The following is a 72,089-nucleotide window of genomic DNA, read 5'->3' on the forward strand; positions in this document are numbered from 1 at the left end:
TCCTAGATGTTGAGAATGGTCTTTACACTTTGAAATAAAACTTTATTTTAAAATGTAAGAACTCTTGACTGGATTTACCCATGGAAAATAGTTTGTCAAAATCTGGTCTGGATTGGTAATTGCTAACATGCAATATTATCATATTCCCATTATACGGGTGAAACAATTTGGGAGGGGGGAGTTAAGTACCCTGTCGAAAAAGCTATTCTGATATGTTGTAATTAGTCTTGTTTATTGTTTGTGGAATGGTATAGACCTTGATTCCATCACTTTTGGTAATTTCAAGTATAAAAATTTCATGAACTCCACAATTTAAAGTCTAAGAAAATAAGACTATAGAGACCTGGAGACTATAAGACTTGGAACTTAAGTACCTGTGGCTCTGACAAGTTTACTGTCCTGCTCTTGATCACACAAAATATGTCAAAGGTAAGATTTGAACCAAGATCATACATTCTGATTCCAATTTCAGTATTCTAGTAATTATGCCATTCCACCTATTAGGACATATTATGGCCAATTCATAAGTCAGAAGATAATTCCTATCATAAAATACAAAGAATATTGAACATAGTTCTTTGCCAGTTTGTTCTTCTATACAAGATCCAAACAGGAGCAGAAGTAGCAGTGTATATGGGAAAGCAACATGGTACAATGAAAGAGCTTAGATTCTGGAGTCCAAGGATCTGGATCCAAATCCTACCTCTGGCATTTACTATTTGTGTGACCCTAGAGAAGTTACTGAAATCCTTTATGCTTAGTTTTGTGTAGACCTGTCAAATTAAGAATTTGGACTCAATGGCTTCTAAAGTCCCTTCCAAACCTGAAATTGTGCATGAACCATTTACCAGATAGACAAGGGAAGAGAAAAAAGGCCCCTGCTAGGGACCATAGATCTAATACATGGGACTATAAGGCTAATTAGAGATAGATCAAGCAGTGTTCTATTAAGGATGGAAAAAAAAGAAAACCATATCATGACAGATTTGAATTAGCTATCAAGAAGACTATATCAACCTTGTGGGTGAGGGTGGTTGAGCATTAGAGTGAACCATTTGGATAGGCTGCAGGTGGTGGAACATGAGGTGAGAAACATCCTCTCTGGTACTTTATTTTGGAAAATGGTTGCAGATCTATACTTGGAATAGTAAATAAGTTACTAGTAGCTTCATACACTGAAGACTGAAATCAAAGCTTCTGATCAAACAAACAAATTGGTGCCAAATCTGTCCGTATAGCCTTAACCCTGAGCTAGTCCTTTCATTTCCTTTGTACCAGTTCATCCCCAGAAGATGCTTCATCTGACCTCAAATTCAAAAACAGGGTCAGTTTAATGTATCAGGTAGGTGCTCCAGTTATATCATCTCCTCTAACTCCACATTTCTCCAAGGCTACATTCTGAGGAATAAGAAGAAACCTGGGAAGATTTGTATCAACTGCTATGAAACAGAGTATCAAGAAAACAATCAAATGACCATAACAATTGAATAGAAAATAGCATCACAGATGTGAGAATTGTGATCAACCCAGAAACCAATTTGGAGTTTGCAGGACTAATGTCTCAGGGAAGTGATGGACTAAGGGTGTACAGGAAGGCAAATTTTGTCAAAACAACTTTTTTCAGCTTATATTTCTTTTTTAAGAAAATATGGGGTTTTTTGGCCCCATTTCTAAAATATATAGAGAACTGGGTCAGATGTATGAGAATACAAATCATTCCCCAATTGATAAATGGTCAAAGGATATGAAAAGGCAGTTTTCAGAGGAAGAAATTAAAGATATCTATAGTCATATGAAAAAAAATGCTCTAAATCACTGTTGATTAGAAATGCAAATCAAATTGGCTAAGATGACAAAACAGGAAGATGATAAGTGTTGGAGAAGATGTGGGAGAGCTGGAACACCAATTCATTGTTGGTGGAGCTGTGAGCTGATCCAGCCATTCTGGAGAGCAATTTGGAACTATGTCCAAAGGGCTACAAAAATGTGCACACCTTTTGACCCAAATATATCACTTCTAGGACCATACCCCCAAGAGATCATAGAAATGAGAAAGGGTTCCACATGGACAAAAAATATTTATAGCTGCTCTCTTTGTGGCAGCCTTGAATTCAAGGTGATGTCCATCAACTGAGGAATGACTGAACAAATTGTGGTATATGAATGTAATGGAATACTATTGTGCTACAAGAAATAATGAACAGGAAGACTTCAGAGAGGCCTGGAAGGACTTATATGAACTGATGCTGAGTGAAAGGAGCAGAACCTGGAGAACTTTGTACACAGCAACAACCACAGTGTAAGAGAAATTTTTCTGGTAGACTTAGTACTTCATTGCAATGCAATCCCAATGAACTCTTGAGACAAAATGCCTTTTGCATCCAGAGAAAGAAATATGGAATTGGATTACAGAATGAAGCAGACCATTTTCTTTTGTATTATGTTTTGTTTTGTTTTGTGATCTCTCCCACTCATTTTAACTCTTTTATGCAACAAGATTAAGGTGAAAATGTACTTAATAGGAATGTATGAGTAGAACCTATATAAGATTGTACACCATCTCAGGGAGGGAGGAAGGAGGAAGGGAGTAAGGAAGGGGGAAGGAGGAGAAAACATCTAAGATATACGGAAGTGATTGTAGAACACTGAAAACAAATAAAATAATTTAATTTAAAAAAGAAAATATGGTCTTTTGGTTGGGGAAAACTGCTGGGTTAAGGAATGTGAAGGGGGATAAAGCTTTACTACTATAAACACAATCTGTAAAATGTAGTGGGATCAGTTATCCAATTTAGGCTCTTTGGTGACTATGTAAGCTGGATTTTTCATAAACTAAAAACCTATTGAGCCTATATTTCAGCTTATCCTTTTTCTCTCTTTTCTTGTAAATAACCTTATATTTGGATTGCTGTCACTCAGGCTGGTATCCATATAAATTCTGATTTAAAAACTGTACTCCATGAAAGGAAATCTGGTTCAGTTGGAAATTGATGTATGAGTGTCTCAGTATTCAGAAATCTGATTAGAAGACTTTATGAAGACTTCAAATCCAAGGGAATTTTAAAAAATCACGTGTTTAGGAATTGGATCCCAGGCAGGTTGGTTAAAGGAGAGGAAGGGTAGGGATAAAGCAAGCTAAGAACTCATTGGAAAAAACATGCCAAAATTTCTATGACTTTTCATTACAATTATTACCCACAGAAGTTGATAATTCTAGTGGAATCCTTTTATATTGCTAGTGTCAGTGTATGGGACTAACTCCTACTTTACAGGTTACTTGTATTATTCATTAATTTCTTGGACTTAATGTAGCTATGTATCAAAGGGTTATAACACTTTGAGACTTTGAATGTTGGTAAATACCCATTATGTGAAACCAAGGTAGTGTGACACAACCACAGTGATAAAAACTAGTCTTTGTTTTATGACACCCATGTCAAGTGAATGGATTCTCTCTAGTTCCCTTGGAGCATAGGTATACACTGAAAAGAGCAGATATTTATGTAAAGCCAACAGTGGGCTGAGAATAAATACTCCTCATATATAATGCATCTGGCACATTTGGTAAATTGTATGCCATTGGGAGTTTTAAAGTTTTCTGGCCAACTGGCTCTGGCTCATTTGTGAGCCAGAGTGAGTGAGACAAAAACTAAGGCCAAAAAAAAGTGCGACAAAAACTAAGCATGTAAGTTTTATTTCAAACTAGCACTTAATCTGGTCCTTTTTCTTGGAAATATGAGCTCAGAGTTTGTTCCCTACCAAATGAATTTGGAAATGCCATTTCCCCTCTTTATCGCTCAGTTTCCTTATTTTTAAATTTCAGATGGAGGTGGGATATTCTTGTAGCTTCCCTCTCTCTAGGTTTGTACAAACCCCACCCTGTAAGGGAAGACAAAGATAGAACAACATTGTCCCTTTATTTCACATGAGGTATTAAAATAGTTGAAGAGCGCTATCCTATGCCCAGTATTTGCCAGGTTGTTTGACTTTATTTAGAAATGCATTTAGCTAAATTCCAAATATCTACACTTAAGTACTTCCTCTGCCCCTTTCTAGCCATGCCACCAAGAACAATTCTTTTTTAATCTCCCTGGGTCACAGTTTTCTCAACTGTACGATACGGGGACTTGTGATTTCACTTGTGGTGAACTCGTGGTAAAGGCCTTGTACTGAAGCAGATTCACAGTTCTGGAATTAGTCACAGGAAAGTTGCCTTGGAGTACCGAGAGGTCAAATGATTTTTCCAATGTGAGCATTAAAATAATATGGATCATTACAATTAAAGAAAAAAAAAGACTGCATAATACCTGAGGTCTCTATTAGTTCTGAAGCAATGATTCTAGTATAACATAACTTACTAGTTTCTTCTTTAAAATTGACTAAAATAATTATACTCTTCCACATAGAACTTCTACAACTAGGAATATATTTCAATAAAGTTATTGATGAATGAAAGGAAGGTTTCATACACACCAAAATATTTGTAACTGCACTTCTTAATAGTAGGAAAGAAATAGAATTGAAGTAGATTTTCATGCATTGGCGAATGTATAAACACATTGTGGTACATGACTATAACTGCATAAGAAAAGTATATATGATGAATGCAGAAAAGTACGGGAAGACAGCTGATGAAAAGTAAAGTAGAAACAAAAACAATAATCATAAAAAGCGATACAACTTTAAAAGGGAAATAATTTTAAAAAATGAAAATGAATCCTCTAAGATTATAATGAATAAACATGGAATCAAAGAAGAGACAAAAGGGACTTACTCCCACTTCTTTGCAAAAGTAGAGAACTTTGGGCTTGGACTACTGCCTCTAGTGGCTAAATTTTTCAACTACGTTAGTTTTGTTCAATTACATTTTCCTCTCTTTAAAATGTTTGGTTGTAAGGAAAGACTCTTTGAGTTGGGAAAATGGGAGGAGCATATGTGAAAATGCAGGTAATATAAAATGAGATATTAATAATATTTATTTTTAAAATATTTCTTCCAGCGAAATACCCCAAGTTCCTTCAACCATTCTTCATATGATATAGTTTATTTGCACTAATCCAATAATTGTTTTCTGAGATCAAACAGTGGTTTTAAAGCCATCAGAAAATAAAAACTTTTCTATTCTCTTCCCTCATATATTAAAGGAAAAAAGAAAAAGTACTTAATTATTGTGGAATTCACTGTTGCCCTTTACTCACCTCTCACAGAGCATATGCTGTACCACAGAGGTGGGAAATCTGAAATCTCAAGACCACATGTGGCCTTCTAGGTTCTTGGGTGCAGCGTTTTGACTGAATCCGAGCTTTACAACCAAATCCTTTTATTAAGGGGATTTGTTCTGTGAAGTTTGAATTCAGTCAAAGGGTTGAACTTGAGGACCTAGAGGGCCACATGTGGTTCTCCACCCCTGGTGTAACAGCTGGAATAGATTCATGTAAAATTTAATATGTTAGTATAATTTGAATATATGTTGTATATACATATTTTCTGTCAATTGATACGAAAAATAATTTAGTCAAAGTCATAGCTTGCTGTCAGGTAGACAAGAAGCTTAGAGTTCACCCCAGCCCTGCATCTTATGATCCCTTATTGTAACATACTATTTGTCTTAATTTGGGGTTAAGTTGTTGTTTCAACGATGCTGAAGAACAACAAGCATTATTAGCATCATGCAAATTTTATGTCCTAAGTTGTCCAGCTCTAGGTATGATTCTCTTATTATATGCTGTGATTAAAAATAAATCCCTTGAAGATATTAGTAAAGATATTAGCCCTCCCTACGTTGCCTAAGCTGAAAGTGCAGTAGTCACTCATGGGCCCAATTCCACTACTGATTGGCACAAAACCTTTAGCTTGCACAATTGTTTTTCTGACCTGGCTTGATTCACCCTTCCTGAGGCAGCCTGGTGGCCCTCCTCTCTGGGATGGAAGAGAGGTGGGGTTCATCATAACGATGCCAGACTTATTACGGATGTCCAATTGGCTTTAGTCCTACAACAGCTCAGAAGCTGTGAATTCAAATGATCCACCAGATTCAGCCTCCCAAGCATCGGAGACTACAAGTATAACTCACATGGAGTCTATAACCTCTTTGTAAGAATGTTCTGTGCTTGCATCCAGCATGGGTGTCCTTGATGAAAACAGAAAGGAGCAGGTAGGTCTTCATATATTTCTACAGTTCCAAAATTGTGAGGTAGAGAGACGCTAATATTCCCCTCTTTGTTGTTTAAAAGAAACAGCAATTGACTTGTTAGAGCAAAAATCCGTCTTAAAGGCGCAACACGACATCTCCAACTTGTATATTTAAGTCCCTTATGTAATTGGGATAAACATAACCGCAGAGATTTTTCAATTGATGCTGTTTATTAGTATCAAGCAGGGTATAAAATGGGAAAATACATGGACCTAAAGGCTTTCATCAGTATCATAGAGAAACTCCTGTGCCAATTCCAGCTAAAAGAATGATCATTTGTAAAGGTCTCCAGATGTCACTGTTTGCAAATGAATTTGTAATGGTTATATTAAATCCCAGGATATAGAATACAACCTCTCCAAAGAGATCCATGGTTAAGCCCAGAAGTGATTGCTTTAGTAATTCACACAGGATTACTAAACAGAGGTGATGATATAAACAGGGTTGAAGGATGCCTGATGTCCATATGATGGTCAGAACTTGAATGGGGCAGTCCACCAGTGCATATATCTTGGAGAGGCATTGTAGGTGGTCAATAAACTGAATGTGAAATTGAAAAAAGGAGGATATCAGGATAGATCATATTCAATGATGATAATCATTGGTATTCATATAGTGTTTTAAGGTTTCCAAAGTGATTATCGTGAAATCATCTTATCTGCTCCTCAAGGGAATATTGTAAGGTTAAATAAGTATTTGTTGACTGACTGATCAAAGCCCCATTAAGACAAAACAAAATTAGTATATACAATAAAATCAAAGGTCTATCTTTTAAGCAGATTTCTACTGAGTTGATTTTTTAGAATTCACATGAATTTTGTTTGTTCTTTGAACTTTCCCTATCACAAAAAAACTCCTTGCACCCAGCATGTACATTGGTGAGGTCAAGACCCTAAAAAAGAATCAAACAGCATGACTGGCCTAATTAATGAGTACTATCTTCTAACCAGTCCAGGTATTGATCAGAGACTATCGCTTTCAACAGTGCCTAACTTAAAATGAGAGGTAAAGTAGGAACAGGTTAGAACCAATGTCTCCCCACATACTCTCAGATGGATTTAGATTCCAGAAAATAATGCATTTAGTGTACTCTCAGACTCTCAATCTCTGTTGTTCATGTTTCCATGCTTTTTCCATCACTATCTCAGCTACTTAGAATAATCTTGATCTATAAAGTTAATTTTTAGGCAATCTTGCTTCTTTTCGCTTTACTCTTTCTACACAGTGTTACCTAGAATTGCAGGCTATACATGTAATGTTATTGTTTTTGATCAAGGAATTTTTCTCTTCCATTCTCATTTGTCTCTCAGATATCAATATTGGTATAATAATCCCATCATCCCAGGATCAGAATATGGATAAAAAAATTTAAAACTACAAAGGTCTAAAACTTTTAAGGCAACTACATAGAATAAAAGAGTTTCATCCTTCCAAAATATAGAAAATTGATGAGACAGATTTCCCTGGAAAGTAGGATGCTGCCTGGAAACGAATATCCCTTTTTTAGTTCACAGAAGTACCAAATAAGTTATGGAGTTATTGGATTTATTGTCTCAGTGAATTTTGTTAGTTGATACAGTAAAATTGTCTGGGTCCACAGGAAGGAAAAAGTTATTGCTCTCATGAGACTGCCATGATGGAAGGGTAAGAGGAGAAAACAAGCATTAATTAATTGCCTTCTATGTGTCAGGCATTGTGCTAAGCACTATTAACCAATATTACCTCATTTGATTTTACAACAATCCTGCAAACATTAGTCAATTTCTCTTTTTTTTCTCTTCCTTAGAATTATTTATCCTTATACCTTTGGAATTTTATTTTGGGAGGCTTTCCATCCCTCCTAAGTTTAATTCCCCTATAGAATTTTTGTCCATGTAATCTTACCTACCCTTTCCCTGAGTCCTTTGAAATTTGTTATCACGAAGTTTAGGGTACCCATCAGACCATTTTCCCAATTCTCTGATTTTCTTTTTAAACATAATTAAGTGATCTAAAAAGGAGATATAGTCATGCCCTCATCCCAACTGTCCTATCAATTCTAACCCCTACAACTAGTTGATCTTTCTTCATGAGAATGAAATCCAGAATTGCTTTTAATTAGTTTCTCCAATTTTGAAGGATGAAATTATGACTAAGACAAGAAATTGTAACCTTTAGAGAAAGAGTGTGCATGTGTGAAGGAAATCCAGAAAATGTCTGGATAGCTGACACTCTATCAAAAGCCTCTATACCAATATGTATGATCTACTTCCAAAAAGCCTATAAAAGCCAATGAGAGACTTGCTTTTGTTTTGTTTATTTTTTCCTACCTTTGATGTCCACCCAACTGTTCTCCATTATATGTTCCATTTGTGGTTCTAGAATTTCTAGAATATAGAAACTCCATCTGTGATTCTAGAGTATGAGTGTTTCTCTTTGTATCCAAAGCTACCTTGCCTTTCTCTTTATGCATCCTATTTCCCATTTCTTTGGAATCAGTTATACCCATCCAGAGTAATATTACACTAATGGTTGCCATCCCTCTATGCTTCGCTGATTCCTACGTAAGTCAAATTTTCCCATTCCATTAGGAGCTCTGTCTCTTCTTTGTCCCCTAAAATTCATGCCTTTACGTATAGATATTTCAGATCTTTCTTTCTTGAATTTCTGGGTTTCTTTCATGCTATTTGTCTTCCAACATCGTGTTTCAAAATAGTGTTGCATAGTGTATACAGAACTGGCCTCAGTGTCAGGCCACAGCTACATTTGGTTCTCAATTGTGACCCAAAAAATGGCTATATGGACAAGTCATTTAACCTTCTTAGGGTTTCCAGTATCTCTATAAGACCAGAATTCTATAAGACCAGAATTCTTAACCAAGTGTCATGGCCTACTTTGGTGGAAACCTATAGATTCTTCTTCACTCTAATGAGAGGTTTATTTAATTCTTAATTGAATGAAATGCTAAAGTTCAAATAGAAGCTAGTGAAAAATACATACATACATACATACATACATATGTATGTATATATATACACACATACACACACACACACACACACACACACATATATATATATATATATATTCTTCTTTCAAGTTTCCCATCCAAACTACAATTTGCAGTAGAGGTGCCACTTTACATCGAAAGAAGAATTTCTTTGGTGGTACACCATACATCAATGAAATCACATATCAAGTCAAAACAAAACAAAAATTACATTGTGTTTAGTCTCTAGGGTATATAGCATGGTGAATGTGTGTGTGGTCTCTCCTTGCCTTCTCTTCAGTTTAAAACCATTTTTTAACATTAGATTTATAGGGCAATAAGCATATATACGCTTGCTAGGCTTTGTTAGATATATATCATCCATGGCCAGGGTACTACCATTCCTATATTTTAAACCATGATTTTAAAATCCAAATTTCATTCTTAGACATCATTTAATTAAGCTCATTTTCCAAATCCAATTCGCTCTTCTGTATCCCTTGCTTTCAATGGTCAGCAGCGATAAAGGCACTCTGTGTCTCTATTATTGTCAGTTTCTTTGCTGATATGTCATCTTCAGCAATCTTTCCTGGGTTCCTTTTGGCAATATAATCTGTGCCCCACCCATCCTTACTAAATCACAAAAAAAGGTGCATGGTAATCAGTCATTTTGATTGGGTTCAAGAGGTTCTCTGTTACATTTTGGATCTGCATCCTAGGAAGACGAAAGACCACTCTGTTGCTATCAGGTCAACAAACACCTAAACTAATACTCACAGTGGGAAGTAATAAACCATCCCTGTGACTTTTATTGAAAGAGAACTCACCTTGCAGCTTCTATGGCTCTACTTTATAATCCCTTGAAGGATAAGTCACTGAGAATATTCCCACTCCCTACTCCTCAGAAAATGCCTTTTTCTAAAGCTCCAATGGTGCTTTTAAACAATGGTTCTTTGTTACTCCTTCCTCTTCAGTGTGATAACTCTCCCATCCCATAACAAGTTTTGTTTTCCCATTGCATCTTTAAATTCTGGTTTTAGTTTCTTCCAAGTCCTTTGGTTTGATCCCAGAACAGAAAAGTCTGTTAAATGATTAACATGTATATAACATCTTGTGGTTTACAAAGAATCTCTTATATCTTATCCCACTTTGATTCCAGCTTGTGCTATCTCCCTTTTTCTTCAGTGGATTTTCTACTTTATGGTTCTTGCTTTGCATACAGCAATAAATTCTATTTAATTCATTCATTCATGAATTTCCCCTGGTATCCAATAGAATTCTCCTCATTCTCAAATAACACTCCATTGTCATAAGTAGTTTATTTTAAACCTAGGACAATATGTTGAATGACTTCTGTGGCTTTGGAGACTTTAGACAAAAAAACTTATGAGTTTAAACATATTCGTTTTGACTAGAGATTTCCAGTTAGTTTCTCCATTCCCTGCCATAGTGCAGTCCTACCCTCTCTTTCTCCTTCTGCTAACTGCCTCAGTGCTATTGGTCCTTGGCTTAGCTCTGCTTTACCCGCACTCTTTCCTCTCTTCCTCAAGACCCTTAGCATCTTTATTTGTTTTTGAGATGTTTCCTTTTTATAAAAAATGTTTTAGGGCATGACTTAGTCTCCAATGAAATGGTTTAATACAACCACAAGGAAGTATACAACCACACTACACACCAGATTTCTGTTGATTGTTTCAATGAAGAAATGTTTTTACTTGCCAAAAAGAAGTTAACTTTAAGTGAGTGGGGAAATTAATTAAACTCATACCCTCACACTTATGCAGGGCATGGGCTAGATACGAATAAATGAGTTTTCAATGAATTCACTGGTTTAAGAAATATTCAGTGTGCACTTACTATGTACAAGGCTCTGGATCGTAAGGAATCAACTGAACTTTTACTTTACTAATCAAAATACATGTTCTAGACATCATGTAAACACAGGTTTTGGTTATAATTTATTAAGAGTTAAAATAACTTTCAAATTATTCTTAATTTAATCTTAAGTAGCAGATTCAAAATATTAAAAACTTCTCTACCAATTACCATCAGGACCGATCTAAGGAATATCTGGAAAGCAGACGAAATTTGGTTAAAAGAAGTGTCCCTTCTTTTAAGTACCCCTGTAGATCTCCCCCAGCATCTTACTCTGTTTTTCATAATTGCTATACCACTCTTAGCTGGTTGTCCTCCTCTAAACATACTTGTATTACATCTCAACACCTTGAATCTTTAGAATCAAAGGGATTATGCAACTAGCTATTCTGGGCTAGTGTGAAAATAGAAGACTGCCACTCTCAAAGGATTTGTGAATTTTAACTGGGGCTTTCTGGAGACAAAGCCTTCTAGGTTGGAAGGGAAATAAGATCAGTTTGGCAAATATTAGAAGGATCGACTGGGAAAGAGAGAGACTGAAAACAGGGAAGCCAATTAGGATGCTACTTTAACAATCTAGGTGAGAGGTGGTAATTCCCAAACTGGGGTATCAGCTGCATGTGAGGGAAAGGAAGAAATAAATATGAATGACCTTATGTAAATAGAACTGACAAGAATTGGTAAATGAGTGGATATAGAATATAGTATTGGACCATGGATACTGGGATTCACTGATTGGATATTAGATGACTTACCCAAGGTACTGTAGGGGAAGAATACTACATTTGGTATTGAGATGAAGCCACTGGATCCTTTCATTAAAATAAACTACCTGCAACTAGATGGAAATCAATTAGACTGAAATGCAATTATTAGCTTTATTAATAATTTCACAGACCCCAAGTTAAGAATGCCTGAGTTAGGGTCATAGGTGACAAAGAAAAAAACATTCCAAGCTGGAGAAGGAGACTCAAAAGCTGAGAAGAGAGGAGGAAACAAGACAGGATCTTCATCCATTTAACAGTCACTTCCCATAAGGAAAGCACCTGACCTTGTGCTACATTCAAAAGATTCCTAAACTGTTACAAATATGGATTATTATTTATCATTTATTAATATTGTTTGAACCGAACTTTGTATAACTAGAGATTATTTGAACCAGAAAGTTGCCCTAACTTCAGCAACTCTACAGGACTGTGGAAAGGACTACAAGGAGTATTGGGTTCCCCTGCTTCTAGATTTACCCGAAATCGTTTAGTTTAGGGTTTCCTCACTCAGGTTTTTTTGGGATCCACTCAAGCTTATGTTTTGGTTTTCTTTTTTGTGTTTTGGTTTTGCCCAGATTTTACTGAATTTTAAATCTACTGATAGCCATCTCAATCTACCTTGCTTTCAAGTCACCTTCTGGGGAAAATTACTTAGCTTTGTTTGTGTGGTTTGTGTATGGGTATCCTTGTCTAAATCCTGTATAATAGAAACCTTCCAGAGCCCACAGGAGAGGAAGCTGTGCCTCCTTTTCACCTTGTTCTCCTCAACCAAATCACCTGATAATTTTTTTTTCTAAATTTTTTTTGAGATTTGGAGTTTGTTCTTGGTGAGCAACACAGAACATATGGTTAAATTTATTTTGAGGGGTTTTGTCTATATGTTAAAATCTTCTTACATAACACTTTGTCATCTGAAACCATGGAACTGGAGATATAAAATTTAGAGAATTTAGGGTAGGCAGTTTCATTTTTGTGAAACTTAAATATGGACTGACAGTGTCCCTGGTAGTGTCAAATGTTGATTGGAATTGATGAAGATGTGGAAGGGAATATATGGTGGTGCTAAAGACCAACTTAATCTATTTTCCTTATCCATCAAGGACCCTGCTATTAGAAATGACTTGTGTGACACAGAAAATCCTTCTGTTGCTGCTATTGCACAGGCTAAGCTGGATGGGCTGGTGCCCGGAATAGTGTGCAAACATAAAATTAATTCAATCACATTGTCTATGATACTTTAGCATGCTACCCATTTAGCCTTTACCCATGATTGATGTGATGGCTGGAACAGGAAGATTAGTGAACATCTAGGAATGTAATTATCCTCATGACCACATCACTATAAGCCCATACATAGAATATTCCAATAATTTGCATAAAGTTTTCATTTCCATTAGCACCACTCTTAGTTAGTTGCAGCCTCCAGTTATAACACAACATGCAGAGGAAGAAGCCACTGCCAGTCAAGTAGAGTAAAAGGGACTCAGTGGGATGTGGAGGCGGGAGAGGGCCCAGGTGGTGCTGCATGTACAGACTGCTGGAGACTCCTCTGGGATTATGCACTGTGCCAGGTCAGTGGAGAACAGCTGGGGCTAGGTGTAGGCTGACTGTATCAGCAATTCCTTGCAGGACTCCTATTTGCCAGTACATTTAAGGAAAGTTGAAAAAAAGGAAGTCTTTGGGTGTGTATTTTTGAGGCTATACCTAAGAGGTCATAAGTGGCAAAGTGTTTTATGGGAGGAAGACTAAGACCAAGAGAAGATGAAAGTAAAATTTACTGAAGAGTACATTGATTAGGACCCCTAAGTATCTCTGTACTATGCACAGGAAAGATGGAGCATCTGTATTCCCAAAAATATCCTAACATTTCTATGTCAGGGACTCAGTATCCAGAAAACCTAAATAGAATCAAACCAATCCACTTCAACATTTATTTATTTATCATCTACTCAAAGAAGAGCACAGTATTTTGTGCTAGGAAAGATGCAAAGTACAGATTAGATATGATCCCTGCCCTTCATGGAATAAAACATAAGGGGAAAAAACTTAAAACTTCAGTACACATTTTTCAATGAAAAATGGCCTCTGATAGAGGAAGTTCCTCATCAAGAGCTCCCTGTGCTGATCAAAAATCACAGATTTGGTTTAAAAGGAGAGACAGGAGCAATACTTTCCAATCTTTGTGTTTGAGCTCTTAGTGCTCCCTATATCTAGAATTCCTCCATCCTTCTCTGTTTGTAAATTCCTACCCATCCTTTCAATCCCCAAGTATAGCACAATGTCTGGTGAGGATTATTTGTATGCAGGGAAGAGGAAATTTAACTGCTTCCTATCAGTGGTGTACAAGTGTGGAGTATGGGGCATCTCTAAGTTTTGCTTTGTTGGGTTTTTTTTTGGACACTCCATCCACTGGCCAGGACCCTCATCTTACAGTAGAGTCAGATTATTTATGGGAGGGAAATAATGAGAATTCAGACGTGACCAGCTCACCTAAATCCTGTCCTCACCACAAAGTAAAACTGCTTTTTTAAAACCCTCATTTCCTCCAGCCTAGAGGAAGGAACTGCATGGCTCACTCTTTCTCTGTTTTTGTGAAAAATCAAATGTAAGCATTAACCAGTCTCTTCCATATAGCTCAGGAGCCCCTAGTCAGGATAGAATACATTCATGATAATTTAAACAAAGATTTATCTTTTTCTGTCTCTCTCTGTCTCTGTCTCTGTCTCTCTCACACATACACACACACACATATATATATATATATATATATATACATACATATATACACACACACATACTTATATGTATATACACAAAATGCATATATAGTTACGCATATATTCATATATGTTTATATAAGTATAGTTATACAAAATATATTTATGTATATGTACATATACATATGGGCAGCTAGGTAGCACAATAAATAGAGTACTAGATCTGGAGTCAGGAAGATTTTTCTTCCAGAATTCAAATTCAACCTTAGACACTTAGTAGGTATATGACCATGGCCTAGTCACTTGACCCTGCTTGCCTCGGTTTCTTCATCTGTATAATGAATTGGAGAATAACATGGCAAACCACTCCAGAATCTTTGTCCAAAAAAACCCAAATAGGGTCTCAAAGAGCTGGATGCCACAACAACGAGGGTCTCAGACAAGAGTGTAAATTACATTCTGCAAGCACTAGAGAACCACAGAAAATTGTCAAGTAGATGAATGGTATACAGCAGCAGAAAAAAAAATGCACTGGTGATGAAGGCTGGAGTAGGGAAGAAATATGAAGATGTATTAAGGATATATTTCAATAATCCAGCAATGTAGTAATGAGGGATTTTCCTCCTGGGATGGTGGCAGTAAGAATGGAGAGGAGGAGACAGATGCAAGACATTTTCTAGAGTAGAATCAAAACAACTTAGTGACTGATTGAATATAAGAGTTAGGAAATGAGGGAAAGAGAAAAACAAAAATATTACGTTTTCAAATGTTGGAGGCTGGATGAAACTAGTGTCATAAGCGGAAGTCATGAGGTTGAGAGAATCAGGTTTGGGAAAAATAAAAAGCTTGATTTTGGGATATTGAATTTGAGGTGATAGTAAAATATCTGGGAAAAGATGCTTAGAGGTATTAGGTGATGCAAATGGAGTGAATGAGTTTGCCATGGGAGAGAACAGAGAGAGAGAAAAAGGCCAACATCCAACCCTTGGGAAGCATTCAGCTGAAAAGATTAGGCTCTTTCTTAGTTTGTATTTAAGGTGCCCTTGACAAGTGGTTCGAATCAGTTTAGCCCTACACAGATGATATATGACAGTCACAAAGAGCTGGGTTCATACAGTGTCTCTGCCATTTGCTAGCTGTGAGCCCATAAGCATGTCAATTAACTTCTGTGAATCTCTTATTTCCTATTATATAAAATATGGATTTTTATGCCTGCAGTATCTCCCCTCATAGAACTGCTTTGATCTTCAGCTTAGTGGTGTTTGCATGGTGTTCTGTGTACCTTAAAGAGCTTTAGAAAAACTGAAATATTATCTAATCAACGGGGATATATGAAGTGTCTAATATGGCACCATACTAAGTGTTATAGATACAAAGAAGAGCAAAAATCATCCCTGTCTTCAAGGACATCATATTCTAATTGGGGAAATGTGTTCACAGATAAATATATATAAAGTATACCACGTGTTTACAAGTTTCTCACAACACTCCTGAGTGTGACCCAAATCAGATTAAAATGCAGTTGGGAAATATTTAATAAAATAAATCAAGATATAATAAAACAGAGATAATATTTTTAAAGCAAATTTTAAAAGTAAATCACTGTGTGGCCCACAGGATTCCTTCTGATACTTTAGCGATCCCTTTTGTTATATGAATTTGGCATAGCTAGTCTAAGAGAGCTACCAATCTAAAGAAGAAAAGTAAAATGAAGTAGCAAATACAGTCCCCTCTCTTCTTCAATTGCCTACAGATCTGTATCATATGCATAATTGTCTTTATGTCTAAATATCCCAACTACCCAGACAGGAATCACACTGAAGGCAAGGAGTGTATATCTCTTCTATATTCTCACAGAAATCAACTTAAACTTAGCAAATAGCATTTGAATTAAGCTGAATTAAAGAACTGGCATTTCTCTACATGAGTGCTGGCAATGCCTCTCAGTTTGGTATCATTGGCAAATGTCACTAATGTTCCATTTATTTCTCTTGTGAATCATATTTGCCTGAAAAACACAAAAAATGAATATAATAAAATCAAAAGATAAAACAAGAATAAATTATCACAAATACTGGAAAAGTGAGGCTTTTAATATACTACTATGAATAATATTCCAAGAGAAAATTGACTGGGTATTAAAAATCAATTTATTAATTAGGTTAGCTAATAACCAATAGATTGAGAGTCAATGATTCCCTCAGCAAGTCCCCCATCAGTAAAGGAAGGAAGAACTGTGTTGCTCAACTGGCCAGTTTCATTTAGGTTCCCAGTTCCTACTACTCATAGACGTTGTTTGTCCTTTGTTCTTAAGGAGGACCATAACATTGTGGGAAGTGATGCCATGACATGCAAGGGAATGTGGATTTAAGTGAGGGAGGACTGCGCAAAGTCCCCAGCCTCAATTATTCCTCCAGAGCCATCTGGGTCCAGTGACCAGATGATTCTCAGTTAAAGAGTAGAAGACTTAATGTGATGGCTTTCCTTAGCTAGAACACCTGGGAAAGAACTTCTCTTTAAACTAGTTTAAGAGATGGCCTTTTGATAGAGAAGGGGATATTACAAATTACCATTAATAATCAAATGACCTAGCATTAAAACATTTTTCTCATTACTAATTAATACTAATTACTAACATTAATCAATAAGGCTATATCACCTTTTGAAAAAGGAGAGGAAATTGGAAGGAGGCTGCTTCAAAATTTTAATCCCTGAAGCATTGTTATCAAAGTTTCCTTCCATTGAGAAGCAGATGAAGCATATGATACAATGAATCCTGTTTCTGGAATCAGGAAGACTTGAGTTCAAATCCAGCCTCAGATGTTTACTAATAATTTGACCCTGGGCAAGTCATTTAACTTCTCTTACTGTTTCCTCAGCTGTGATATGAGAATAATAATAGCTCCTACCTCACAGGCTTATTGTGAAGATTAAATGAAATAATATTTGTAAAGCATTTAGCACAGTGCCTGGCACATAATGGTTATCTCATAAATGCTTATTTTTCTTTCCAGACCAGGGCTGTGTAAATGCAGTGTCAATACAATTAAGTCAAACCACTCTTCTGCTATAAGAGTAGAACCACAATTGATTTTTTAATTGAATACAATTGTTTACATGTATATAATATAAGTGAAACAAAGTATTATTGTTTTATTGTTATTGATTATTTGGTGACTAAGGTTGACAAAGTGCTAGACATACTGGACTCTCAATAAGAGCTGTGTGGTAAATTAGAAAGTGAGCTCAACTGAGTCATAGGTCCTGAGTTTGAATCCCAATAGCCTGAATCTATCTATCTGAATTTTGATAATTCTCTGAATATCCTCATGTGTAAAATGAGGGGATTGGATGAGATGATTTCTGTGGTCTCTTCCAGTTCTAGATTATGATGTTTTGGGCAATCTGTGATGCACTACAAGTATTAATTTCATTTTACAGATGAAGCAACTGATTTACAGTCACCTAGTTAGGGATTATCAAACAGTCTTTCTCCTAAAGTTCCAGGGTCAGTCACAATAAAGATTAAGGTAGGCAGGTGAAAAAGTTCTCAAAATGCAACCCACAGACCCCTTGGGGTCCCCAAGATCCTTTTTGGGGGGGTCCAGGGGATCATAACTATTTTCATAATAAAACTAAGATGTTATTTGTCTATTAAAATGATATTCTTTTTTCCAATTAACAAATCTTATAAGGACAGATTTCTTTATATACTTAAATCAAAATAACATATAACAACTGATGGAATGCAGAAGAAGATATGAGAATCAAGCTGTCTTCAATTAAGCCAGACATTACAAATATATGTAAAATAATCCCATTCTCACTTTTTATTTCGGAAATATTATTTGTCATAAAATAGTTATTTATATAAACCTGTAAATAAATTATTATAATTATTTTAAATTAATTCAAAGATAATTTTACTTGTATAAGTTTTCATTTCTTACCTCTTCAACATCAATTGATATGATCAACAAAGGGCACTATATGTTGCAGTAGGTAGAATGCTAAACCTACAGTCAAGAAGACCTTAGTTCAAATCTGGTCTCAGACACTTACTAGCTGTGTGACCCTGAACCAAAGCATTTAGCTCTGTTTGCCTCACTCTGTAAAATGAGCCTGAGAAGAAAATGGTAAACCAGTCCAGTGTCTTTGCAAAAGAAAACTCCAAACTGGGTTATGAAGAATCAGACACAAGTGAAATGATCAAACAACAACAAAGCGAAAATCAGCAACAAAGACAAAAGTTCTCTCAGTCATCTTTGAGAATGTAAAGGGGTGAATGGCAGAACCAAGATGGTGGGGTATAGTCTGGCATCCAGCTAAACTCTCCCAACATTCCCCTCCAAACAATTGTAAAATAACACCTCAAATAAAATTTTGGAGTGGCAGAGATAACAAAAGGTCAAAAGGAGGCATCTATTCAACCTAAGATAATTTAAGGTAAATGAAGGAGACTTCTGTAACAGGCAGGATTTGAACTAAGGCCTTCCTAATTCTTGGTTCAACTCTCTATACTCTTAGTTGCCTTGTGGATTTACATCATTGGGGGAGTTCCCACAGCAGGTGCTACCTACATCAATAAACCAAGTCTGTTGTACCCCCCAGATATAAAAATTAAATAACAATATGAACATGGGGGTAAACTAGCTAGTGGAAAAGCAAACCCTTTCTGATTCATCCATATCTGAAAATTTACCAGATTTGGCATGAGACCCTCCTTGCTTTACTACTAATCAGAGTTATTCTTTCTGGGTGTGGATTTCAATAAGCACTCTTCCCAGAATGTCTAAGTACTGTGAATGTAGAGCGTTTCTTAATGAGAATGAAAGTTCACTGTCCAGATTAAAACAAAAACAACAATAAATTGCTGTTAAAGAGATAACATGATGAGATTTTTTTTATTCCACTGTCAAGCGTCTGGGAGCTTATTTTTTACAGAATTTCATTTGGTCCTCATCTGCCACTATCAAAAAGCAACAATTATACTCACTTAGTAAATATTCTACCTTACCAAAAGACATTCTTTATGGGGGAGACACCTGAAAGACCAGTTTTTGAGGCTGGTACCATAATTCATTCTAGCTCTTCAAATTTCAGTTAAAGCATTCAGTTAAAGCAGTTAAAGCAAAATTCAGTTAAAGCAATTCTAATTGTGTTAGTAACTTCAAATGACTGTAGTTTTCACCTAGGAGAAACTTAGATCTACCTCTTAGAATCTACTTTACTCAGCACCATGGTTAATAATAAATAATGACAGCTCTCAGACAGACTTTTGACAGATGAAGAAAAGCAGTAAGAAAATATGTTCTTACTTTGGAAAAGGGAGATACCTATATAAATTGGATCTATATTATTCATATCGTTTTTATCCACCATCAGTGATGTAGTTCCTTCTTCTTCCATAGTCATTATGTTCCCTCTTCACTTCTCATTCAGATACCTGGCTCCCTTACCCTCATTAAAGCCTACTCATAGACTCTGGGTTACAGAATCTCAAAATAGCAAGAGATTCTCTTAGCTAACTGAGAGTCCCTTCTATACCACCCAGTCTCTCTTGAAAATACCCAGAAAGGCTATATTGTTTGAATGATCTTCAAAAATTCTCGTCACTACCTTAAGACTTAAGTTATATACCAAATCTTAAATTGTATTATAAAGCAGCTATCATCAAAAACACTTGGTACAGGCTAAGAAATAGAATGGTAGATCAGTGGAATATGTTAGGTACACAAGGCAAAGTAGTTAATGATTATACCATTCTACTGTTTGATAAACCTAAGGACCCCAATTTCTGGGATAAGAACTCACTCACAAAAACTGCTGTGAAAACTAGAAAATGGTAAGGTAGAAACTGGGCATAGAACAACATCTCACATCATATACCAGAATAAATTCCAAATGGATACAAAATTTGAGTATAAAGGCTGATACTATAAACAAATTAGGAGAACAAGGAGTAGTTTATTTGTCAGATTTATGGAGAATGGAAGAATTTATGACAAAAGAAGAGAAAGAATACTATGAAATGAAAAATGGATAATTTTGATTACATTAAATTGAAAAGTTTATGCACAAAGCCAATGCAACAAAATTAGGAGGAAAGCAGAAAACTGGGAAAGAATTTTTACAATTATTGTCTCTGATAAAGGCCTCATTTCTAACATATATAGATAACTGAGTCAAATTTGCAAGAATACAAGTCATTCTCCTATTGATAAATGGTCAAAGGATATCAATAAGCAGTTTTCAGAAGAATTTAAAGCTATCCTTACTCATATGAAAAAGTGCTCTAAATAACTATGGGTTAGAGAGACACAAATCAAAACAGCTCTGAGGTACTACATCACACCTGTCATACTGGCTAACATGAAAAAGAGGAAAATGATAAATGTTGAAGAAGATGTGGGAAAGTTGGAACACTAATTCATTGTTGGCAGAGCTGTGAGCTGATCCAACCATCCTGGAGAGCAATTTGGAATTATGTCCAAAGGGCTATAAAAATTTGCATACCCTTTGACCCAGCAATACCACTTCTAGCTTTGTATCCCAAAGAGATCATAAAAACGGGCAAAGGACCCACATGTGCAAAAGTATTTATAGCACCTCTTTTTTGTGGAAATTGAGGGGAAGCTCATTAATTAGGGAATGGCTGAATAATTTGGGATATATGAATATAATGGAATATTATTGTGCCATAAGAAATGATGAGCAGATAGACTTTGGAAAACCTGGAAAGACTTACATGAACTGATGCTAAGTAAAGTAAGCAGAACCAAGAAAACACCATACATAGTAAAAGTCACAGTGTGTGAGGGTTGTTTTTGATAGACTTAGCCCTTATCAGCAATGTAAGAATCTAAAAAATTTCCAAAGCTCTCTTGATGTAAAATGCTATCCACATCCAGAGAAAGACCTATGGAGTCAGAGTGCAGAATAAAGCAGACTATTTTCTTTTTTTTATTTGGTTTCCTTGGTTTTGTTTTTCTCATGGTTTCTCCCATTCATTTTAATTCTTCTATGCAACATGACTGGGGTATAAATGCATTTAATAGGAATGTATGTGGAGAGACTGAGAGAAGGGGTACAAAGAGGAGAAAATTTAAAATTTTTGGAAGTGAATGTTGAAAACCGAAAACAAATTAATAAATTTGGGAAAACAAAACAAAAGATTTAAGTTATGTTTTAGTCAAAGTACAAAATGAATGAGTGCCCATTTATTTGGGGAAAGGCTGAACAAAATGTGGCATAATGATTATAATGGAGCACCACTGCACCCTAAGAAATGGCAGTGATAAGAAAGTCACAGTATATGTTTATTGAATATTTCACCTTTTAAGGAGAGTATGATCCTTTCAAGATCACTTTCACACCATGTATGTGTGTGTTTCTACCATACAAATGGTAAATTATTTAACTTGAAAAGACTATAAGCCAAGACTAAAGTGAAAGGGAAGTTGGTGCATGATGTTTTGTTCATAGATGATTATACACTCAATAGAGCCTCTGAAGCAGAGATGTAAAAGTGTATGGATCAACTGTCTGATGATTGTGCTAATTTTGCCCTAACAATTAATGAAAAGAAAATACAGGTTCTACACCAGTCAGCACCACACCATCCATATGCAAACATCAGTTACAACAAGTGGAGAAATTCTAAACATTTTGGATAAGGTTGCTTACCTTCACAACATACTTTTCAGGGATATACATATAGATGATGAAGTTGATGTACACATTAGATTGTTTACCAGACTGATGGTCTACAGAGGTGTTGTGCTGATGTCATTGCTGTAAGCCTGTGAAACCTGAAAAATTTACCAGCGTCATGCCAGGAAATTGAATCACTTCCATTTGAACTGTCCTTGGGAGATTCTGAAGATCACCTGGTAACATAAGGTATCAGACACTAAGGTCCTTTCTCAAGCTAAACTGCCAAGTATTCAAACTCTACTACAGAGAGCACAACTCCAATGCCCTGACCACATCATTCAAATGCCAAATATATGTTTGCCTAAAAGACTTTTATGGAGATCTCATGCAAAATAGGCACTTATATAGTTTTCAGAAGAAACAATACAAGGACATTCTCAAGGTCTCTCTGAAGAACTTTGGGCTTTATTGTGTCACATGGAAGACACTGGTAAGGAACCTCCCAGCAAGGTGTGCCCACATCAGAGAAGGTGCTGTGCTCTATGAGCAAAGTAGAATCTGAATAACTCAAAGGAAATACAAGATGTACTAATTTAGAGACATCTCCACTCAAAATATTCATATGGATGATTCCTACCTGATCTGTGGTAGAGCCTACTGAGTTCAAATTGGTCTGATAAGCCACATTCAAACATACTTCACCTTGTCTCCAACATAGTAATGCTATTTTTGATCTTCTTCAAGAATGAAGGAAAACAACCATATCTGTGTATGGTGATGCATGAACACATACATGTAATCATACACACTCATTTACCTGCCTTTGTGTTTGCTCCTCCTTACTTTATTTTTTAAGCTTTGTTGATCTGTGTTATTTTTACACCATTTTCTGCATTTCTTAATATATCTCTATTCTATCTATCTATCTATCTATCTATCTATCTATCTATCTATCTATCTATCGAATCCTCACTTGTAACAAAGATTAATAATCAAATAAATAACCAATATCCACACTTACTCTAATTCTCTCTTCACTCCTAGGGAACCTGGACATTATCTCCTAATTCAGGCACTTTCATTGTTTTGCTCAGGTTAGAGCACCATGAAGTTACTTCCAAAATAATTGAGTTTATGGAATTAATTCTTAGCATACTGGGGTCATGGATCAAGAGATTGAAGGGACTTCTGAGGCCATCTAGTACAACACCTTCACTTGATAAATGAAAAAACTGAGTACCATTTAGGTTAAATGACTTGCCCAAGGTCACAAGGATAGAAGGCATCAGAGATAACATTCAAATACAAATCCACAGACTCTAGGAAAAGAGTTCTTTTCCTGTCCCACACACTTCTCTGATCACTTCATTCATTTTGTTCTCTAGAGGAAGATATTCTCTACCATTTGATCTGTACCCACCAATCCAGTCAATGTAGTATAAAAGAAATATTCATTTTACAACTAAGTGCTTAGGTGTCCTATGAAACATTCCTTCCCTCTCCTTCTGATGAATCACTTCCCTTTTCTGTTTTTTTTTTTCATTTTTCTTATCTGTAAAATAAGAGAATAAAAATCTGAAGGTCCTTCCAATTCTCATCCTATCATATTCAACAAACTTAAATGAAGTTCCTACCATAAATAAAGGGGGAAAATTCTTCCCCACAGTGGAGGTCTTTCTTACAGTTAAGGCATCATTTCTATTTTCTAGCTTTAGATAAAGACCATGTTATATATGATATTTGTTGGTTGGAAATATGATGGCTCTAACTATTTAAACTGTGTGCTTACATCTCTTGGTTCAATTCTTTCTCTTCTGCAGTTGCTTTCAAATGAGGCTCTTCTCTCACAGTATGCCTTTATATTGCAACAGTGAACATAGAAGGGCTATGAGATCACTTTAAATTATTAAATTTTATTGACTTTTAAAAGTGAATTATTTGGCATATAGGTATTAATGATAATGACATTCTGTGTTGATAATCATCTTCTACCAAATAAACTTGTTTCTGCCTAGGCATTTTATCTTTCTCTAGGAAACCATTACATACTCACAGAAGACAATTCCATTCTCTCTTCATTAACTACTTCTAATCTTTTTCACATAGAAGACTCTTGCTCCTGTACAATTCTAGATGTATTTATAAAATGGAAGATTAAAAAAAAGATTCTTGAAATGAGTTATCTATATAAATTCAGCTTTCTAATTCATGTTGGCAAATCTGTATGAATAACTTAGTAATAAGTAGTCAGATGGAAAGCAGCTAAATTTGTCAATGTTAGAATTACAGATATTCTTCAATATGCACAAAAGATGTGTATTTCAAATCAAGATCTCTGATTAAATCCATTTTTAAAATGGAATTACTGTTCTAGATCATGCCTAAAGAATTTCAACAAATGATTTGAACTTTCTACATTTGCTTCCTAATCCAAGCAATTGAAAGATGTTAAATCATTGGCTCTAGTATTATCGAACCTAGATTTAAAACCCATCCTAATACATATAACCTATACGACTTCAGGAAAATCATGACATTGAGCCTTTATCCCCTCATTTGTAAAATGAAAAAGTTAGAAATGACTTCTGATGTCATTTCTAACTCTAAGCCTACGATGTTAAGAACCATTCTCTTTCTAGTGAAGGGACTGACCATGACCTATTTTTTCTTTTTAAAAAAAGGTAGTCATGAAGAGGGGTAAAATAGACTGCTAATTCTTCTACATCTTACATGATTTAACCCTTTCCATTAGAGGGATTTGGATTTTGGTACAGAAATATAAAAGAAAGGGTTTGGGACAAATCCTTGGGATTTTTCTGATTTTTTTCCCTTTTAATGAGGCACAAAGGCTGACTTTAACCCTCTCTCAGACATTTAATACCTCTGTTACTCTAAACAAGATATGAAATCTCTCTCAGCTTTACTTTCCAAAGCTGTAAAATGGGAACAATAACAGCATCTGTCTCATAAGTCGAAATGAGAATCAAATGAGATAAATGGGAAGATAGATCAAAATAGAATATATCACTTGATCTAAGTTTCCTGATCTATAAAAGACAGATGTTAAAAAGTAATTATATTGTATACCCTATGCAGTAATTGTGAGGATCAAATATAAATACATAGTTCATGAAATAATAGACTTACTAACAAATATCAAAACAAATTCTGAAAGTACTTTCCTCAAAAGAGAACCAATTACTAATACAAGGGAGATGTATGTCCTTTAACTTTCTATGTCAGTTGTTATTATTGTGGATAAAATAGAACAAATGATAATGACTTTGTTTAACTCACTAGTCTTATGTATTCTCATGAGGATGGAAGGAAGAGCTTTTTTTCTATTTCTTCTTTCTATTCTTCTATTCAATATTTCATCAGTGGCTGAAGGACCTAAGATGGTGGAGTGAGAGCTCAGATTCACCTAAGCTCTACCAAATATTCCTTCAGATACCTCCAAAAAGACAACCTGAACAAATTTTAGAGTGGTAGAATTCCCCAGGAGACAGTGTGTGGCAGATTTCCAGTCCAGGACAATCCAGAAGGTCAATGGGAAGTATCTGTTACACAGGGCTAGGGAACACAGAGTGAACAAGCTGTACCAATGCAGACCCCACCATAGCAAAGCCAAGCAGGAACCACCAGGCAAACTGAATCAGAAGTAGCAGTAGGGATACTCAAACATATCAGCACAGGACAGGAGTCCAGTGGAACTGAGTGAGAGAGAAGAGCAGAACCCCCCAGTAACAGTAGCAGGCCACTCCTCAGACTACCAAACAACAGATTAAATGTTAGTAAGTCACCTATTTGAACTACCAGGATCAAAGATAGTGAAGTAAACAGTAAGTACTCTCACCCTTCCCTTGTTGACCATGACAATATTTCCCCAGGAAAAGTTCTGTAATAGTGAGATCAGTCAAAAGGGTAACCAGTCTCTCAGTTCGAGAAGCTAAGAAAATAGTCAAGGAGAGTCCCTCTTGCTATATATAGTTTAAGGGGATCAGTGCAGGAGTGGAGCTGTACCAGACAGCCAAAACCTCAGGAAACCTGAAGAAGATGTTGAGCCCCATGGGAGGGAGGTGGAAGGGGGTGAGGGGTGGAGCCTGTAAGCACCACCACCAGGACCACAGGTGTGTCTTAGCACAGTCAGGGAAATTGACAAAACTCCAGCACAGACAGGGGTCACCAACCATTGAGCCTGCCTATGCTCTAGCTCAGGGGAGTAGATCTCCAACTGTCAGACCACCCTTCCCATAAACCTCAGACATTGAGGCTCAGGGTAACTCTGAGGAAACCCAGAAAGATTTCACCTAGTGTCTGCCTTGGCACACCAGCCAGCTCAGCACCAGGCAAGGGGCAGCATTCTAGCTTCTAGTTGAAGGAACCAGAGGCTGCAACACATGAAGCCTCAAATTCTCAGCATGAGAACCAGGGGACAGAGCCCCCTGTATCCCAGAAGCAGAGATCCACTTTAAAAGTCAGGAAAAAGACAATCATCACGAGCAAGAAGCAAGCCAGAAAAGAAAAAAAACATAGAATCTTACTGTGGGGGACAAAGACCAAAATATGAATACAGAAGAGGTCAGCATTGAGAATGTACTTGCATCTGAAATGTGAGAAGGGAATATGAACTGGTCTCAAGTCCAAAGAACATTCTTAGAAAAGTTCAAGAAGGATTTTAAAAGCTAAATTAGAGAGGTAGAAGACAAACTGGCCAATGATTTTAAAATATGAAAAAATAATTCAGGAAGAATTTGAAAGGAAAATTGGCCAGATGGATAAGGAGATACAAAACCTAAGTAGAAGGATTAGACAAATGAAAAAGGAGATGCAAAAGTTAACTGAAGAAAACAATCTATTAAAAATTAGCTTTGGGCAAGTAGAAGATAATGACTCTATAAAATTTCAAGAATCAGACAAACATAATCTAAAGAATAAAAAATAGAAGAAAATGCAAAAACATCACTTTGGAAAAACAACTGACCTAGAAAATACATCCAGGAAATAAAATCTAAGAACTATTAGTCTACTGAAAAATCAAGATGAGAAAAAGCCTAGACAATATCTTCCAAGAAATCATGAAGGAAAACTGCCCTGAGGTCCTAGATCCAGAAGGCAAAATAGTCATTGAAAGAATCCAACAATTTATTATGATATTTAAAAGGGATATACATAGATGGAGGAAGCTGGTATAAAGTAAATGCTGTGATGATAAAAATGTGATTTAAGAGTATGAAGGGATTATAATGAAAGACATGAAAAGGAGGAGGCAGGAGAAGGTAAATCACAACATGGAAGAGGTACAAAAATAATAAAGTAGAGGGAAAGAGGGGAGTTAGATGAGCACTGTTTGAGATTTAATCTCATTTGATTTGGTTCAAGGAGGGAACAACAAAATCAGTTAAGTATGGAAATCTAACTTGCTTTATAGACAGTAGGAAAGGAAAGGGAAAAAAGGGAGGGGAGGTGAAAACATAGGGAAAAAGTAGTAAAGGAAAAGGGGAATAAAAAGGAAGGGGATGATAGAAGAGAGGGAAGACTGAGGGAGGCAGTGGTCAAAAAATTAAAACTCTATGGAGGAGGGAAAGGGAGAAGGGAAAACTAAAAGCATAAATGGGGAAAATAGAATGGAGACAAAGACACAGATAGCAATGATAACTGTGAATGTGAAAGGGATGAACTCTCCCATAACATGGAAGGGGATAGCACAATAGATTAAAAACCATAATCCAATAATAGGTTGTTTACAAGAAACACACTTTGAAACAGTGGGATACAGAGTAAAGGTAAAAAGTTGGAGCAGAATATATTATGCTTCAACTGATGCAAAAAAACAAAAAAGCAAAGAAACCAGGAGTGACAATCTTAATCTCAGACAAAGCAAAAGTAGAAATAGATCTAATCAAAAGAGATAAGGAAGGAAACTATATCTTCCTGAAAGGCGCCATAGACAATGAAGCAATATCATTACTAAACATTTGTGTACCAAGTGGTAGCATCCTTGGAGAAGAGCTTAAGAGAGTCACAGGAAGAAATAGAGAGCAAAACTACACTAGTGGGGGATCTCAATTCCCCCACCTCATACTTGATAAACCTAACCACAAAATAAATAAGAAAGAAAATAAGGAGGTGAATAGAACTCTGCACAAGGTATATATGATAGATCCCTGAAGAAAACTGACTGAATATGGAAAAAGCAGATACCTTTTTCTCAGCAGTACATATAACATATTCAAAAATTGACTATGTACTTGGGCATAAAACCTCACAATCCAGTGCAGAAAGGTACAGTTAGTCAATGTATCCTTCTCAGATCATAATGTAATAAAAATTATATGTAACAAAACGCCATGGAAAGATAGACCAAAAATTAATTGGAAACTAAATAACCTAATCCTAAAGAATGAGTGGGGTTAAACAACAAATCATAGAAACAATCATTAACTTCATTCAAGAGAATGGCAATGAGACAACCTACCAAAACTCATGGGATGCTGCAAAAGTAGTACTTAGGGGAAGTTTTATATCATTGATTACCTACATGAATAAAATAAAGAAGAGACCAATGAATTGAACATGCATCTGAAAAAAGCTACAATAAGAAAAATTGAAAATTATCAAGTAAATACCAAATTAGAAATACTGAAAACCAAAGGAGAGATTAATGAAACTGAAATTAAGGAAACCATTGGACTAATACATAAAACTAAGAGTTGGTTTTATGAAAAAACCAATAAAGTTGATAAAAATCTATTTGGTCAATTTGATTTAAAAAAAAGAAAGAAAACCAAATTACAAATATCAAAAATGAAAAAGGTAAATGCACCTCCAATGAAGAGGAAATTTAAAAAATAATTAGAAATTACTTTATCCAACTTTATGCACATAAATTTGACAATCTAAAGGAATTGGATGAATATCTTTTAAAAAACGGCGCAGAAGAACAGAACAGGAAGTTAAATACTTAAATAACCCCATCTCAGAGAAAGAAATTGAATAAGTCATCAATGAATTCCCTGAGAAAAGATCTCCAGGGTCAGATGGATTTACAAGTGAATTGTATCAAACATTTAAAGGACAGTTAATTCCAATATTTTATAGACTATTTGGGGAAATTGGCAAAGGAGTCCCAGAAAATTCTCTTTATGATACACATGTGGTTCTGACACATAAACCAGGAAGAGCCAAAACAGAGAAAGAAAATTATAGACAATTTTCCCTAATGAATATAGATGTAAAAATTTTAAATAAGATATTAGCAAAAAAGATAACAGCAACTTACCATGAGAATAATACATTATGATCAGGTAGGATTTATACCAGGAATTCAGACTTGATTTAATATTAGGAAAACTATCAGCATTATTGATTATATCAACAACAAAACTAACAGAAACCATATGATTATCTCAATAGATATAGAAAATATTTTTGACAAAATACAACACCAATTCCTATTGATAACACTAGAGAGTATAGGAATAAATGGATCCTTCCTTAAAATAATAAGCAGTATCTACCTAAAACCATCAGGAAGCATTATATGCAAAGGGGAGAAGCTAGATAATTTCTGGTAAGATCAGGGGTGTAACAAGGATGTCCAGTATCACCACTCATTCATTATGGTATTAGAAATGTTATCTTTAGCAATAAGAGAAGAAAAAGAAACCAAAAGAATTAGAATAGCAAAGAAGAAACTAAGTTATCACTCTTGCAGATGATATGATGATATATTTAGAGAATCCTAGGCAATCAATTAAAAAACTACTTGAAATAATAAAAAACTTTGGCAAAGTTGCAGGTTACAAAACAAACTCACATAAATCATCTAGATTTATTTATATAACTAACAAAGCCCAACAGCAAGAGACAGAAAGAGAAATCCTATTTAAAGAAATATCTAGGAGTCTACCTCCCAAAACAAACCCAGGGGCTATATGAACACAATTACAAAACACTTCTTGCACAAATAAGTTTAGATCTAAGTAATTAGAAAGACATCAGTTGCTCATGGGTAGGCCAAGCTAATATAATAAAAAAATGAAAATTCTACCTAAATTCATTTACTTGTTCAGTGCCAAACCAATCAAGCTACCAGAAAAGTATTTTCAAGAGCTAGAAAAAATAATATCAAAATGCATCTGGAAGAGCTAAAGGTCCAGGATATCAAGGGAATAAATGAAAAGAAATGTTAGGGATACGGACCAGTCCATTACATCTCAAATTGTATTATAAAGCAGCAATCATCAAAACTACTTGGATATGGCTAAGAAATAGATGGCTAGATCAGTGGAATAGGTTATGAACTCAAGAAACAGTAATCAATGAATATAGCAGTCTACAGTTTGATAAACCCAAGGACCCCAGACTTTGGGATAAGAATTCACTGTTTGACAAAAACTCCTGGGAAAACTGGATAATTGTGTGGTGGAAACAGGGCATAAACCAATACCTGAAACTGTACATAAGAATAAAGCCCAAATGGATACATAATCTAGGCATAAAGATTGACACTATAAGAAAATTAGGGGAGCCAGGAACAGTGTCCTTGTCAGATTTATGGAGAATAGAGAAATATATGACCAAACAAGAGGTAGAGAACCTTATGAAGTGCAAAATACATAATTTTGATTACATTGGATTGAAATTTTTTTGCACCAACAAGCAGAATGCAACCAAGAATAGGAAAAAAGCAGAAAACTGAGAAAGAATTCTTGGAACTAGTTTCTGTGATAAAGGCCTCATTTCTAAAAAATATAGAGGATAGAGTCAAATGTATAAGAATACAAGTCATTCCTCAACTGATAAATGGTCAAAGGATATGAACAGGCAGTTTTCAGAGGAAGAAATTGAAGATATCTGTAGTCATATGAAAAAATACTCTAAATCACTATTGGTTAGAGAGATACAAATCAAAACACCTCTGAGGTACAACATCACACCTATCAGAATGTCTAACATGACAAAACAGGATGATGATAAATGTTGAAGAAGATGTGGGAGACTTTAAAAACTAATTCATTGTTGGTGGAGCTATAAGCTGATTCAGCCATGCTGAAGGCAACTAATGAGAACTATGCCCAAAGGGCTACAAAAACATGCATATCCTTTCACCCAGCAATATCACTTCCAGGACTGTAGCCCAAAGAGATCATAAAAGTGGGAAAAGGTGGACCAGTCTGGCATGTGACATACAGACCAGAGTAGTGCAGCAGGGACAGGACACAGAACAGGCTTCATGGTGCCACCTGCAGCAGTTCCCAGATTGCTCAACAAACAAATGCCACAGACAGCTTCAAAGGTCAGTGGGAAGACTCCTTCACCCAGGAGAGGAGAGTGCAGTTTGGACCTCTGGCAGCAGGTACTGTGGCAACTGTCATTTTTGGAGCACTCTGCCTACAGCCCCTGGGGGAATTGAGCCACTGATCAGATTCTCAGCCCTGAGCTCTACCCAGGGTGAGGAGGAACACTGGTGGTGGAGCTGGAGGCAGTTGTGGTGAGGGAACTTGAATTGCAGATTCTAGGCAGAAAAGTTTTTGGTTGCTCCCAAACCAGTGTGCAGGTCAGGAGAGGAATAAACTCCTCTCTCTTGACTCTGCCACCTTAGAGGAACTGAGAACTTACAGTCCCCAGAGCATACCCTCCTCTTGACAAAGGACTCAAAAGTCAAGTAACTGGCTGGGGAAGTGCCCAAAAAATGGATAAAAAAATAAGATGATAGGTATTTCCTCCCATCCTTTCAGATGAGAAAGAATAAAGCATAACATCACAGGAAATCAAGGCTTCTGCGTCCAAAACTTCCAAAATAAATATGCAATGGTCTCAGGCCATGGAAGAGCACAAAAAGGATTTTGAAAATCAAGTAAGAGAGGTGGAGGAAAAATTAGGAAGACAAATAAGAGCAGTGCAAGAAAATCATGAAAAGCAAGTCAACAACGTGCTAAAGGAGATCCCATAAAATGCTGAAGAAAATAAAACCTTTAAAAATAGAGTAACCCAAATGACAAAAGAGGTCCAAAAAGTCAATGAGGAGAAGAATACATTAAAAAGTAGAATTAGTCAAATGGAAAAGGAGCTTCAAAAGCTCATTGAAGAAAATAGTTCTTAAAAATTAGAGTGAAGCAGATGGAAGCTAATGACTTTTTGAAAAATCAAGAAATTAAAAAAACAAAACCAAAAGAATGAAAAAAAAAGAAAATAATGTGAAATATCTCATTAGAAGAAACAACTGACCTGGAAAATAGATCCAGAAGAGACAATTTAAAAATTATGGGACTACTTAAAAGTCATGATCAAAAAAAGAGTCTAGACATCATCTTTCATAAAATTATCAAGGAAAACTGCCCTGATATTCTAGAACCAGAGGCCAAAATAAATATTGAAAGAATGCATAGATCACCTCCTCAAGGAGATCTGAAAAGAGAAACTCCTAGGAATACTGTAGCCAAATTTCAGAGTTCCCAGGTAAAGGAGAAAATATTGTAAGCAGCTAGAAAGACACAATTCGAGTACTGTGGCTATATCATCAGGATAACACAGGATCTGGCTGTTTCTACATTAAGGGATTGAAGAACTTGGAATATAATATTCCAGAAGTGAAAGGAACTAGGATTAAAAGGAAGAATCACCTACCCAGCAAAAATGAATATAATACCTTAGGGGAAAAAATGGTCATTCAAGGAAATAGAAGACTTGCAAGCATTTTTGATGAAAAGAACAAAACTGAATGGATAATTTGACTTTCAAACACAAGAATCAAGAGAAGCATGAAAAGGCAAACAGGAAAGAGAAATCATAAAGGATTTTCTAAAATTGAACTGTTTACATTCCTACAGGGAAAGATAATATTTCTAACTCTTCAGACTTCTCTCAGTATTTGAGTAACTGGAAGGATTACACACATACGCGCGCGCACACACACACACACACACACACACAAAGAATGATACATATATTTGTATATGCACAGGGTGAGTTGAGTAAGAAGGAATGATATCTTAAAAATAAAAATTAAGGGTTGAGAGAGAAATATATTGGGAGGAGAAAGGGATAAATAGAATGGGGCAAATAATCTTTCAAAAAAGAGGCAAGAATAAGGGAGGAGGTGAGAGTGAAAAAGTGAAGCTTACTCTCTTCACATTTTGCTTAAGGAGGGAGTAACACACTCAGTTTGGTATAAAAATCTATATCACACTACAGGAAAGTAGGGGAAAGATGGACAACTGGGATGAGGGGGATGATAGAAGGAAGGGCAAATGGGAGAAGGCAGCAATTAAAAGTAAACACTTATGGGGAGGGACAAGGTCAAAAGAGAAGAAATGGGGGGCAGGATAGGATGGAGGAAAATATAGTCTTACACAACATGACTATTACGGAAGTCTTTTGCAAAACTACACATATATAGTGTAGTTTTGCCTTCTCAGTGGAGATGGTGGGGAGGGAGGAAGGGAGAGAAGCTGGGTTTCCAATTATTAGGAATTAATGTTGAGAAATGTTTTTGGATATAATTATGAAATAGGAAATTCAGGTAATGGGGTATAGAAATCTATCTCGTTCTACAAGAAAAGAGAGAAGATGGGGATAACAGAAGGGAGGAGTCTGATAGAAGGGAGGGCATATGGAGGGAAACGGGTAATTAGAATGCAAGATGTTATGGGGTGGGGTAGGGGAGAGATGAGGAAGAAATCTGGAAGTCAAAATTTTGTAGAAATGAATGTTGAAAACTAAAAATTAATAAATGTTTAAAATAAAAAAGACATTATTATGAATAATATTTTAGGAGGAGAGTAATGTGAATATGCTTCATCATTTTTGAAAATATTGGCTTAACGGTTTGTGCTATAGTGATTCAATGGTCTGATTCTGAGTTCAGTTTATTTTTATACTTTATTTTAATGACTGAAATAGATGAAAAATATATTTTCTTAGGAAACATAGCTCAAATGGGAAAAGTGGGTTGCTGTGTGAATTAGCTAAATCATGATGATAATTTTCCAGTCACAACTACCAGTCATACAAAGGTTTTGATCAAAATTCAGCTTGTGATTTCCATTATCCTTGATGTTAACCAGCTGTTCTTATAGACTAATTGGAAATTGTTACACATTTATATTCTTCATAAGTGTCTTCAATGCTGATGAAACTTTTAACTTGGAAAAATTTTAAGTGGTTTGGCAATTTCATTTTCAGATTTATTTAGGTGTGGAAATATAAGAATTTTTATACCCTTACAACATTTCATCAACAAAAATTTAGTTTTAAATGTCTTATTAATCATGATGACTTCATATTCTCATTAGCTCATATATCAAGGCACACTGTACTCGTTGAAGTTCACCATTAACAACTGATATAAATCCATATTTCAAATTATCTTACTTGAAAATTTTCAAGCTGACTTGACTACCCTTGTTTTTACCTCCTAATGTTTCTAATAAAGAGCTTTTGCTAGAAGTAGGAACAGTCAGATCAGCCATTTTTCTGCTGTTTGCTTTGTTTTATACGATTAGTATTCACTTCAGGCTGTGGTTTCTTTACAACAATGTCTTAAAACCACTTGTCCATTATGTGAGGGTTTGTTAAACCTAGGTAATACAAACTATAAATCTGCTTAGTTGGTCAACATAAGCTGCAATATATAGCAATATTCTGTAAATCAATGGATGAATGAGGATGCCACTGTCAACAATTTGTCATCATTTACTCATTTTCATGCACTAGATCTGAAATGTGATTATCTGATAAATGAATGTAATGATGATGCCAGTGTTAATTTGTGTGCAGTATTAAATATTAACTTTTTTAAAGATTTTATTCTAAAATAAATAGAAATTATACAATTTTCCCTATATCCCATCATATGTTATATATGCACTTTGAAAACCACTGCTCTAATTTAATTTGAAGTTTTAAGAAGCAAAGCCTCCAGAACAAGGATACTGATGGTCCTGCTGTTCTCAATGCTGACCAGATATCCTTGGAAATATTGTGCTCAGCTCTGCCCAGCACATTTTTAAATTACCAGCATTCAGCAATCACCACCATGAGCAGTCAGCAACCACCAACATTGAGTCAAGTTCCTCCATGACTCTCTGAAGGTTCAGGTGATAGCATATTTTTAAGAATAAAGTATTTTTAATTAAGATTTTTAATTTTAATTTAATTTAAAAATTTTTAATTTTTAGACACAATAATATTGCACCCCTCATAGACTACAGAATAGTAAAAACATAACTTTTATATGAATGAGGAAACAAAAAAATTGATGTGACTTGCTTTAGTGCAATATTTGCTTTGTTATAGTGGTCTGGAACTGAACCTGTAATAAATCTGAGGTATGACTATATACTATTTCACTTGATGAACTTATAAGCTTACATGAGTTCACTCATTATCTATGTATGTGTGTTATGTATATGTATACATATGTATATGTGCATATGTGTATGTGTATGTACATATTATGTACATATATATGTATGTTTGTGTGGATAAATACTGTAAATACATCTGAAAATAAAATGTATGGGCCCCATAAATCTCTCCTGAGTTTTAGTCTTGCATGACCAGACACCTTTTGGATATTTCCAAATGGATGTCCAATAGGCATCACAAACTTGTAATTTCCAAAACAGAAATCAATAACTTCTCCTCCCCACACAGTATCCACTCAGTTGGATATTATTGATTAAGACATTGATCAAGTTTCATTTGCATAGAACGTTGTTGAGAGTTGGCATATATATGTGTGTGAATATTTGGATAATTTTAAAATTTCTCATATTTTTGATCACTCATAAAATTCACAGAAAAGGACCGATGTCCTTCCAAGAATTTATATCCTGAAAATAACATTTATAGTATTTGGTGAGTTAAACTGAATTATTTTAACTCTGATCCTCAAAATACCATGCTGGCATTTAATGTTACAAAATGGTTCACATATCATTTATCACTTTAACAAGAAAAGCACAAAAACAATTTGAAAGGAAAAAAGCAGTGAAATAGATTATTTTATATTTTGTATGCCCGAAATATTTTCTCCAAAAACCTTTTTCCATTATTTTCACTTCTTGTATAGGTTCTTATGCTCATAAAATAGACCATAATACCTACATTAAAGCCTATTGAATTGATTATATGCATCTGTACAGGAAATTATTGACTAAACCTAGATCCTTGCTAGTAAATGTGAGGTGTGTGAAATTCAAACACACAATTACTTAGAGAAATTTTAAACCATTTGTATTTCCTGAATAGCACTAATGACTTTAATTAAGGCAAAGTAACTAGTTTAAAATTTGTTGCCCCTTCTCGAAAAATTATTGCATTATTTTGCTATGTACATATTTATGTGGCTACAACACTAATATGTATCAGTAAAGTTACTTAATTTTTAAGAATTTTATATATGTATATTTTTATAAATGTGTATGTTTATGAGTAAGCTCAAATTATAAAAGTAACACACATCAAACATTAATTAGGCACCTAATATGTGTATAAAATCTGGAATATATAAGTTTAGAGGAGACAGCTGTAGATCTCAACAAGCTTACATGAAGTAGGTGACTGAGAGAATGAGGTACTATCATACATAGCTGTAACACAATGTTATGTGATAAATGTATTTGAGAGTTCAAAGAAAATTATTTTTAAGATCTAAGATAGATCACCTTCTCTGATACATAGAGTTTAATTCTTCAATAAATCCACGATCTCACAAAATCACAGAATTACAAAATCTGAGAGTTGAAAGGGACCTCAGAGGCCATTTAGTCCCAATTACATCTGAACAACAATATGACTCAAAAGTTTTCTTAAATGATGAAAATCATAACCTATTCATAATTGTCCTTCCTATGACTCTTGTCAATACTCTCCCAAAAATACACCACAAAGGATTCTACCCAACTTGTTGGAACCCTTCCTCACTTTCTCCTGACATCACCATGGTACTAGTAGAGCATTCCAGGGGCTACCTGTCATCCCGTACTCTTGCCACCTGACCTGTCTTCTTCTCATGTCATATGACTCCTTGACAACTTGCTTTACTAGTTCCTCACTGATTATATGGTATTTCCAGCTCACACCTAACATGTGTGTCTCTAGTAGACCAAACACACTTTAATATGGTAGAAAAATGGTCATCCAAACTTAACTTGAAGACATCTAGAGAGAAGGAGCCATTACCCACTGGACATTGGAGGCCGTCTTCTACTTTTTGACAATACAAAGAGTTAGGAAGTCTGTCCTTATATTTAATCAAAATTCAGTTCTCTGCAACTTTACCCATTGTAGATTTCTACTTCTCTCCTTTGGCAATTAGTAGAACAAATCTAGTTTTTACTCCACATTAAAGCTCTTCAAATACTTGAAGATAGATAGCTATCAAAATAACTCCCTAATGCTTCTCTTTCTTGGGTTAAATATCCTTAGTTAAACCAATGCACGTCTGTTGTCATCTCAAGGCTATTCCTATAAAGTCATTGGCAGTTAAAGCTCTTGACCTCTTCTGATCTTTCCAGTCTTCTAACAAACACTTTTTCCTCTGTGATCAAGACATTCTGGCATGCTTGCTGTTCCTCAAACATGGATTTATCTCCCTCTCAGTGCTTTTGCACTTATTCTCCCTGGTGCCTGAAATTCTTTCCCTCTTCATCTCTACATTTTGTCTTAGCTGGCTTCCTTTGCATCACAACTTATATCTCACTATCTGCAAGAAGTCATTTCAGAACTCCAGGGGCTCCCTATTGCTTAATTATACTTAATAAATCTTTGATTGATTGGTTGTGAAACTGGTTTATTAAATTCCATCGTAATTCATTACTCATCCTAGCCAGTTTGATCATAGTTTGTTTTGTCTAACATTCTACCCTAATAAAATTTATTTGGGATCTTGAGCCTATCTAATACACAAATTGTCTGTCCTAGGTTTTCATCTTCTGAGCTAGATAACTTTATCTCTCCCATGTGTATATTACTCCAATCAATACAGATTGCATCAGTGCATCACTTATGGATAATCTTCCACAAATTTCCAACGGAACACATACGCTCAATGTGCTGTAGGTCTTTCTCTGTTTATTCTAATATCGCATCACTGCCATTATAATACTCAATTTAGTTTAAAGATAAGTCTACCAAAAAAACTTGTTATAGGACTTTGAAAAGTAACTAGATTTCTGGGACTTGTGCTTAAGAAATCTGAGTTCACTCTGCAATGAGAGAGATTTGGATTCTCTTGATCTTTGAGCACAGGATAGACTTGAGTCACACTAGGGAATTGTTTTTAATTAATACTGTGGGAGGGCAGAATGAAAGGAAGGAATTGAGATTGCTCTAATGAGCAACAGTGGCACTGGTAGAGATGACATCCTTAGCTGTCTGTGAGGACAGAATGAGCTGAGCTGGAGAGAAGAGGCAGCTGATGGGACAATGAACAATCATAGAGAGAGAAGAGAATGTAACTGTAGAAAAGAAGGAGAAAAACTGCAAGAGCCTCCAGGTCCATAGCACCTTGGACCAAAGAACTCACATGGAAACTGATGGATGTATTTGTCTCTTCAAGGACTGAGAGAATTTTGGAAAAGCCTACTCTTTCCAGAATTTCCATTCCCTTTGTCTGTCTGATAATAGACCTGTTTTTTGCTTCATTTTGTCTAAGCCATTTCTTTTATTCAGATTTTGATCCATACTCAGTCTGGGAGGCTTATGTTGCATGCCTCATACTTAGTTCATGTAGAGAAAATGTAAATAGAGGAAGGTAGGGGGTACCTGAAAAAGCATAAAATTTATTTTAGGGAAGTAAATTCTGGATCAGTCCAAATATTGGGAATTTTCCTAACTGGGAGCTCTGAGCTATTACACTTTTATTTATATTTTTCTTTTGATACAAATTTCATAAGATATTAGAGAAGGGAAATACATGGACCTAGAGGTTAGCATATTTCTCTAAGACTAAAATTAAGACAACTGTGTTAATGGCATGCTGTTTATTTAATATCCAGCCTCCAGTTTGAGAGAGAAGGGCAGAAGAAAGGTGACTATGCATAAGATCACACCATGAACTGGTCTGATTGGAAAATATAGGTATAGCCCAGGAGGATTCAGTTCCTCCCCTTTCTTTCTCAATGTTTATTTATTTATTTTTAGTTTTCAACATTCATTTTCACAAAATTTTGAGTTCCAAATTTTCTCCCCATCTTTGCCCTCCCCATCCCATAAAGCCTTGCATTCTGATTACTCCTTCCCACAATATCCCCTCCATTCTACCAGACACCTCCATTCCCTTATCCCCATCTTCTCTCTTTTCTTGGAGAGCAAGATAGATTTCTATACCCAATTATCTGTATTTCTTATTTCTCAGTTATATACAAAACCAATTCTCAATATTTGTTCCTAATATTTGGAATTCCAACTTCTCTCCCTTCCTTCCTCCCCATGGAGAAGGCAAGCAATTCAAGATAGTTTATATATGTGCAGTTTTGCAAAAGACTTCCACAATAGTCACGTTGTGTAAGACTATATTTTCCTCCATCCCATCTTGCCCCCAATTTATTCTATTCTCTCTTTTGACGTCGTTCTTCCCCAAAAGTATTTACTTCTAACTACTGTCTCCTCCTATTTACCCTCCCTTCTATCATCCCCCACACCCCACTTGCCCCTTCTTCCCTACTTTCTTGTAGTGTAAGATAGATTTTCATACTGAATTGAGTATGTTACTCCCTCCTTAAGTCACATGTGAAGAAAGTAAGCTTCACTTTTTCCTTCTCACCTCCTCCCTTTTCTCCTTCGTTGAAAAAGCTTTTTCTTGCCTTTTTTATGAGAGATAATTTGCCCCATTCCAATTCTCCCTTTCTCCTTCCAATATATTCCTCTCTCACTCCTTAATTTTATTTTTTTAGATATCACACCTTCTTATTCAACTCACCCTGTGCTCTGTCTGTGTGTGTGTGGATGTATAAAATCCCTCCAACTACCCAAATACTGAGAAAAGTCTCAAGAGTTATAAATATTATCTTTCCATGCAGGAATGTAAACAGATCAACTTTAGAAAGTCCTTTATTATTTCTCTTTCCTGTTTACCTTTTCATGCTTCTCTTGATTCTTACATTTGAAAGTCAAATTTTCTTTTGAGCTCTGGTCTTTTCATCAAGAATGCTTGAAATCTATTTCACTGAATGACCATTTTTTCCCCTGAAGTATTATAGTCAGTTTTGCTGGGTAGGTGATTCTTGGTTTTAGTCCTAGTTCCTTTGACTTCTGGAATATCATATTCTACACCCTTCAATCCCTTAATGTAGAAGCTGCTAGATCTTGTGTTATCCTGATTGTATTTCCACAATACTCAAATTGTTTCTTTCTAGCTACTTGCAGTATTTTCTCTTTGACCTGGTAACTCTGGAATTTGGCTATAATGTTCCTAAGAGTTTCTCATTTTGGATCTCTTTCAGGAGGTGATCTATGGATTCTTTCAATATTTATTTTGTCCCCTGGTTCTAGAAAATCAAGGCAGTTTTCCTTGATAATTTCATGAAAGATGATGTGTAGGCTCTTCTTTTGGTCATGGCTTTCAGGTAGTCTCATAACTTTTAAATTGTCTCTCCTGGATCTATTTTCCAGGTCAGTTGTTTTTCCAATGAGATATTTCATATTATCTTCCATTTTTTCATTCTTTTGGTTTTGTTTTGTGATTTCTTGGTTTCTCATAAAGTCATTAGCCTCCATCTGTTCCATTCTAATTTTTAAAGAATTATTTTCTTCAGTGAGCTTTTGAACCTCCTTTTCCATTTGGCTAGTTTTGCTTTTTAAAACATTCTTCTCCTTGTTGGCTTTTTGAACCTCTTTTGCCAATTGAGTTAGCCTATTTTTCAAGGTGTTATTTTCTTCAGCATTTCTTGGGTCTCCTTTAGCAAGATGTTGACTTGCTTTTCATGATTTTCTTACATCTCTCTCATTTCTGTTCCCAATTTTTCCTCCACCTCTCTTACTTGATTTTCCAAATACTTTTTGAGCTCTTCCATGGCCTGTGACCATTGAATATTTATTTTGGATGTTTGGGATACATAAGACTTGACTTTTATGTCTTTCCCTGATGGTATGCATTGTTCTTCCTCATCTGAAAGGATGGGAGGAGATATCTGTTCACCAAGAAAGTAACCTTCTATAGTGTTATTTTGTTTCCCTTTTTGAGCATTTCCCTAACCAGTTACTTGACTTTTGGGTCCTTTGTCAAGAGTAGGGTGTACTCTGGGGATCTGTAAGATCTCAGTTCCTCCAAGGTGGCACAGTCAAGCGTGTACACTGGTCTGAGAGCAATAACACCCTTTTGTGCCCAGAATCTGTGAGTAATAGAGTTTCCTCTCCACAGCCATCTGGCTTCCAGTTCCTCCAAGCCAGCACTGGGGGCTCAGATTCAGATAAGCTGCTCAATTCCCCCAGGGGCTTTCAGTGACTGCAGGGCCACCATTCAGTATGAGATAAAGATTCTTTGCTCAAATGCCCCTGGAGCATTAGGTGGGGGCAGGGATGCCACATGGGGCTGCAGTAAGAATCAGTTGTGCACACTTTTTGTAGTTGCCAAAAACTGGAAGTCAAGGGGATGTCCATCAATTGGGGAATGGCTGAATAAATTATGGTATATGAATGTAATGGAGTACTATTGTGCCATAAGAAATGATGAACAAGAAGACTTCAGAGAGGCCTGGAAGGACTTATATGACCTGATGCTGAGTGAAAGGAGCAGAACCAGGAGAACTTTGTGCACAGCAACGACCATAGTGTGCGAGAGTTTTTTCTGGTAGACTTGGAATTTTGTAATAACGCAAGAACTTCTTAAAAAAAAAAAAATCCCAATGGTGGTTCTCAAGGCAAAATGCCTTCCACACTCAGAGAAAGAAATATGGAAGTCATTCGCAAAATGTAGCAGATCATGTTTGTGTATGTGTAAGTTTTTGTGTATCATGTTTTGATTTGTTATATGATTTCTTTCATTTATTTTAGTCTGACTACATAGCATGACTATAGTGAAAATACACTCAATAGGAAAGTATATGTAGAACCTATACAGAATTGTATGCAGTCGTGGGGAGGGAGGGGGTAGTGGGAGGTAGGTGGGGGGATAAAATCTCAATTGTATGGCAGTTATTGTTAAACATTAAAAAATAATAATAAAAAAATCAGCTGTGCAGTTCCCCCAGGGGTTTTACAATCCAACAATGGATACGGGTTGCTGTGGGAGCTGCTGCCACCCCAATGTGGCCTCTACCTCAGCTGCCTGAGGCCTGAGCTATGAGAAGACCATGCTCCCTTGTTGGCCAGGTGAAAAAACTCTCTCACTGACCTGTGCTTTGAGGGATCTGCCAACCGCCACTACTGCCACTGGTGATTCTGCCCCTGAGGCCTGCTCATGTCTTCCTCCTGGCATGCAGTTAAGGCTGGGCTGGGCTCCACTCCGTGGCAACAAACCTTTCCCATCAGCCTTTCAGGTCACCCTGGGTGGGAAATCTCCTCCACTCCATTGTTCTGTGGCTTCTGCTGCTCTAGAATTTGTTGAGAATCTTTCTTCACAGGTATTTTATGGGCTGTGGGGGAAGAGCTAGTGTATGTGTGTCTTTCTACTCTGCCATCTTGGCTCCCTCCTTTCTAATTTTTAAAGAACTATTTTCTTCAGTGAGTTTTTGAACCTCTTTTTCCATTTGGCTAATTCTGCTTTGTAAAGCATTCTTCTCCTCCTTGGCTTTTTGGACCTCTTCTAACAATTGAGTTAGCCTATTTTTAAAGGTGTTATTTTCTTCAGCACTTTTGGGGAGTCTCATTTAGCAAGCTGTTGACTCGCTTTTCATGATTTTCTTGTGTTGCTCTCATTTCTCTTCCCAACTTTTCCTCCACCTCTCTTACTTGATTTTCAAAATTCTTTTTGAGCTCTTCCGTGGCCTGAGACTATTGCATATTTACTTTGGAAGTTTTGGATGCAGAAGCCTTGACTTCCTCTGATGGCATGCATTATTCTTCCTCATCTGAAAGGATGGAAGAAAATACTTGTTCACCAAAAAAGTAATCTTCTTTTATATTATTGTTTTTTCCTGTTTTGGGGCATTTTCCCAGCCCATTACCTGACTTTTGAACCCTTTGTCAAGAGGAAGGTATATTCTAGGGACCTGTAAGTTCTCAGTTCCTCCAAGGTGGCACAATCAAGGGAGAAGGATTTACTCCTCTCCTGGTCTGTGCACTGGTCTGGGAGCAACCAAAAACTTTTCTGCCCGGAATCTGAGAGTAGAATTCCCTCTCCACAACTGCCTCCAGCTCCACCACACCAGTGCTCCTCCTCCTCACCCCAGGACCAGGCTCAGGGCTAAGATTCAGATCAGCTGTTCATTTCCCCCAAGGACTTTATGCTGAGTGCTTCAAAAATGGAGTGGCTGCTGCAAGAAGTCCAGAACCTGCTGCCTTCTCCCAGGTGAAGAAGCCCTCCCACTGACCTTTGAAGCTGTCTGTGACATTTGTGGGTTGAGCAATCTGGAAGCTGCTGTTGCAGGTAGTGACCTGAAACCTGTTCTGGGTCCTGTTCCTTCCATGCCACGTGGCTCATACTAGTGCCACAGACCTTTCCTATAATCCTTCCAGGCTGTCTTGGGCTGGAAATCTCTTCCACTTGGTCATTTTGTGGCTTCTGCTTCTCTAATATTTGCTTAGAGTCATTTTTATAGGTATTTTATGGGCTATGTTGGAGAGCTTCTACAGGTCCATCTTTCTGCTTTGCACCCTCCCCTTTTCAAAAGGAAAGAATTTCAGGAGCTGGCATTGTTTTCCACAGGGACACCTTCTGGTTATCGACCAAACTAGTAAATAAAGGGTACTGTGTTAAGATAAAATCTTGCAAATAATAGGTCATCAATAAATCTTCATTAATCAAATAGATGTATGAATAAGTGATAAAAGTTCTTCCCTTGTGAAGTCATTATTAACCAATCTGGTCACTTGGTCAATTAAAATTTATTGAGCACCTATTATGTGTTAGACACTGTATTAAGAGCTATGGATGTGAACAAAGGCAAAAGAAAGTTCCTGTTGTCAAGAAATTCACAATCTAATATGGGAGACAACATGCAAACAACTATGTACCAATAAGATATATGTATAGATAGATAGATAGATAAATAGATAGATAGATAGATAGATAGATAGATAGATAGATAGATAGATATAGATAGATAGATAGATAGATAGATAGATAGATAGATAGACAGACAGACAGATAGACAGATAGGTAGATATAGATACGATAAATTTTAAATAATGAAGAGAGGGAAGACATTAGAAGAGAGATGAGGGGAGGCTTCCAGGAGAAGATAGGATTTTATCTGGGACCTGAATAAAGTCAGACAAGCCAGGAGGAAAGATGGGAAAGGAGAGCATTCCAAGCAGTGGGGACGGCCAGTGAAAATGTCCAGTCAGGAGAATAGAATGTTTTACTCAAGTCAAGGCAGTTGGTGTCACTAGATCAACTAATACATGAAGAGGGGAAGGGGAAGAATGAGGGCCTGAACCAGGGTAGTGACCCTTGGCAATAGATTGGCTATGGTGGGGGTGAAGGTGATAAGTTAAGGAGTAGACCTAAGGGTTGTGAGCCTAGTTAATTAGAAATATGATGGTGTCCTCAACAATAATGATGAAGCTAGGAAGAAAGGAGGATTTGATGAGAAAGATGAGATCAGTTTTGGACATGTTGGATTTAAGATATCTATGAGACATCCAGTTTGAGGTGTCCAATAGGCAATTATAAATAGAAGACTGGAGATCAGTAGAAAGGTTACAGCCAGCTAAGCAGAATTGAGAATCATCAGCCAAGAGATGATAATTGAGTTCATGTGAGCTGATGGGATCATCAAGTAAAATTGTATGGAGAGAAGAATTCCCAGGACAGAGTTCTGTGAGATACTCACAATATAAAACATAAACCCAGGAATCTACTGGTGATGAAAATAAGACTTTTCCAATTCCCTAAAGAAAAGGTGATTCTTCAAAAGAGATCTTGTTCTTCAAGATTTTGCTATCAGCTCAAGGACCCACAGGACTTCAGATCTTTATGAGTGGTCTTTGTATTAGGTTTAACTACTATGGACACAATTCAACTCAACTCACATACAAATCATACACTCAGACAATGTGAAATGGTTATTTTTTTTCTTAAGTTTTTCACTTTTAAATTCCTTGCTTTTTAATTTACCTGGTGAAATTCTCCCTCAGTGCTACTGATTTGTTGTGCTCATTCATGTGACTGAAATATAACTTTAAATAGAAATGTGTTACTTCCAAGCAGATCACAGAGTTGTTTATTTCATAGCTTCCTGCATACTTTCATGGTAATTGCTGCTTTATATGACACTATTCTGTCTCACATCACCAAGGAATTTGGGATTAAGCTAGACTTTTTAAAGACATATTAGAATAGTTTGTGTGAACTCTTTTCTAATGCTACAATATTCACAAATTTCCACCATTTTTGTGTTTGGGACTAAATACTGCAGCTGGACTAAGCAAAAGCTAGGTCCTTCATAAAAGGAATAGAGATGCTCATTATTTAAATTGTTGGTGCTAAACAAAAAATCAGAATATAAATACCCAAGCTCCAAGGGAAAAGATGGTAGTCTTCTCTTAAAGGTTTATGTGTTTTTTGACAGGACATGTTCCAAACATACAATACATATTTTCCAGCTATAATTTCTCTCTTTCCTACCACTAGTCACTTAGATTCCAAATTTGACTAAGTCGCTTCCATACGTAAAACCTTTCAATGGTTCTTTTCAGCATTTAGAATAAAATACACTAATCAGCCAAGCATTTGCGACCCTCCACCATCTGGCTCAAACTTAACTTTCCAGCCTCACTTCATACACTCTACTACCCACCCTCTATATACCAGTCAAACTGTACTGTGAGCAATTCTTATTTAGCCTTCTATTGGCCATTTTCCTGTATTTGCACAATCTGTCCTCTCTGCCAGGAATTTTACCGCCTCCCTTCCTCAATTTTCTCTCTCAGAATGCTTGTGTTACTTTCCTCAAAGCTCAGTTTACGGTCCTCCTCCTCTGGAAAGCTGTCCCAGAGTTCCCCAGGTGTTCTTGCTCTCTCTCATACATAGCAAGCAGAATTTAAGCTTTTTTAAGGGTAAGGATTGCTCATGTATTTTTTTTTTTATGCCCAAAATTTAGCAGAGTCTGGAACATAGTAAACCTGATGTTTCTTTTTTTTGGAGGGTAGGAAAGCCAGGCAGTTAAAGTTAAGTGATTTTGCCCAAAGTCACATAGCTGGTAAGTGTCAGGTGTCTGAGACCAGATAAACATGATGCTTTTTGACCGTATTAAGGTTAAACTAAAGACGATTATTTTCTACTCAACAAATTTTCTTAGTGCTGATGGTGGTTTGCAGCTTAGAGTGTGATGAAACAGGTCCATTTCAGGATTATCAAAGAAAAGAAATTAAATTTATATAAGTATGTGACTCAAAAACTCAACAAAAGAGAAGAAGAAAAGGGCAGATGGATGAGAACTGAAGCTATTTGAAATGTTTGTGATTATCTCCTTTTACATCCTATATAAAGCTAAAACTCATGCATTCTGGCCAGGTAGATGTCAAGATTCTTAGATATCACACAATATCACATTTAAGTCTGTGACAAAATACCTAATTTGGAGGCTTGAGGTGGAGCAGGAGCGCATTAAATTATAATCACCATTTTCATTTGACAACTTTGTTTTTGTCAAACACATTGTTTCCCACTCCTCTCCCCAGGCCCCCAAGATTCAAACCCTTAAGTGATCTTTGACAATTTCCTCTCTTTTCCCTATATCTAATCACCACAACTGGCCTAGTCTTACTTTTCCCAGTTTCCAAAACTCATTTCTTCTTCTTCATTCAGTGGCGAAACCCCCCAGAACAAAACTTAACAATTATAAAGTAAGATAAATACTACGGTACCTTGATTTCCCTGTGTACAATATCTGTTCCATCCAATTTACCCTGAAGTATAAACTCTAAGGTCAATACATTTCACAATAGAATCTTGCTCCAAAATCTATGACATTTTTACCTATTGGCTTACATTTGAACCCCTTGCTTAGCACTCAAGGGCCTCAGGCAGTCCTTACTATTCCTGCCTTACTCATTCAATCTAATTTCCCACAGTTGTTCAACATAAACCATCTTTATTGTCTAATTGCATCACTGACCATCACATATCAGGTACATTCCCACATGCCTAGATGTTTTTGATTATACTTTCAGCAAATTGGAATCGATAATGATGATGGTGGTGGTGATGATCGCGATATAGTACCTACTATGTGCCAGGCAATGTGCTAACCACTTCACAAATATTATCTCATCAGACCCTCACAATAACCAATTCAGTCTCTACATTTCTGACAAGGTACTGATTTTTCTCATTTCTGAATTCTTTTTTTTATCACTTTTAGTCAATCCCCTCCTCTTTCCATTACAACAATATTAGGAGTGGGTGGGAATAGCCCAGTTCACTTGACAATTAGAAGAGTCCCAGAGGAAAGTGACATTCTTTTAGGGCAGGCAAGAATGGTGGGGAAATTCAAGCGGGCAGAGGGACATATACAATGGTGCTTGGAGTAGACAGAGTGTGGGGCCTCTTTTAATCTGCTCTTGTTGCTATCTCATTGACCAATTAGCTGCAACAACCTAGGGGAAACAATGACAGTTGAAGTATTAAACTTCTAAGTCAATGATCAAAGAGCCAGAAAGAAGAGAACCTGAGATTGTTGCCTACAAGTTGACTATGAATGAAAAATTTAAGCTTTTCCCAGCTTACCAAAATCTGGACACCTCCACCTCTCCTAGAGAGGTATCTGTAAATACACTTCAAAGAAGCAGGGAATTAGTAAAACTAAGAGTTGGAAGATGGTTCACTGTCTATTCAGTTCATCCTATACATAAGAAAGAATTTTCTCAACAAGATCAGCTCCAATTATTGGTCCATGGATATTTTTTAGATTTACATGATCATGCTAACACTTCTTTAATATGACCCTAAGCAATAAATGAGTATCCAATTATGCTCCAAAAATCTTTTTACTTTTTTACTTTTTACTTTTTTACAATGCATATTTTTTGTTGTTCAATTGTGTCTGACTTGCGTGATCCCATGAAAGGTTTTCTTGGCAAAGGCATTGGAGTGGTTTGCAATTTTCTTCTCCAGCTCATTTTGCAGAGGAGGAAACTGAGACAAACAAGGTTAAATGACTTGCCCAAGGTCATAAGGCTAGTTAGTGTCTGAGGTCTGATTTAAACTCAACAAGATTCATCTTCCTCACTCCATACCCATGCCACCTAGCTACCCAGGAATGTATATGTTAAAGCATTATAGGTTTATTCTTTCAGTGATTTAAAGCCATAATGATTATGATCCCAATGATTTTTATATTCATGCGATGATTATATTAAATTCTGAAAAGTTTTAAGTGTGACATACTCTTGCAGTTTCTCAATTTTTTGTCAGATTGCTTTCAAATCACTATGAGGACTTACATTCAAGTGCAAATGGATTCCAAAGGGATGGCCAGACATAAGACACACATGCATATTCCAATTTATATTTTGTACACCACACCAGAGTAACTCTGACATTTGTCTCTGTTACCCTGTAATCATACCTCACCATATGAATAATAATATGATCAAGATGTTATGAATGTTTTCATTCTTAAAGCACAAATGTGAGGTTGTTTAAAAATGATGATGACTGAATATGTGGATTACCAGCCTTATCCATAAGAGATTATTACAAATGTTCTATAGAAACAATACTTAAATTTCCTCTCATTTCAGTATTCAGATTGTTTTCCAATTTAAACTTTTCCTCCACTTAGACTTCTCTTATTCTATTTTGCACAGTTTCAAATGACCTGGTTGACAATACTAATCAATCACTCAGAATTTCTGTGCAGGTGTAGTCATTGAACTAGTAGTAGATGACAAGAAAAATCTTTCCCAACAAAAATTAGTATATGTATAAAATTATTTGAAAAAAACAATATCTACAATTGGGATATGTGCATTCATCATTCAATATAATGCTCATCATTAACCAAGAGAAAACATTAGTTAGGTAACTAAAATTAAAAATTGAGTTTCCACTTCTCAGCAAAAGAGCTTTAAAAATTTTTCCTATCATTTCCACAACATATTTGTAGGAGCAAGAATTGTTACCTTGTTATTCTTTTAAATAAAAATTCAGAAATAAACACAAATACCTAGACTTAAGAACGTTTGTCTAAGATTGAACAAAATACTGCAAATCTTTGTTCAAATAAAAAGTCAAACATTGAAATTATATAAATTATTGTAATTTTTAAAATATCTTCCAAGTTATAACTTTTTAAAATTGAAATGTTATTTATATTTGACAAAATTTGTAAAATAAACAAATGGAATAAAAAATCTCATATGAATAGTAAGTGCATGGGATCTTGCTGCATGACTTCTTTTAATTCTTACAGAAAGAAGTCTCATGTAAAAATTTCAATTCTTTTAAAATTTGTCATATTTTATAGAGTTTTCATAATTATAGGTAGAACAAAAATTTATATTTTATAAGTATATAATATACATTTTAATTTGATTCTTTTGAGGGGAAAGTCGTGATTGTAGTTACTATAAGCACCTAATGAATAAATACAAAAGAATACTGTGAATATCGTATTAAATTATGCTAATTATCTATAATTTTTTTGCTGCTGTTTTGTGGTTGTGGTTGCTGTTGTTGGAAGTGTTTAGTGGAACAAAAACATTGGCAACCAGTGCCCCACAGCATAATCAGCAAGTCACTGAAAAGACTTTGCTTAAAGACCTCCAATAAGAAGGAACCTGCCAACTCCCAATTCCACTTTTAGGTAGCTCTGTTAAGACATTTTTTCTGACATCAAGTCCAAATTTGCCTTTTTGTAACTTCTGTACATTATTTCAAGTTTTTTACACTTACTTGGACAACTCTAATCACTCTTAAAAGACTCATGTCGTGATTCCTAAGTCTTCCTGTCTCCACATTAAACATTCCCTCCATATTCAACATTCTTATTTGACATGATATTGAAGATTTTCAGTCTTGTAGTATAGACATTCTTCAACTGATCAATGTCCTTACAAAAATAGTGAAGTCCAAAATTGAAAGCAATATCATAGATGTAGTCTGGTCAGAACAGAACACAGTGAGACAATGCTTAGTTCGGGACTTTTCATCTGTGTCCTTGAGTATTTCTCATTTGAACTATGTAAGTTGTAGTACTTGATTAAGTCTAATTTGCATTATGCCTTAATTATCGCATGAATATAAATATTTTCCCTAATTAAATTAGAGAAAATCAGTTCCATGCCTCCAACATTTTTTTCTATCTTCTTCAGAGGTAGCACCGTGTGAGGACCAAAAAAAGTGTTTTATTTTTCATTTTACATAATTCTGTTAGGAAAGTTACATGTGACACCCAGAAATAATAGCTAACAGAAATCTGAGATAATTTTTCTTTAGGACTTGCATGAAAAGACCATTTTTTGCAGCACAAGGAAGATTAAACAACATAAAACTTGATAGATGAAATATAAAATTATCAAAAGAAATGGAAGAACTATGGAAGAAAGCATACAAAATGGTAGAAAAAGAGAACTAATATACCTCTAAACAACATGGAAGGAGGATTGGAAGAACATCCCAGGAAAAGATGAAAAGTCTTTACCAAATTTGTTTTTATATGGATCCAGTTCCCTTTGGCGTTATACCAGAAAGGGAAGAATAAGAGAGACGTGGATTGTCAATTCCTCTCAACTCTTTCAGAGGACATTGTTTTCTTGGCACTGACAGGTTGTGTAGGAGGGAGAATACTCACCAACTAGGGGGTGATGGGGTGAAACATGAAGGGCACTTTCATCTGAAAGAGACAGACTCTGCAATTGCAATGTCTAATTGCTTCAGATAATGCAGGCAAAATTTTCAGATCTGGCTTACAGAAAACACATATGGCTTCCTAGAACAAAGTATACAATTTCACAGTTGATTACTAACAATATTTGTAATTTTTGTTGTTGTTTATTCCTGTATTAAGAGTAGGCATTTTCCATTTTATAGAAGCTCTGAGGTGAATGGAGCAGCAGAGTCCATGTAGTCCAATTTTTCTTTTTAAGAGGCAAGAGATGGGAGGAGAAAGGCCATCAAGATGGCAGAGTAAAAACAGGGACTTGCTAGAGCTCTCTCCCCAAACACAGGCAAATACCTGCAAAAATTGCTGTAAACAAATTCTGGAGCTACACAAATTCTGGAACCCAGAGAATGGCAGAGTGAAGCAAATCTCCAGCCCAAGACAGCTTGGAATGTCAATGGGAAGCCATCATCTATTGTGCCAGGATGGGAGCAGAGCACAGTCCAGCCTGGGCTGTGCCAGCACAGAAAGCACATGATCAGGCCTTGGAAGGACAGAATTACTAGCACCTGTGGAGGTTTCCAAACTTCTTGATCCCAAAACACTGAATAGGGACAAATTGGAAGGTCAGTGGAAAAAACCTGTTTGAGCTGTGTGAGAGAGCAGAGTGGTCTAATCCCAGCCTCAGAGCAGCAGAGCAGTGGAGGAACCTGGCAGCAGCTGCAACAACAGTTGGGGCAGTGGCAACAGCTACTTCTGGAGCTCTAGGTACACAGACTGTGGGGGAAATAGTGACTGACAGTGCACCCCACCAACCCTCAATGGAAGCAGAGAATTACCTTGATAAAGAGTTTAAAAAGTCAAGTAATTGGCTGGGGAAATGAGCAAAAATGGTGAAAATCAGATTATAGAATTTTACTTTGGTGACAAGGAAGATTAAAACATACAACCCGAAGGATGCAACAAAATCAAAACTCTTACAACCAAAACCTCCAAGAGAAATATGAATTGGTCTCAGGCCATGGAAGAGTTCAAAGAAGTATTTTGAAAATCAAGTAAGAGAAGTAGAATAAAGATTGGGAAGAGAAATAAGAGGGAGGCAAGAAAATCATGAAAAATTAGTCAACTGCTTGCTAAAGGGGACTGAAAAATGCTGAAGAAAGTAACACCTTAAAAATAGACTAACCCAAATGGCAACAGAGGTCCAAAAAGCCAATGAGGAGAAGAATGCCTGAAAAAGCAGGATTGGTCAAATGGAAAAGGAGGTCCAAAAGTTCACTCAAGGGGGGCGGAGCCAAGATGGAGGAGTGAGAGCAATGACTCACCTAAGCTCTTGGACAAACTCCTTTGGATACCTCTGAAAGGAGAATCTGACTAAATTTTGGAGGTGCGGAATCCAGTGGGTGACAGACTTTGAAAAATTCGGAGCCCAGGTTAGACTGGAAGGTCCACGGGAAATACCTGTTCCGCAGGGGTGAGCCCCCAGTGCACAGCGCAGCACGGTGAACGCAGAGGGGCCGAGAAGCCTGAGAGTGGCGGGCGGAACTGGCAGAGCGGGAGACAAGCTGAACCAAGCTGGTGAGAGCCGCTGAGCACCAGATATCAGCGCAGCAGCTCCTGAGACCTTCAGCCTGAAGATTAAACTTCAGTAAGTCACATACCTGAACTTCTGGGAGCCAGGATGGCAGAGTGATCAGTAAATGCTCTCTCCTCCCCCCCCCCCCCCCCCCGATGACTGTGAAAGAACCATAAAATATTTCTCCAGAAAAATCCTGGATCAGTGGGAACAGCAGAAGGGAGCAAATAGTCTCACAATACCAGAGGCTAGGAAAATAGCTAAGGGGGGATTCCTCCTACTGTGGCTGGGGCAAACTGGAAGGACAGAGGACCCAGGGCAGAGAAAACTCACAGTAAGACCTAGGCAAGCCTCAGCACCAGGAGAGGAGCCAGGAGGGGTGGGAACATGCATTAGCATCTAGGCATGCCTCAGCCCTCCAGGGGAAAAGGAAAGGCAATAGGGAAGCTGGGATAACCATCCCCTGAGCTTGCCTTTGCCTCAGTTCAGCTGAGGAGATCTCCTGTGACCAGACCACTCCTTCCACACACTTAACAAGCTAACCCCAGGGTTGATCCAGGAAACAAAAAACAAAAACCTGCTTTTAGCGTTTTCACACATCAGCTCAACACAAAGTCCTGTAGCTTCTGACTGAAAGAACCAGAAGCTACAACACTCAGTCAACATCATGAACAGGAAAAGACATGAAGGGTGAAAAAACCATAGAGTCTTTCTATGGGGATAAGGACCAAAACACAAAAGTTCAAGAAAAAAATTCCTTCAAAATTAGTATGGAGCAGATGAAAGCTAATGACTTTATGAAAAAAATCAAAAAATTATCAATCAAAGCCAAAGGAATGCAAAAAATATCAGACAATATGAAATATCACATTGGAAAAAACAACTGATCTGGAAAATAGAACCAGGAGAGAGAATTTAAAAATTATTGGACTACCTGAAAGCCATAATCAACAAAAAAAGAGCCTAGACATCATTTTTCAAAAAATTATTAAGTAAAACTGCCCTAATATTCTAGAGTCAGAGGGTAAAATAGATATTGAAAGAATCCACCAATGACCTCCTGAAAGAGCTCCCAAAGAGGAAAACTCCTAAGATTAGTGTAGCCATATTCCAGAGCTCCCAGGTCAAGGAGAAAATATTGCAAGCAGCCAGGAAGAAACAAAATGAATATTGTGGAAACCCAATCAGGATAACACAAGGTCTAGCAGCTTCTACACCAAAGGATTGGAGGGCTTGGAATGTGATATTCCAGAAGTCAAAGGAGATAGGATTAAATCACCTATCCAGAAACATTCAGTATAATACTTCAGAGAAAATAATGGTCATTCAATGAAATAAAGGACTTCCAAGTATTTCGATGGAAAGACCAGAGCAGAATAGAAAATTTCACTTTCCAATACAAGAAACAAGAGAAGTACAAAAAGGTAAGCAAGAAAGAAAAATCATAAGAGACTTACTAAAGTTTAATTGTTTACATTCCTATAGGGAAAGATGATATTTGCAACTCCTGAGATTTTTCTCAGTATTAGGGTAGTTGGAGGAATAATATACATATAGACAGAGGGCACTGGTGAGTTGAATAGAAACAGATGAAATCTAAAAAAAAATTAAAGGATGAGAGAGGAATATATTGGAAGAAGAAGAAAGGGAGAAATAGAATGGGGTAAATTATGTCTCATAAAAGAGGCAAGATTTTTCAATGGAGGGGAAAAGAGGGAGAGGAGAGGGAAAGAGTGAACCTTACTGTCATTGGATTTGGCTGCAGAAGAGAATAACATGCATACTCAGCTGGGTATGAAAATAGGGGGAAGGAGATAAGCAGGGAGGTGTAGGAGATGAAATAAAGGAAGGCACATTGGAGGAGGGGGCAATTAGAAGTAAACACTTCTCTGGAGGGACAGGGTCAAAAGTGAGAATAGAATAAATGGGGGACAAGATAGGACAGAGGGAAATATAGTTAGTCTTTTACATGATGACTGGTATGGATGTGTTTTGCATGATGACATGTATAGCCTATATCAAATTGCTTGCCTTCTCAATGAAAGTGAGTGGGGAGAGAAAAAGAGAATGAAGTTGGAACTCAAAGTTTTAAAGTCAAATGTTAAAAATTGTTTTTACATGCAACTGGGAAATAAGATATACAGGCAATGGGGTATAGAAATCTATCTTATCCTACAAGAAAATAGAGGGGAAGGGGATAAGAAAAAGAAAGGGTGTGATAGAAGGGAGATCAGATTGGGGGAAGAGGTAATCAGAATGCACACTATCATGGGTTGAGCAGAGGGGAGAGATGGAGAGAATATCTTATGGAAGTGAATGTTGAAAACTAAAAATTAATTAATTAATCAATTAATTGATTTAGAGAAACAAAAGGCAAGAGAGCAGGTGGCAAAGGCTGGACAGTTGGACAAAGCATGAGGTTATGAAGTCACATGACTTCTGTTTCAATACTGACCCTGTGATTGCTCCTTTTGTGACCACCAGAAAATTCATATCCTTAAGTGCTCGGGACACTGAGACTATAAATTCTAGACAGTTAGGTTGATTGTTTGCATAAGAGCATGGAGGAATTTTCCAGAGATGATTATCTACATGAGTAAAAATCAAAGGATAAGAACAAAAATAAAAACTTACAAATTTAAAAATACAAAGCTATAAAGGAAATTCTATGAAATCATTTAAAGTAAGGAAAGCAGCAGAAGAAATATAATAGCAAATTGAATATAGAATATATTGATAATCCTAGTAACAAGATCTGAAAAAATTACAGAGAAGTGAGTTCAAAAGAGAACTTACTACCCTACTTTCTAGAGCAGCTCTTCCAAACCTTTCCAACATTCTTTAAACCTCCCATAGCTCTCCCTCTCCCCTCTATCTTAGCTGTGAAGCTTGCCTTATACTTTACAGGAAAAAATAATTGAAGCCATTTGTCATGAGCTTCCTCTTCTCCCCTCTTTCTCAACTCATATCATATCATTTAGATGCTTTCTGCCACATTTTCCTCCTTCATCCACTGTCTCATAAGATGGCATGGCCTTATTCCTTAACAAAGCTAACTACTCTATTTCTTCAAGCAACTCCATTCCATCTCATCTCCTCCAACAGATTTCTCCCTCTGTCATCCCCACTCTCACTTACTTTTAACCTCTCCCTCTCTACTACTTCATCCTTCCATGCCCTCTATCATTGTATATCTCATCTGCCCTTCATAGCTAAACTCTTCTAAAAGGATATCTACAGGGGCAGAGCCAAGAGGGTAGAGTAGAAGGACAGACCTGTTCTAGCTCTCCCCCCACAACCCATAAAATACCTGTAAAAAATGATTCTAAACAAATTCTAGAGCAGCAGAAGCCACAAAATGACAGAGTGAAACAGATTTAGCCCATGACAGACTAGAAGGCAGACAGGAAAGGTCTATCACACCAGACTCAGAGCAGAGCACAGCCCAGCATTGGTCAGGCAGCATAGACAGGACTGGAGCAGGCTTCAGGGTGTGGCAGCTGCTACGATTCACAGAATTCTCAATTTACAAGTGCCAAAGACAATTTCAAAGGTCAGTAAAAAAAACTCTTTCATCTAGGTGAGAGGGGAGCATGACCTGGTACCAGCCCCAGGCCCAGAGCAGCAGCAGCCACTTTTGGAGCCCTTGGCCTAAAGACCCTGGGGGAATCAAGGAGCTGATCTTCATCTCAGCCTTGAGTAGCAGCCCTGGGGAGAGGCGGCACACTGGAGTTGATGGTGACTGTGGAAAGGGAATCCTACTCACAGATCCTGGGCAGAAAAGAATGCTTGGGGTTGTTCATAGACCAGAGTGAAGGCCAGGATAGGAGTAAACTCCTCCCCCTTGATTGTGCCACCTTGGAAGAATTGAGAACTTACAAGTCCCTAGAGTATGCCCTCCACTTGACAAATGACTCAAAAGTCAAGTAGCTGGCTGGGAAAATTCCCAAAAAACGGGGAAAATAAGACTATAGAAGATTACTTTCTTGGTGAAAAGGTATTTTCTTCCATCCTTTCAGATGAGGAAGAACAAAGCATACCATCAGATGAAGACATAAAACTCAAGGCTTCTACATCCCAAACCTCCATAAAAAATATGCAATGGTCTCAGATCATGGAAGAGCTCAAAAAGGATTTTGAAAATCAAGTAAGAGAGGTGGAGAAAAAATTAGGAAGAGAAATGAAAGCAATGCAAGAAAATCATGAAAAACATGTCAACAGCTTGCTAAAGGAAGACCAAAGAAATATGGAAGAAAATAGCACCTTTAAAAATAGTCTAACCAAAATGCAAAAGAGATCCAAAAAGCCCATGAGGAGAGGAATGCTTTAAAAAGCAGAATTGACCACATGGAAAAGGAGGTTCAAAAGCTCACTGAAGAAAATAGTTCTTTAAAAATTAGAATGGAGCAGGTGGAAGCTAATGATTTTATGAGAAACCAAAAAGTATAAAGCAAAACCAAAAGAATGAAAAACAGAAAACAATGTGAAATATCTCATTAGAAAGACAACTGACCTAGAAAATAGATTGAAGAGAGATAATTTAAAAATTATTTGTCTATCTGAAAATCTTGATCAAAAATAGAGCCTAGACATCATCTTTCAAGAAATTATCAAGGAAAATTGCTCTGATATTCTGGAACCAGAAGGTAAAATAGAAATGGAAAGAATTCACTGATCACCTCCTGCAAGAGATCCCAAAGGGAAAACTCCTAGGACTATTGTAGTCAGATCCCAGAGTTCCCAGTTCAAGGAGAAAATACTGCAAGCAGCCAGGAAGAAACAAATTGAGTATTGTGGAAACACAATCATGATAACACAAGATCTAGCCGTTTCTACACTAAGGGATGAAAGGACTTGGAATATGATATTCCAGAGGTCAAAGGAGATAGAATTAAAACAAAGAATCACCTACCCAACAAAAGAAAATGGAATTTCAATGAAACTTCCAAGCATTCTTGTTGAAAAGACCAGAGCTGAATAAAAAATTTGACTTTCAAATACAAGAATCAAGAGAAACAGAAAAGGTAAACAGAAAAGAGAAGCCTTAAGGAATTCATTAGAGTTGAACTGTTTACATTCCTACATGGAAAGATGTTATTTGAAACTCATGAGACGTTTTTTCAGTATTAAGAGTGGTTAGAGGGAATGTAATAATATATATTACACATATGTAAGTGTGTATGTGTAGGCTTGCATGTGTATACTATATATGTATAGGCATGTATATTTACATGATTATATGTGTATATATGTGCATGTGTGTGTACACACACACACATACACATAGACAGAGGGCACAGGATGAGCTGAATATGAAGGGTGAATACCAAAAATACGATTTACTGTTGAATGGAATGTACTAGAAGGATGAGAAAGGGAGAAGTAGAATGGAGCAAATCATCTCACATAAAAGAGGGAAGAAAGAGCTTTTACAATGGAGGGGAAGAGAGAGGAGATGAAAGGAAATAAGTGAGCCTTACTCTCATGGTATTTGGCTTAAGTAGAAATAACATACACTCAATTGGATATGGAAATCTATTTTACCTGGCAGGAAGGCAAGGGGAAAGGGGATAATAGGTGGAATATAATAGAAATGGCAGCAATTTAGGGGATAATTAGAAGCAAACTACTGTGGGAGGAATGGAATAAATTGAAGGCAGAGTAGGACAGAGAAATATGTGATTAGTCTTTTACAACATAACTATTATGGAAGTGCTTTGCATTGTTACACATATATGACCTATATTGAATTGTTTGTTTTATCAGTGAGCGTGAGTGGGGAGGGAGGGAGAGAATATAGAACTCAAAGCTGTAAGAATCAATGTTAAAAATTGTTTTAGCATGCAACTGGAAATTAAGCTATAGCAGTAATGGAGTATAGAAATCTATTTTGCCCTACAGGAAAACAGAGGGCAAGGGAAATGGAAGAAGGGTGATTAATAGAAAGGAGGACAGACTGGAGGAAGGGGTGGCTGGGGTGAATGCTGTCCTGGAATGGGGGTTGGAGTGAGATGGGGAGAAAACTTTTTATCCAAATTCTTATGGAAGTACATGTTGAGAACTGAAAAATAAATAAATTTTAAGAAAGAAAACCTATATAATAAATGCTACACTTTCTTTTCAAAAACACAGAAGGACATCTACGATAGATATTTGTACTTTTGTTGCTCCTTCTCCCTTCCTAACTCTTTATAATCCAGTTTCCTACTTTGTCATTTACCAAAACCACTCTCTCCAGTTACTAATCATCTCTTGCTTGGCAAACCCAGTGGACCTTTCTCAATCCTCATTCTCTTTTACCTCTCTGCAGTTTTTGACACTGTTGCTCAATGGCTTCTAGATACTGTCTTCTTTCTTGGGTTTTGAGAAACTAGTCTCTCCTGACTCTCTTCCAACTCATCTGATCTCTGTCTCTTTTGCTAGATTCTCCTCCACATCATGCTCTTTAACTAGAGGCGTAGGCATCCCCTGGGGATTTTGTTATGGGGTCTCCCCACTTCTCTAGTATGCTTGGTGATTTAATCAGCTCCCATTGACTTAATTAATATATTTATTTTGATATTCTCAAATCTACCTATACTTCCCCATTGTCTCTGCTGACCTCCAAACGTGCGTCTCCTGCTCCCTTTCAGATATCTCAAAATGGATGTCTATTAGATATCTTAAACTCCATTCACAAGACACTCTATCTGCTGGTTCTGAGCACTTTCTCTGGCTGGCTTCCATGGCTGCAATGCTTTCCCTCTTCCACTTTGACTACTGATCAACCTGCTTTCCTTTAAGTCACAGCTTCTATAGGAAGTCTTCCCATACTTCTTAATTCCTATGCCTTCTCTCTGTTAATGACTTCCTTTTTATTCTTTATAGACCTTGCTTTGTATATTTGTTTACATGTTGTCTCCCCAATTATAATATAACCTCCTTAAGAGCAGATTGTCTTTTACCTCTTTTTGCATGCCCAAGGCTTACAAAAGCCTTGCTGGTCCTGGTAGGTGCTTAAGTAATGTTTATTGATTGATAAATTAATTAAACACAGGCAAATAGGACATTTTAAAAGCTCTTGTCGAAGTTAATGTAGACATTAAAAAGGAGTTGTAGCTTATGGTTTTCTATAGGATCATCTTAACTCTTGTTTGTGTATTTGAATATTTATCCTTGATGATTACCAATTGCAGTATAAATAATAATTCAGCAGCCTGACATGTTAGTCATAATCTTTAAATGCAGAAATAAATTCAATTAGCAAATTTGGAAATATTGTCTAAATAAGCTGTGCTTTTAAGTTCAATATGCTAAACATGACAGTTTATGAATATCTAACGTTCACTTGATATTTCTAAACAAGCACAGTGGCTCTCTTTGGATAAGCCAGCAGTCACCAACCCTAATCCTTTCAGTGAGATGGTGAACCACCACACCCACCCCATGAGTCCTAAGGGTCTCTGGTCTTTACTATGAGCCCACCACTTCACATCTCAGAAACCCAAGCACTGCCATTTGTCCTAAGGATGTCTAGTCCTTGTCATTAGACCTTTGACTGCCCCTTTAGAACTTCTTGGACTTTCCATCTGCCCTCCAGCTGAGCTTTAATATTTCTCAGATATAACTGTATCTCCCAATTACAGTAAGAATTATTGAAAACAGGGACTCTTTTGAGTTTTTTTCCTGTTCTGTCTATTGAGCAGCATATTATAAGTGCTTTTTCATATATTTATTAATTCATTAGAAAATTGCTTGAGCACTGAGAGTTAATTGACTTATCCAATGTCACATAGACATTACGTGTCAAAAGGAAGACTTAAATTCAGCTTTTTTTACCAAAGTCTTCTCTCTATACACTATACCATACTGTCTTACCATGATTATAGCATATGATAAAAATTCATCACCTGTATTTATATTTTTCTTAAAATTTCATTTACCTTACCCTCTTCACAAATAAACAAACAAAAAATTAAACCATCCCGCACTCACAGGGTCTCTAAATTTCTATAAATTTTACTTCTTATGGGGGAGAATGAATGATTGCAACTAAGGAAACAAAATGAGAGATGCAGACATTTTCAAACAGCAAAAAATAAAGGATGAGGAGATTTTATCTCTTATGTGTTTTGTTTTTTAAGTATGAAAAGTAATATACCCCAGAGAGCTCAGTTATGGTTCTCAGAAAAATGGATGTCCACAGAATTTTTCTCATGGCAATTCTAGCCTTCAAATTTTATGATTAATCTTGTCAAATAAGACATTCCAAAAGTAGAATTCTAATTAATATTCCATTCTGTGTTACAGTGGAGAGTAACTACTCAAAGTCCCCATAATCATAGGGAATAGCCAACCCAGAGGACTAAAATCTCAGTTTGGCTAGTTTGTGATGGGTTAGCCAATAATCTGAAGTCTTGGCAACAGAAATCTGTCACATAGATTAATAACAATGAACCAAACAGGCCAAATGCTAGAGTTCAGTCTTTCAATTCACAAACAACTGACTCGCTATGAAATAAAAGGGTGATTTTTATTTTTGACACCACAGCTATAAATCAGAATTTGGTTGAGATTTTAAAAACACTGGCTAGAGGGGAAAAGCCAAGTTTCCATTTGGACCCAATAGAGCAGAAGCTTCTGAACTAACATATGATTTCTTTGCATGAGATTATTACCATCCAATAAGTAACTGGAAAAAAATAGTTCACTATGCATATTTTTCATGAAGCTCACATTATCCTTTTTTTCTTAGATGTTGACTTCTGCCTGTATTTTCTTTTAGAATCATACAATACTATGGTTCTTAGGTATTCTTTCCACACAATTTATAACTATAATTTCCAGTCATCCTCAACTTGACATTCAAAGTGTTCCACAATATAGGCACCACCTACCATTCCAGACTTGTTTTATATTATTTCCCTATATTCAGTCACCATTCTAGTCCAACTGATCTGCTAGCTGCACTCTGGACACAATATCCCATTTCCAGCCCCTATGCCTTTGTGGATTTTCCTACATCTAGCATTCAAATCCACCTCACTTAAACCGCATAGAGCCCTAGTTTCCTTCAAACCTCAGTTCATGAATAACCACCTACATAAAGTCTTTCAAAATTCTTACTCTCCACCCTCACTGAAGTTATTAGCATCCCCCTTTGGAGATTATTTTGAATTATTTTGTTTGTACATTGTACTTACTTATTTGTCAACTTATTGTATCCCCACCCATGTACAGCAGAAGACAATAAACTCATCTTTGTATTCCATTCACCTAACACAATGCTTTTCATGTTGTGAGTGTTTAATAAGTGTTTGAAGTACTAAGCCATTAAAAGTCATACCTAATCAGCATTGTAATAGTCATGTATGTCACTCAGATAATGGCAAGAAAAAAGTACTCAACAACTTCAACCTTCATACCCTAATGAAGCCATCATGATATCATGGAGGTTACTGAAGCTAAATTTTTAAAAAGCATCTTAAAGACATCTATATCTTGTAGAGAAATGGTTGGAACATATTGTTATAAATTGTGTAGAATGCCTGTAGTAGATACACATCTACAAACAGAGAGACATATACACATGTATAACAGTAAGAAAATGTCATGAAAAATTTCCCACTTGTAATCCATTTTCCCAATTACTCTCACTAAATCCAGCCACCATTGCTACTCAAGAGACAAAAAGCATAACCAATTAGAGTGACTACTGGGAAATGGGTAAAACCTTTTGGCAGAAACAATGAGCTTGACAGCATTTCGATATTTTCTTTTTTTATGTACTTTCTGACACCATGATGAATTACAAAATGGTTTTATTAAGAACATTTGACATCTGTTTTGGGTGGCATTTTGTTCTGTAATCATAATTGTGTTGCAGTAATTGAAAATATATAAATAAAAAATTGCGGGGGGGGGAGCTTCCCAGGCATCTGTTAGAGACTGGTAACTAGATACTCTTACTTCTATCAATGTTTAAGATCTCTTCACATATGGTCTTTGATGAAGTTAGCCTCTTTTATGGAAATTTAAGATAATTTGCATGCCCCACTTAAAAAAAAAAACTCCTTTTTTTTCTCTTTTATTGAACTTCTTTATGTTTATTCAACTAAACTGAATCCATTTCCTTCATTTTTACCAAGTCATTATTTGTCCATTTTTTCTCTGAAGTCCTGGAAGATATCACAGTCTTCATAAGCTTGATCTGAAGCAGTAAGCCACAGGTAAGCCCTGAAATTAGACCCAGTGGTTTTACCTTGGGAGGCACAAGAACATTCAAAAATATGTTAGGGTCAGCACTAGCTATACCCCAGTAGTTTTTGGAGATAATACTGTACCTGATACAAAAGGCTCCCAAACTACTCTCAGAACCACTTAGAGATATAGGATAAGACAGTGACTGCAAGAAGTACAAGCTGTAATAGCTGAACAAGTCTCTCTTGAAATCAGACATAAATCCAATTTAAGCAGGGAATTGGATGAATGGAGAAAAAGGGTTTTATTTTTTAACTTGGCTGAACATCTGAAAGAGTGTGATCAATTATGCCCTTCAAAGTCTTAAAGGGAAGAATCAGCCAGGGAATATTTAACTGAATCCTATTTTAAGGGTGGTATGACAAGAATTTATGGCATTTATTTAATAACACAACAAAAATAAATTTAATAAGGATGGCATTTGCAAAATTTCTATTTTTTTCTACTTTCAATATGTGAGTAGGAGATTCTTCCTCAACTATACTTAATCACAGAAGGCAAGTTCAAATGAATCAGTCAATAGTGGCAAAACTAGGTAAAAACAAACCCCTAATCAGTTTGAGAGGAATAAAGTGCTTTGATCATTGAATAAAGACAGGTTATATGGGAAATACCTTGGGACTAGCTAAAGGAAAGAGCTATACCTTTGGGTTACATAGTTTGAAAAAATGGTTCATAGCTAATCATTCATTTCAGGAATTCCTAGGAAGGAGTTGCTTTTGATGATGTGGATTATAGAACTGAGTTCTCCCCACCACATCCCTACTTCCCAAGGTGGACCAGGTAAAGAATCTGTTAAATTTAAAAGTTGAACATTTTGGTGTTTCCACCAGTGTCAGTTTCAGTATCCAAGGAGCAGAAATGAAAGACAGCACCACTGGCATGAGGAAATCAGAGACATACCAAGAACAAATAAACATACTAAGGAAAGGAGGCTTCAGAGGTTATTAACTACATATTGTACAAAGGCTCCAAGCCTCAGATACCAGAAGAGAACTCCACATAAATAGAAATTCATGAGGACTATCTTAAAGCAGCAAAGGCCTCCCAGGAACCAGAAGGTACAAGTCAGCCCTTTGTCACATATATTCAATACTCTGGTGCCTGATTATATTTATTACTTTAAGTTTGAACCCACTGTGACTAGACATATCATGTACGTAAAAAGAAAATGCCTTCTGTTATGGTTTTCGTGGAGAAAGGCTATACCAATTTTTTTTTTTACTATACCTGCTTAGTAAATATATTCTTTTTAATATACTAAATAGTAACTGTTTCTCTTTTACCCAGGAACCCTGAGGGTCTTCCCTTCCCAGTTTAATTGTCTTTTTTTTGTTTTGTTTTGCTTTTTTGTTGTTGTTTTTTTATTAAAGAGGTCATCCCTTGAGTAACTATGTAAAGAAGCCTTTTCATTGAATGGGTGTATCTCACTCAAAGTGAGAACCTGATAAGACCTTAGACTAAAATGACCAGGGTCTCACATTGCATGCTGGGCCATCTCCAGTCATCCTGATGAATATCCAAATGTCTCAGGAGGAGAAAGTGAGGTTGGTGACCTTGCACAGCGCTTCCTTACTCATATCAAAGTCAACAGCAAGTCATGCCATTATCTTGTTGTCATGGTCCTCTTTGAGAACGAAGGACAGATACGTTCTTTGTAAAAGCTAATTGAGGCTAATGAATGAAAATTCCTAGAAAAAACAGCAGTGGAATCTCTTCAGAGGCAATACTTCAAAAAAAGAAAAACTTAAAAACCAGTTACTTCTAGAATCCTAAAAGGAATGATAGTCAGCCACCTCTGGGGACCCAATCCACCAATGCAAGTGAAAGTAGGAAATTAGTCCCGAAGGATCACTACAATAAAAAATTTAGGTTGATAGAAAAATCTAATCTTTCCCCCATTTTTGTGACATCCATCACAAAAAATAAATTCCTTAAGTTGACTTAAAAGATTATATCTGTAATCAACACAGTCCATATACTGAAATCAAATTTGCCATAAATAGGCCTTGGGTTTTTATCCTTTTTTTTTTTTTTTTTTTATTAAACCTGCTCTTTCCCCTCAGAAAGAAATAAGAAAGAAAGAAAGAAAATTGAATACATGGCATAAAATGAAGTAGTATTTTTTAACTTAAAATCAAAGGAAATATATTTCAAATAAACCAGTTTTTACAACTCGTCCAATATATTCAAAATGGAATAGTTTCTTTCCTGAATACTTGCTCCTGCCTAGGCATTTCTCATATGGAGCTGAATCAGAGACACAACAGGAGTACATTGTACCCAGCATTCCTATTCTGAACTTCAGTAACAAGAGGTGGTCTGGGATCATCTGTTTATAATCATTAACCATCCACCTATGCAGAAATGGTATGGGAGAAACCATATATAAGGTCATTAGTAAAGTTCCTTATCCTACTATTCAAGGCCCTTCATAGTCTGGCTTCAATCTACCTTTCCAAGCAAAGAGAAAAGGAGAGGGAAGTAAAAGAAAAAAAGACATTTATATAACACCTACGTAACAAGCACTTTGCTAAATACTTTTATAAATCTTATCTTATTTGATCCATTGAAATGTAACACTTATACTTCCCAAATCCTGTCCTGCTCTATATTATCTCTGGTCATTTGTACACCATCCTGTACCTGGAATACATTCCATTCCCTAAACTCTTCCATCTTTCCTTTGAAACACCTCTTCTCTTTTAAGGTCCAAATCCTCTACAACACATCCTAAAATTCACTTAACAAAAATTAGATATATATTTATAACTATAGAGAGGGAATATGGACAGTGGATAAAGAGCTGACATCAAAGCCAGAAAGATCTTAGTCCAAGTCTGGCCTATGACACCTACCATGTGACTCTGAGGAAGTCACTAAACTTTATAGTGATGTAGGTAATTCTGTAATACCATAAGTTTCAGAAAAGGACTTGACCTAAAATAGTTGAGGGAATTCTCTCACCTTGGAGTAAAAGTCAAAGGTCCATTCTCTATTAGAGGCAGTTAGGTGGTGCAGTGGATAGAGCACCATGACTGAAGTCCGGAACACCTGAGTTCAAAATTCAGTCTCAGTTAATCATTAGCTGTGTGACTCTGAGCAAGACACTTAAATTCTTTAAAATTTAAATTTTTTTTTAAATTAAAAATTTCCTCAGTCTCTTCAACTTTAAAATGTGGATAATATCAGTACCTTGTAAGGTTGTTGCAAGGATCAAATGATATAATATTTCTTAAGTACTTAGCACAGTGTCTGGCATAGGATAAGCACTATAGAAATGGTTATTCCCTTCTGTTCTTCCTGGCCCCTCCATCTTTTCAGATAGACAGTTACAGAGGCAGAATGGCAGAGGTGATGGAAAACTGACTTGAGAGTTAGGAAGTTCTGGGTTCGAGTCTTTGATTCTGACATATACTAGGTGTAGGACTCTGGCAAATTCACGTTGACCTCTAAATATCTTCCAGTCATTCTTTTAAAACTGTAAGATACAGAACAGATGCTGATGTATATTGACAGAGAAAATGTTCATATTGAGTTCCCCACAAGAAAATCACTTTGCACTTAGTAGGTGCTTAATAAATGTTCATTGAATTCGATTGAAGGCAAAGAGTTTCTCTGAAAACAGAAATATTAGCTAACAATCTCTTAGCCTGTTAACTGGGCCAATACACACATGGCTATGGGGACTGAGTTACCTTCACACTAAATAATAAATGATTCTGGTATTCAGAGAACATCACCCTTATTCATTTGTCAGGCAGTTATCCAGACTTTTCAACTTCCCAGCATAACATTGTTCCCATAAACTGGATCCTAACCTTTTGTCATTTACATTGATATACATCTGAAGCTTAACATAGAAAATGAAGATTGGACTCAAAATGAAATTAAATAAAAATTGTTGGTCCTTTTATTTCACTTATTTCATTGTGGGTAATGGAGATATTTTCATTTTTTAAGTTCTTTGATGATATCACTGAAGGCATGTAGTATTATCTTGAATTCTGTGACCTAAATTTCTTGGGCAATGGAGTAGTTTTCTTGAACTAAGTCATGATATTATATTCTTTTTGACCCTTGTATGCACAAAGTATTAATGGAATAATATCAATCAAAAAGCATTTATTATATGTCTAATATGCACAATGAAGACAATATGCACAAATGAAAACATTCTGGTCCTACCCTCTGCTTCCTCAAGGCATTTGCACATATCCCTTTGCCTATAATGAATTCCACTGTAGAATCCCAACTTTAGTCTTTGCCTTTTGAAGTACTTATTTTATTTTAAGATCCATCCTCTCCTTGATGCCTCCTTGCATTCATCAAATTAATGTAGATTAGATATTTATTTAGATTATTAGATATAATGAATAGGAAACCAATATCAAAGTTAGAAAGACTATTGTTCCACCAATAAGCATGTATTAAGCACTAGACACTTAAATACTAGGAATACACACACACACCCATACATATGTGTATGTGGCTTAAGTCTCTCATACTAAAGAGCTCTCATTGTCATATGGGACACAACATGAAAATAAATTGTACACATGACATATATATTATGTAAATTGAAGATTATCTTAAATATCTGTCAATGTAAATCAGCCACTCTTCTGTAATTTATAATCATAAAAAATTCCCTGGAGATGCTGAAAGGTTAAGTGACAGCTAGCCAGTTAGGTGGTACAGTATATAGTGTGCTAGACTTGGAATCAAGAAAAGTTGAGTTCAAATCCTGCCTCAGACACTTAGCTGTGTAACATTGGGCAAGTCATTTAAATTCTCCTAAGCTCATCTGTAAACTGGGGATAATAATAGCACCTATTTTAAAAGGTTGTTGTGAGGATTAAAGGAGATAACATATGAAGTGCTTTGTAAACCTAAAAGTGCTATATAAACATTAGTTATTATTATTTTTATTAAATAACCTCTCCTGTGTACCATAGGCAGCATGCCTCAGAGGTGAGGCTTGGACCTCTCCCTCTAGTCTTGCTGAATCTGAGGTCAGCTCTCTATCAACTGGGCCACACGGTAATAATAATAATATACAGAACTTTGCGGTTTACAAATACTGTATCATTTTATCCTTACAATAACTGTATTCTTATCATAACAAGTAACAAAAACAGGTATTCTTATTAGCTCCAATCTACAAGTAAGGAGGCTCAGGGACTAACCTTCAATCACACAACTAGTAAGTGTCTGAGTCAGGATTTGAACTCAGGTACTCCTGACCCAATTTGTTTTATCTACTGGGTCACCTAGATGCCGCCTGCCTTGTTGAAGTTTCTATAAATAAATGTTTAATGTGAATTAACTCAGGAGCTGATGGAATGCAGCATGAAGAAGCTGAAACCAAGAAGATTAAAAGGACATTTATAATGTGCCAAATCCTGGGGATACAAAACAGAACAAAACAGTTCCTACCTCCAAAAGCTGATAATCTAGAGGGGAAGCATGGTTATACATATAAGTAAATACCAAATACATGCAAAGTAGACCAAAATATTTTTCTTTTCTTTTTTGTTTTCTTTTTTTCTTTTTCTTTCTTTTTTTTTTCTTGTTCTCCCACTAGGAGATGGGAGAATCAAGAAAATCTTTATGTAGAAGGGGATACTCAAGCTGAACTTTGGAGGAAGCTAAGGATTTTAAGAGGCAAAGGTGAAGGAGTATTTTGGGAGATGGGCTGCCTGTGCAAATACTCAGGGACAGAAAATTAAATTTTATGTACAAGGAAGAGTAAATTGGAAAGTTTGGCCAGAATAGAGTATGTGAGGGAGATGATATGTAATGAGCTTAGAAAGGCAGTCTGGAGCCAGATCATAAAGGGCTTTAAAAGGTACATTATCTTGAGGTCACCTGTTTCCTCCATTCTCTGATCGCATGGTCTTCTTTGACAACGAAGGATGAACACAATCCTCTGAGTAGATGCAGCTGGATGAATGCTAGCTGAGTACCTCACCTCCATCTCTCCTGTCTGCCTCCCCCTCCCCTTCCTTCTCCATTCCAAAGGAAGGTGAACATGGATGGTCAAAATAAGCCCAGTTGACTTAGGTTTTATTGGCTCCTTTTCTATTTCCCTTCTCTCCTCTCCTCTACCCTTCCTTCCCCATCCCTCCTCTCCCCTGCCTCCTCTCTCCTTTCCCCTGTCCTATCCTCTCCCAAAACCTTGAACCTACTGCACTCTGAAACCGGGACTCCATTGGCGCCCTGTCTGAGGGCTCCTCTGGATCCTCCTAGCTTTAGCATGATTATCAATAGTAAGTGCTGCTGTTTCCCTCCCAGTCTTATGTCTTTCTTTTTCTTGACCTCATTAAAGGGGCTATGCTCTGGCTACTTCTTAAACAGGTCTATTCAATGAATGGGAGTTGCCTCACCCTAAGTGAGTACCTGCAAAGACCTTGGCCTAAAGGGTCCAAGGTCTCCCAGTGCATCCTGGGTCATCTCCAGTCATCCTGAGGAATATCAGGTCTCTGGATCCAGATGGAGGAGAAGTGAGGCTGGAGACTTGCACAGCCCTCCCTCATTCAAAACAAAGTCAAGTGCAAATCATGTCCTTATTTCTCTGATGGCATGGTCTTCCTTGACAACTAAGGACAAACACAATTCTTAGGACCATAAGATAATAAAACCATAATATTCAGAACTGTGAGGAACCTGAGCAATCATTCAAGGAACTACATCCCTAATTTTGATATCCCTAATATTTTGAAATGTAGGGCCACTGATATTACATAATTTTCCCCAAGTTATATAGGTAGTAGAAGCAAATAGGTGGTATAATGAATAGAAATGCTAGACTGGAAGTCAGGAGACTTGAGTTTTAATCCTTCCTCTGCTGTGTGACCATGAGCAAGACATTAAATCTTGAGCGTCCTTGGTTTTCCCATTTGTAAAACTGGAATAATAACACCTATCTCCCAGGGTTGTTGTAAGCATGAAAAAAGATAATAAATGTGCAGCTCTTTGTAAACTTTAAAGAACTATAAAACATTAGCTATTATCATTAGTTATTATTATTATTATTATTATTATTATTAAAGACAAGATCTGAACAAAGGTCTACAAATTTTCTAATGTGTTGTTTTTGTTTTTTTTTTTCCATATGCTACTTCCAGAATGTTCATGATGTTCAGTTGTTTCAGTCACATCTAACTCTTTGTGACCACATTGGGGGTTTTCTTGACAAAGATAACAGTGTGGTCTACCATTTCCTTCTTCATCTTATTTTAAAGATGAGGAAACTGAGGCAAACAGGGTTACATTCTTTCCCACTTAGCTAGTAAATATCTAAGACCAGATTCGAATTCCGGCACACTATCGACTGAGCCATCCTGCTGCCCCCCAGAAATTGAGTGGCAAATGGATTTTTGAACCATGTAAGGTTTTGCAATTTGAGATCATGAACAAAATTCCTGGGGCTCAAACCCAGTTTAGTGGGATGTCCTCTAAGACCCCTGCTACCTACTGGAATGCTATTCGTTTGTGCCTAAATAAACATACTACTCTGAATTTCTTATCCAAGTTGACAGTCTCTCTAGCAAAACTCAGCAATAATTTTTCATTATTAGTACCTCAAGGCTGAAAACAATAGATGGATCTGAAGAAAATGGAATTTTTTAGTATTGTCAAAATAGAGAGTTGTTCAACTATTCATTTAATTTATACTGCTCTAGGTTGGTGCTATCTTTGTAACACCTCAATAAAGAAAAGTGGCTAATACTCAATTGGGAGGATGTCAAAGTGTCTGATTACAATTGCCCTATAGTCTTTTAGTTTCTTTAAAATCAATATCAAAGAGACTGTTTCCTTTAACTTCTGATGCTCCTAGAAATCAATTTTGCCAGATAATTGTAGAGCAGAAAGAGTTCTGAATGAGTGCTAACATTTTCAGTGTTTTAGGAACACAAGCCATAAGCAAAGTATCTCAGGTGCAAAACAATTGTGATTTCTTTTCCCACTCCATCCCTATAACCACTGTATCAAATTGTGTCTCTTACTAGAAAAAAAATCCTTCATATAACTATGTTCTTATTTGCTACTAGCTGAAGTTCTAGTCAGATTGGTGTATTACAATGGGGAGCAATAAATTTTCTTTTTCTCCAACGACCACCATTACCATTTCATTTAACTCCAATGCCTACAACCTAGAGTCTCTTGGGTAATGAAAAGCACTGAGTTAAATCATGAAAAGTGAGAAGTCCTGTCCATTGACTCTTGTCAGCACAAGAAAGAGAAAACTACTTCTTTTGTCACCCTACCCAGTCTATTGAAATATTGAAGAGATTCAATCTGCTTAGTCCTATGGCATGAGAGAATGGCTCAATCTATTGCCTGTCAAGGCTGAACTTCTGGCCACCTCAAACCTTAACATAGACTCTCTAATTGACCAACTGTCCCAGGTAATGTCTGTGACATTCATAACAGATCAAAGATACTGCCTACCATTTTTCATCACTCCCAAGATGGGTACAAAGTCAGGATGCATACATGCAAATATGAAAAAAATTTTTTTCATTAAATACACATATAATTTTAAAGCTTTATTGATGTCTTTTTCATATATCACAGTTCTTTCCTAATTTGCGGTGCCTCCAATAAATCCTCCTTTATGTCACAGAAAAAATAGTTAAGCAAAAGGAATATATATGTCTGCCAGCATAATCAATATTTTATACCTATAGTTTGCCACCTCTCTCCTGAAAAGAGCAAGATGTGTTTTATCATCTGTCTTCTGAGGCCATAAAATATATATTTTACCTCAAGTCTATAACTTGAGAACTGGTGAAACAGAGCCCCCAAAGCAATAGATGAGTCTAATTGAAGCCATAGAAAACTTCTATGAGTGGAAACAAACTACAAACAAGTTAGAGAAGAAAATGACCACCCAGCTCCACCTTGTTGCCCAGCTCAGAAACCATAGACTGCAGGATTTAAGACTTTCACTGCCCAGCTCCCATTCTGGAACTCTCCCTGCATTGATTGGTTAGTGTTTCACATGACTTACTTTATATGGAAAATCTAGATACAGTTCTACTTCATCTAAACCCTCAAAGTAAAGCTTTACTTACCAGCCACCTTATCAATATCTTCATTACTCTCAATCTCCCTTGCTCCAAACTTTCAAATTATGGGAACCATAATCT

Source organism: Notamacropus eugenii, chromosome 3 (genome assembly GCF_028372415.1).
Source record: "Notamacropus eugenii isolate mMacEug1 chromosome 3, mMacEug1.pri_v2, whole genome shotgun sequence".
In the NCBI taxonomy this organism is placed as follows: domain Eukaryota; kingdom Metazoa; phylum Chordata; class Mammalia; order Diprotodontia; family Macropodidae; genus Notamacropus; species Notamacropus eugenii.